Genomic DNA, 72,089 nt, shown 5'->3' on the forward strand with positions numbered 1-72,089 from the left:
TATTATTAAGGAGCTGAAGTGATATCCGGGACATTTGTATGTGCAAACTTCATTTTGGGGTCTCTATGCACCAGCTACTTTGGTAATCCTATGCACAATGGGCATAAAACTGTTCATATTTAGGATTTTTTTTTTCTTCTTGGTACCTAATGCTATGTAGGAGATACGCACTTGCAAAATGGAAGTTGTGAGGTGCATTTTCAGGATTTTCATAAATAATGTTTTCAGAAAAGCTTTGATGTTTGGTACTTTGGAGTAGAATGACATGGTTACCCATTTTGGATTCAACAGAATCAGTACTTTTCAAAAAAATATGGATTCTTGGGGCAAACCTACTGTTCCAGGATTTGTTGGCTTTGGAATGTAAATCATGCCATATTCTGGGTAGTGCTTTGAATATTCGGTAATTTACTGCTGAAAGTTTTTGATCTATAGAAGTCAGAGATCTACATAAAACTATACATATCTGGTATTGGCACATATTTTTCTGGTATAAATGCCTATTTTAGAGCTCTAAATCTTGTCCGAGAAATGAAAATACACAAAAACTCATGGACATTTAGAAAGCTCAGGTTCTCCTGAAAGAAGAAAAAACACGATGTATAGTTTTCCTAGGTAAACTAAACCCCCCCCCCAGGAAATGCCCCTAAAGTAAGAGAGAGCACAAAATGTTCAAAAAACGGTACAAATGAAATGGGTAATTCTGCTGGCACTTAAAGGGTTAATGATGTTCAGTACTATCTTGGACATATTCTAGAGCCACGTATTTCAGCAAAACTGTCATTTAATTTCAGGGGGGGAAAAAAGTGTTTAAATAGATATCTTTACAATAATTTCAACACAAAAGTCATTAGTAATACACAAAAATGATACTCCTGCGATGCTTTTATGAAATGTACATTTGTATTTTTTTTTTTTTAATATTTAAATACGCCTTATACACTGTAATTAATCTGCATGTTGCATTTATTAAATACATTAAAATCCGCAATGTAACAAAACTTGTCTTTATGTATACGAAATTCATAACACCATTTTAAATGAACAAAGGATGGCTCACTTCATTTGTTTTTCGTTTGTTTGTTTTTTTTTGTCTGTTTTGTTTGTGTACTAGTGCAGGCTACACTAGTGCATTTCCACCGACACCAGCTGTTTGCTCTGTTTATTTGATGAAGTTCACAGATTACATATTACAAGAAGAGTGCTGGACAAAACATGAGGTACGAAAGTGGTTCAGAGATTATAGGTCATGCAGATCATGCGTAACAGCAAAAAGAAAAAAGAAAAAAAAAAAGTGTATGATAGAACGGTAAATAAAAATACAACGAATGTGCATTACGAAAAAAAAAAAATTACACAGCTTTGCTTCTTTGGTTACAAAGTAGGTTGAACAATTTCACAGTTTTTGTAATCCCACCCTAAAAAATAACTCACATAAATTGTCTAAAAAGCATAGGAATCATTGCAATTTTTCTCTCTCTCTCTTCAAGCCGGAAATAAAGAGAAATGAACGTGTTTTTTTTTTTTCTTCATCAAAATAAACTAGACTATCATTTATTTTAGAATCACAAATGTTGCTCTCCTGTACAGGTGCATTAACGGTTCCTTACTTACACTCTTTACAAAAATGTACATTCAAACTGGGTCTTGACTATTGGAAAATAAATACCAAAAAAAGTAAAACTGCTTAGTGTTAGATATATATTTATATATATATAAACCAAGACATTTCTCGCTCAGTTATTGCCTAAACATTCTGCCTACAGATAAAATCTCATCAGCTCTTTACTGACAATTACATTTTTTTTTTTCTTCTTAAGAAAAGGAAAATAAAAAGAACATTTCTGTGACATTGTTCATATTACATTATGAAAATAGCAGCCCTGTAATAAATAAAACACAAACATTAAATGATACTAAGAGGCAAAAGGTACTTATAGTTTAACATATGATGGCTCTCTCTATGTATACAAAGAAGATTGCTTACATAGTAATGACACAGCATGGCTCAGAGTTTGGATCATAAGGGTAATGTTACTCCAGTGAGCCACCTAAGCTCTCAAGACTCTGCCAATTTCTGTTCTGTTTGATGCAGCATTTTATGTTAAAGGAAAACTATACCCCCCAAACAATGTAGGTCTCTATTAAAAGATACTGAGTAAAACAGCTCATGTGTAAAACCCTGCTTCATGTAAATGAACCATTATCATAATAATATACTTTTTTAGTAGTATGTGCCATTGGGTAATCATAAATAGAAAATTGCCATTTTAAAAAATAAGGGCCGCCCCCTGAGATCGTAAGATTCACTGTGTACACATACAAACCACATGTTAGGTCACATGAGCCAATTAACAGACAGAGTTCTGCCTTTTGCTTCCTCACTTCTTCCTGTTACAGTTAGAGTTGTAGTATTTCTGGTCAGGTGATCTCTGAGGCAGCACAGATAGAGTCACGAAATGGTGGCTCAAGGCAAGAGATGTAAAAGGGCAATATTTATGTAAATATATATTCCAGTTTAGTAAGATTCTTTAATATGTCATTCAATTTCATATAAACTATCTGTTGCTTAAGTATTCATTTTGGGGGTATAGTTTTCCTTTAAATGACTCTCCACAGAACCACATGTGCTATATGGTAAATCCCAAGTTTTCCCCCCAACAGATATAAGTTGCTATGCAGCTTCAGAAAACGATATTATTATTATATAGTGCTAATGCGTAAACGACAAGGTGTCTCTGTAATACAGGTTATAGCTGTATTAACATTCCAGAACTTTGAAACATGATATTGCTTAAGAGGATTCTGTGTGTGTTTCTCTCTTCACTCCTTATGTTGTGCTATATTTAACAGTTTCAAATCCTATCCAGCAGCGGAGTGCCGAGGAAAAGCTCTCTCTACATACTGACTTAAAGGGGAAAACAAGTTTTTTTCAAAACACATCAGTTAACAGTGCTGCTCCAGCAGAATTCTGAACTGAAATCCATTTTTCAAAAGAGCAAATAGATTTTTTTAAATTTCATTTTGAAATCTGACATGGGTCTAGACATATTGTCAGTTTCCCAGCTGCCCCCTGTCACGTGACTTGTGCTCTGATAAACTTCAGTCACTCTTTACTTCTGTACTGCAAGTTGGAGTGATATCATCCCCCTCACTTGCCACCCAGCAAGCAAAACAAAAGAACAATGGGAAGGTAACCAGATAACAGCTCGCTAACACAAGATAACAGCTGCCTGGCAGATCTAAGAACAACACTCAATAGTAAAAGCCAAGTCCCACTGAGACTGATTCAGTAACATTAAAGGACCAGTAACAGAATTTGTTTTTTTTTTAAAAAAAAGTTTCTTTGCAACGAAAAAACAACACCAATACAGTTTTAACTTTTAAATCACAAAGCTTTTATTAAGTTACCAATTCTCTGCATGCGCTCCTCTTCAGAAATGGCGACAGAGCGACGATCCATCGTGCGGCGCTCAATTTCTCCTCCCTGGCTATCTCCTATAGAAGGCAGGGAGGAGAAATTGAGCACCAAACAATGGATCGTCGCCCTGTCGCCGTTTCTGAAGAGGAGCGCAAGCAGAGAATTGGCAAGTAATTTCTCAATAAAAGCTTTGTGATTTAAAAGTTAAAACTGTATTGGTGTTGTTTTTTCGTTGCAAAAAAAAAAAAAAGGAATTAAATTTTTTTTTTATGTTAGAAGGTAGAAAGTAGTTCCATCCTAAAGTGCAGACACAAGTCACATGAATAGGGGCAGCTGGGAAACTCACAATATGTCTTGCCCCATGTCAGATTTCAAAATTTAATATAAAAAAATCTGTTTGCTCTTTTGAGAACTGAATTTCAGTGCAGAAGTCTGCTGGAGTAGCACTATTAACTGATGCTTTTTGAAAAAAAAACATGTTTTTCTATGACAGTATCCCTTTAAAAAGGAGAACAGGTTTTAGATATATTTACGGAACATGTCTGAAATGTACTACATTTCATTTGATATAAATGAAAGTTATTTTGCCGTGTTCTTGGCGCGATGAAGGAATTTAGTGTGCCGTTTATCTGGCAACATGTTATTTTCAACACAAATGTCAATTGGCATATTCTTTCAGGAGACGTCCGAAAGTCAAGGGGAAACAAGTCTACTGACCGCCAAGAGGAAAGTGTAAACAATATCAATGTTCTTGCCACAGATTTATGGTTTTTGGCTTTCATTCAAAGAGAATCAAGTCACTTTAGTCATATAAAGATACATGGCCACATTCCAATTTCCAGTATTAAAGTTGTTGAAATATATGGAATCTACAGTTTTTAAAACGTGGTCCTTCATCCCCCCCATAAGAAACACCTTTTTGTATATAGAAAATATATATGTTATAGGTTCACTTATAAAGAGTGCATATGTATATACTGCCTTTAGCTGACTTTCTTATATCCTTCCAAGCTATTACATGCAACAACCATTTTTAATGTTCTCCCCCCCCTTTATTAAGTTATAGTTATGAAATAGTAAGCCAGGAATAAGTGCAAAAATAACATCTTGTTAAACCAATCTTCGCACTTTATGCACATTACTACTTGCACTATAGCCATGGTAGAATCACAAACCTGAAGTGGAATGGCTATATATTTTTTTTTTTTTTTTAACATAAAATGCTGCTTCACACCCTTTAAAAGAAAAGGGCTAGGAACACAAAGTATTGCAGGTGTCCTGACCATCCAGGGGCTCGTCTCCCGAGAATAAAAGGCCTGAAATTATCGCTCAGATTCTTAACTTATAATATGAAACATGTTTCACTTCTCTCTCATCTCTCTAGAAGTGGGAGACATGGAAAAATGATTGTCTAATACTGAAAAAGGCCAAACACACAAATGAAGCATGGCTACTTGCTTTCATTTTTTCTTGTTTTCGGTTTTAAAGTGAAACAAACAGCAGTGGCACACAAGGACAGATTGCTTTCGGTCTGCAACACAAGGCAAGAAAGCAGTCTCTATGATTTACGCTGAAGAGACATTCGGTTGCTGCGAGGGGTGTGCATTCTGTGGAGCACTCATTGGAGCTGTAGTCACTGGAGGCTGTTGCTGCTGGCAAGTGCTCAGTCCAGCTTGGGTTGAGAGTTGAGACAGCTGATCGTTGTTGGAAAGGGATTTTAACAGTGCATTTTCCCGTTCAAGTGTAGAGTTCTTCTCTATTAATTCCTTTATTTGTTCCTTGAGGACTTCCACTTCTTCTCTTACTGCATACATTAGATGGCTTTTCACCAGGTCCTAGGAAAAGGGGTTATCACACAGAGAATCAGAATGTTGCTAGAAACAATGTTCCTACAATAGCACAGTGCAACAGCTATGGAAAACTCGCCATGAGTATACCAGTTCAGCAAAATTAGCTTCAACAAACAGGGAATTGTTCAAGGTTCTTTTGTTAAAAGGTTTTGATCAAAAAATTGGCAAGCCACTATACAAAGCACATATGCTAAGAGACTGAAAAGAAAGAATAGACTTCCACCTTAAGGGCAGAGATTCGGGGAGACAAATCGCTTCTTCTTCGGGGGACTAATCTCCCCGAACTGCCTTCCCGCCGTCTAGAATTTAAATCGCCGGTGGGATGGCACTCGAGCACTTCATTTCCGAAGTTGGCTCACGAGAAAACCTCGGGCGACTTCGGAAAACAAAGTGCTCAGATCCCGCTGGCGATTTCGATTCTAGCCGGTGGGAAGGCAGTTCGGGGAGAATAGTCCCCCGAAGAAGAGGTGATTTGTCTCTGGACGACTAAATCTCCCTGCATCTCCACATGTGTCTCTGCCCTAATATCCGGCCTTTTTCATTTTTTATCATTTGTGCCCCTTAAGAACACACTTAAGGTTGAAACGCGTTGGGCTCACCAAATATTAATTTGTAATTTTGTAATTTTTTTTCTTTAATTGGGTGTGCTATCTGTTTCTGATTATTTTTAGTAGCTAATTTTGGAGACCCTGATGGGGAGTCTCCTATGGATTAGCACCCCACATTCTATTGTTGAGGGTGTGCGCCTTCTCTCCTAATTCTGTCTCTGACCTAATGGAACAGTAAAATATAATGCACTGGTAAAAATGGTGTCTTTGCTGGGAAACAGACTTTTGCAACATTGTTTAAAAAGTAACAACCAGAAGTAAAGCAAATACTGCTTTAAATAGCAATTTTTAGCACTGAATATTTTAATAAATATATATTGGAAAGTTGCTTAGAATGATGTTTTCTTTTAGTGAGCACATTTTTATTTTGGGGATAACGTGCCTTTTAAAGGAATGGTAACACTAAAAATTAAAAACGTTTTAAATTAATTAAAATATCATGTAGTGTTGCCCTGCGTCAGTATAAGTCAGTATAATGTATATTGCAGAGTTGCTTGTAATTGTTTTCTTTTAATAGGCAAAAATTGTTTTGCTTCACCCTTTAATTTTTCAGCAATAGTTTCTTGAAGTTTAGTCCACATTCCATAAAGCAGGCTTCCAAGTAGACAAAATATGCATAATTTTACCAACTTCTTTATTATTTAGCATGTCTAAATGCTACTGAAGGATAATATTGTGTAGAACCTGGTTGTGTTTTCCTGGCAAACTAGAACCCAATATGGGAAATAAAGCTTGTTTCTCTCTTCTGATTTATATTGAACAATAAAAAAAAACTATGCCTTAAAATAGAATACTTAGGGGGTATTAACTAAAATTTTAATTTATCTAATTTTTTTAATTAAAATTATTGGATTATCCAGTGCAAATCACAATGTCAAGAAACAACTTCAGGAACATCTGCCAATGACTTCTACACAACCTTTACAGGTTTTAGAACGAGTATTTTTGTATTTGGGTTTTTAGCAGCTTTGGGGTATAATAAATCTCTAATAATTGAGTTTTCCCGGAGAATCGAGACTTCATAAATAGGCACCATAGTATTGTTTTAAAAGCCTTACAGCCCATGTACTTCCTCTGAAAAGTACCAGTGATAGTTTTAAAGGGAAACTGAGGTGTGCTCACTTTTTAGCCAAACAATATACAATACACTGGAGCATTTTAAGTCTAAAATGGTCACAACTGAAAGGGAGCCATTGGAAGGGATCTTGGATCCTTTGATCTGGCTAAAGTAGCCCGGCCTGAAAGGTACCCCATGTGACATTAGCGTAAAACTCCATGGAAAACAAATCAGAACAGGGCTATGAAACAGGATTGAAATAGAGCAGTGAAGAAGCACCTGAAAAATCAGTTACACCTCAAAGTCTTAAAATGAGCCAATCCTCTTTCTGGGTCAAAAACTGCCTGTACCCACTGCCAGGCTGTTTCTAGTGACGTCAATAGGAGGTGGCACTGGCGCTTTCAAGTACTTTTCTGATTGTTGGCAGTTTCAGGTACTTTTTGGCTTCCTGAAACATGCAGGCAGATGAAGAACCCGGTGTGCCATCAGTCTAAAGGAAATGTTTAATTTTTTTTTACCTTTTGACAGCCATATGTTAAATCCTCTTTGTTTGTTGGACTTCACAAATTTAACATTTTTAATGATTCTTATTTTATCTGTGTTACTTAATTGTAGGGATGCACCGAATCCACTATTTTGGATTCGGCCGAACCCCCGAATCCTTCACAAAAGATTCGGCCGAATACCGAACCGAATCCGAGGGACGTGAGGGGGAAAACATTTTTTACTTCCTTGTTTTGCGGAAAAAAGTCACGCGATTTCCCTCTCGCCCTTTATTTGCATATGCAAATTAGAATTCGGTTCGGCCAGGCAGAAGGATTCGGCCGAATCCGAATCCTGCTGAAAAGGGCCAAATCCTGGCCGAATCCCAAAACGAATCCTGGATTCGGTGCATCCCTACTTAATTCAAGGTATATTTACATGTAATAAGAATTAATTTTTACCTATACTGTTGCAGAACAGTCGCTGATTCTCACTGAATCACAACATTTTTCAACTTAAAGCACCAGTAACATCAAAAAATTAAAGTGTTTTAAAGTAATGAAAATTTCAGCAATGGTAATACTGATATGTTTGCCTCAGAAACACTACTATTGTTTATATAAATAAGCTGCAGTGTAGCAATGGGGGCAGCTATTCAAAGGCAAAAAGTCTCCGGTCACGCACCAAATAAGCTCTGTAGAACATAATGGTGTTATTTGTTATCCACTATTTAACCTGTGCCATATTTTAAATTTCCGCCATTGCTTAACAGCAGCTTGTTTATATGAACAATAGTAGTGTTTCTCAAGCAAACAGATCAGTTTTACCAGTACAGGGCAACAGTACATTATATTTCCATTACTTTAAAACACTTACATTTTTGGCGTTACTGTTCCTTTAAAGTGTTACCAGCAATATCTTAAATTTTACATCCCCTGATTTTAATTTTCTCTCTTTTTTTTACACCATCTTTTGTGGTCCCATCAATTTATAATGCATATTGCATTTCCCTAATTTTACACTTCCTGGATTATGCACCATGAAATTGCCCCTAGAGCCACTCAACTATGCATGGCTGAATATAACCAAGCTCCCTTAAATACCTTGACATAGCCTCTTATGCCAAAATTTAATACTCAGTGATTTTTAATTTTCTGCAGAAAATGTTAAGAAATATAAGGTTCACCTTTAATGATAGAGAGGCATATGGACTTCATGTCACACTCCCCAGAGAAGGCAGTAGCTCCTGCTACTTCTAGACTGAGTTTAGCTGAAGGGCACCTAAATAGCTTTTGTGAATTAAAATATTTGTACTGTTTTTAAAGCCAACACACTGCTGTATAATTGTCTGTATTGTTGGTACTTACCATTGCCTGTTCAATTTTGTTGTCGATGGCTACTACATTTGCACTGGATGAACTGCAAAAAAAGAGAAAAAAAGAATTACACACCTGAAAAAAGACATTTACAAGAATAAAATTCACTTGTTAAGCAGAGCATTTAAATCAAGTGTATTTATATATATATATATATATATATATATATATATATATATATATATATATATATATATATATATAATGCGAACACAATGCCTAAGCAAAGAGAACTGCCGACAGGTATTATGTTCTACTTTAGATCTGTTGATAAGGTTAACACAACTATCTACAAGCGCTGGCTCTATACCTCTCCCAGTTCTAATCTGGAACTCCATGCTGAGGATTTGGTATGGTATTGGATGCACAAGCAGCAGTGACCGGCAGATATTGGTGCAAATATCTGGTGGGTATATGGTATCAGATCCGTTATCGGGAAATGCGTTCTCCAGGTCCAGAGCATTCTGGATAACAGGTCCCATACCTGTACTATCATTAGTATACACATTGTTCCCATTGATTTTTTGGATTTGGCCCCAATCCTGCTGAAAACAGTAGAATCTTGGCCCGAATCCCAAACCAAATCCTGGATTTGGTGCATCCCTAGTATGTATGTGCTCTATTATTTATGGTGGAGTACTTAAAAATAAATAAATGAATAATAGTAACTGCAAATAGCATGATGAAAAAAATAAATAGGGTAAAGGGAATCACTTAGTTTATGGCTCTTGTGAGCTATGATCAAATAAAACCACAGATTTTGGCGTTGCTGGGTGATTGTTGCTAAGTTTGTCATAAATATCAGAAGTAGATACATGCAGTTTTGTCCTGGGGTAGTTTGGAGGGAGTGTTTTGGAAAACACATGTGCAGTCCTCTGAGGCTCTTTTTAACATGCCGAGCTGCTCATTATGTGTGTTAATCAGTATCGTTAGCACAGGCATTGCTTTGGAATTATATAAAAATCACATGAAACAACTTTCTGCCAATGTAATTTACTAGGTTCAATTATAAAATGATGCAATTCTAATAAAATTTCATCCTTGTGATAGTGAGATCAACCTTACATGCAATGCTCTTACTCCCTGCCCCAGTGAAGCTTACATTCTAACGGTGGCCATACACGGAGAGATCTGCTCGTTTGGTGCCAAACGAGTGGATCTCTCCCCGATATGCCCACATTGAGGTGGGCAATATTGGGATGATCCAATTGTGGGACCTAGGACCCAACAATCAGATCATAATTCAGTCAATATGGCGGTAGGATCGCAGTACCGCATCAACGAACAGATGCGGCCCCAATAAGACGGGATTTTTAACCCTGCCCGATCGACATCTGGCTGACTTTCGGTCCGATATTAATCGGTGACGCCCATCAGAGGGCCCCACACACGGGCCAATGAGCTGCCAACTTGGTCTGTTGGCAGCTTTTATCGGCCCATGTATAGGGACCTTAAGTTACCCTATCACACAATAGGGTCTGTAATATCAGAATCTGTCTGTATGTTTTTGGAGTGTCAGAAAAAACCAGAGTACCCAGAGGAAACTTACACAATCAAAGGCAGAACATATTCTAGTTGGAATTGAACCCAGAGCCATGGCACTATAAGGCAGCAATTAAAAAAAATGAAATCCTTTGTACTACTGGTCAGTACATAATCAGTACTGAGATTCACTGATGGTTTAGCTTAGCAGATGATGGACCAAATGCGAAGTCTGGCTTCTGGGTCAATGATCAGACTCTGCAACCTGCTCAGAATTCTGAGTAATAATTCCTTAAAGGACACCTGTTGTCAAAAATATTATCCCCAACTAAAGGTGCGGGTTAATAGAGCCTGCACTCCGGTTGGGGGTAACAGTAGCTTTTTTTAAATAAAATTGCCCCCCTCCGCCAGCGCTAGGTCACTTGCACCGGTAAGGAGCGGCCATGTTGGTCAGAGCACATGCACCTAACTCACTTGTGATGTCACGCGTATGTGCATAATAATAGTTGCTCATTATGCTCATGCATGTGTCCCAACATTCAAATCCTTCCTTGCAATTTTATCTCGCGGAAAAAAAAATGTATCTTTATGTTTTACGGGAGGTGCTCCATGTAGGCCATGCCGCATCAATGAAGCCTTCTTACATACAAATTCAAAGGAACATAGGCACACTCCACTCAATGCTTTTGCAAAAAATAGAAAATGCTTCTTTATTTTAATGAGATCCCAGCAAACGTTTCGGGAAGGGGCATGTCCCTGAAATGTTTGCTGGGATCTCACTAAAATAAAGAAGCATTTTCTATTTTTTGGAAAAGCATTGAGTGGAGTGTGCCTATGTTCCTTTGAATCTGCATGTGTCCCAACATGGCTCCCTCCCAGTGCAGGTGGCTTAGAGCTGGCGGGTGGTAATTTAAAAAAACAAACAAACTACTGTTACCCCCATCCAGAATACAGGGTCTTGCAGTCTCAAAAATAGTATATTGTTGCATAGTATGTACAGCAGATGTTTTTGAATATATATTTAAAAAAAAAGTGTTTTTGTTTTCCATCCCATTTGTGGTTCTATGCACGTTCATTGAAACATACGGACACTCCAGAAAGTCTTACTTATCTCCATTCTTTTATAACAAAGAGAGACTTCTGCAATACCCCTTGTGGAATTCGAGAAACCAGGTACATGTCTACTGGCATCACATGCCTACACTGCAATAAAACCAGCAGATACTTTCTAAGCTTTATAATGCAATTTCCTTTGTGTGCAACACCTCATTCATGTGCACACAGAGATTATCAGAGCGAGAGGGAGCATTAGTCTAATTAAGAAAACAAAGTGCTAGCTCCCGCAAACATTTATATAGGAATGCAAATAGTGGAGAAAGAATGTCCTGTGCACACAAACTATCCCTCTCAAATAAGGAAGAACAAACTGAAAATAAACCAGACTTGTAAATAGCCTTTAGATATTATCTGCACCACTCATTCCTCTGCTTTTTCTCAACGCACACTCACTAATTCCAGTTTTTGTTCCCCTTTGTGCAGTGTAGAGATTTGATCCCAATTTTGAGACCTCCCTGGCTTTTCCCAGGACATGTCAGTAAAGGTAATGACATTAATTATATATATATATATATATATTAGTTATGGTGATATCACTGCTAATGAGTTATTGCTAAGAATAATGTTGACCGTAACATTAGCATTTAATTCATATGCAACTGTATGTGTGCCTCTCTGCCAATGAACATATGTATATATACAGGTATGGGTTCCGTTATCTGGAAAACCCCAGGTTCCGAACACTCTGAATAACAGGTACCATACCTGTATATATAATAGGTAGAAGAGTAACAAATGCAATAGACTCTAATCTCAACTAGGGGTTTGGTTCAGAGACACGATTACATGGCCATTCTTCGTCACAGCAGAACATTTGTTAGAATAAGCATTTTGCAGGTATGGGATCCATATCCAGAAAGCCCTGAATTAAGGAACGGCCATCTCCCATAGACTCCATTATAATCAAATAATCCAGTGTTTTAAAAATGATTTCCTTTTTCTCTGTAATAATAAAACAGTAGCTTGTACATGATCCCAACTAAGATTTAATTAATCCTTATTGGAAGCAAAACCAGCCTATTTGGTTTATTTAATGTTTACATGATTTTCTAGTACACTTAAGGTATGAAGATCCAAATTATGGAAAGATCCGTTATTCGGCAAACCCCAGGTCCTGAGCATTCTGGATAACAGGTCCCATACCTGAACTCTAAAACATTCAAATGTAATACAGTGTTTTTTGATATTTGTCATAAAGTAATACTTCAGCATATAATTAAAATAAACCATAACAAGTCCAGTAAATGTCAACCTCAGCTTTTACTTTCTACAATGGCAAATCACCCACAGTACTCAGATAACCAATATGCCAATTAATGGCACTGTGTAAATGAATGGGCAGCCTTTTTATTCTACCCTGCCGCAAGAAAACTCACCAGTATATTGTCCCGCTGCGTGGATAAGAGCGAGATACGCCAAGGTAAGACCTCCTGCATGCCATTCCTCTGCCACATAAATGAACTCCTATTAAAAAATTGCGTAGAAAGGGTAGCAGACTTCCCCTTTATCACTGAGGGAACTTTGCAGACTTGTGTAACACTAGAGTGTGTCACAGGCAGCGGCAGAGCTTTATATCTGTACCAACAATGGGCGTGGTATAACCTGCTGTTTGATAACAAACTGAAAGGCGGGGAGAACAGAGTTTGTGAACCATGTCAACGACTTGTAGAGAACAGCTTAGTCATCCAAATCTAATTACGGTAATTGGATCAATCCAAACTGTGGGTTTGCTATAAAATGCCATAGAAAGTCACTATTTAGTGGGCTGGAGGGAGGGATGCTGGTTGGGCCTCTGTTTACTTGAAATGCCAGGGCCTATTTTGTCTCTCAGTCCAGACCTGCAGGTATGGGACCCTTTATACAGAATGATCGGGACCTGGGGTTTTCCGGATAATGGATCTAATTTAGATCTTTATCTCTTCAGTCTACTAGAAAATAATTTAAACATTAAATAAACCCAATAGGCTGGCTTTGCTTCCAATAAGGGCTAGTTATATTTTAGTTTGGATCAAGTACGATACTTCAAGTAGTACTTCTACTACATATCACTAACTCACATTTCGTCTTTGCGCCTTTTAGTGTGCCTTTAAAACAGTAATTCAATAGCGGATTGGGTCTACTATCTGGAGAAAATTATCAACGAGCACTCCGTGTCCACCCGTAGGGAAAATTATCAACGAGCACTTCTATTTTCAGCTCATTAAAAACATCAGTTCCCTGACGCATTAAGTATCTGCCGTTACGTAGTCATAGGTATATATATATATATATATATATATATATATATATTAAGGCATTTGTGAACCCAAGAGCGGGACCCAGGGGTCTACACACCCGGGTCACCACCAAATTTGGGTGAGCTGTTTTGATGCAAAGTGCTTTTGAATTGACCGCTAGCTTCAAAATCGTCACTTGACAGCAAAGCTTGGTTTGTACATGGAGTTTTAGTGCTTTGAATAGCGGCTTTAACCTTTACTAATACATAGTGAATGGAACCAAATTTAGCAATTTCCCCAATTATAAGTTGTATACATATTAGTCTACGATCTGGAAACCAAAAAAAAGGGCAATGTGGTACAAGCCCAAGTTCACTGCTCAAGTACAGTTGCAGTATTTTTGTTGATGGCCATGTTGTGACCCAATATGGCCACCAACATCAGGTGCTCCTTTCCCAGTGCAGGGTTAGAATGCTATACAGGGGGCATTTCTTAGAAAAATACTATTGTTTCCCCCGATCTTAAGTGTGGGCTCTGTTAGCATAAACCACAATTTTTAGGTTACAGGTGCCCTTCAAAGGGGTGGTTCATCTTTAAAATTAACTTTTAGTATATTAAAGTGTGGCCAATTCTAAGCAACTTTTAAATTGATCTTCATTATTAATTTTGTATAGTTTTTGAATGATTTGCCTTTGTCTTCTGACTCTTTCTAGCTTTCAAATGGGGGTCACGGGTCACTAAAAATCCTATGTAAAACAAATGGTCTGTAAAGCTACACATTTATTGTTTTTGCTACTTTTGTTTATTCATCTTTCTATCCTGACCCTCCCCTATTCATTTTTCATCTCTTGTTCAAATCAGTGAATGGTTGCTAGAGTAATTTGGACCTGACAACTAGATTGCTGAAACTGCACAGTTGCTGAAGAAAAAGCTAAGTAACTCAAAAATCTCAAATAATAAAAAAATGAAAACAAATTGTCTCAGAATATCACCTCTGCATAATACTAAGAGTAAACGCAAAGTTGAACAACCCCTGTAAGTATTGGCACTCCAAATTACAGAGAGAAATCTTATATGTGAAACCCCCCAGCTCCCGTGCACTTCAGGTAATGATCCTATACCAGTACTTGCAGTGTGTATATCAAAGAATAAATGGCAGCTTTGTATATCTTGGAAGCAATGAAGATTACAGCAAGGAATGCTATATATCACCAAGAGTATCTGGACACACTATAAAAAATGACATATAGTTAGAGCTTACTGCTAAGTTCCACACGGTCTCTGGAAGCAAAGTCAGCACAGGAAAGATCTGTAGGGAGCGTGGGGGTTTTATGGGTGATCAGAGGCAAACAAACCGAACATCCCTGTGTACAACGTCAAGTGTCGGAAAAAATGGCGTAAAGGTAGCGGTCATTGGACTCTGAAGTGGAAACGTATCCTCTGGAGTAATAATTTCACTAGCAGTCTGATGGAAAAGTCTGGGATTGACAGAGGCCAGGAGAAACACTAACTGCAAGAATGCATAATGCTGACAGTAAGTAATGTTCTGAAACGGTTTTTCCATGATTTGGGCTACAAAGAAACCGGAGTGCTACGGTGTACTAATTCGTTTTTGACAATTCTGAGCTTTGTAATTTGTGGCAACAGTTTGGGAAATGCTTTTTCCTATTTCAGCACAATAATGTTCCCATGCACAAAGCACGGTCCATACAGAAGGAGTGGCCAAGCTTGACCTGCACAAATGGCCACTGTGAGCCCAGCCTAATGCCCAATAACAGTGCCCAACCTCAGCGATGCTCTTGTAGCTGAATGGAAGCAAATCCCTCCAACAATGTTCCAGCATCTAATGGAAAGCATTCCCATAAAAGTAGAGGATGTTATAGCAGCAAAGAGAGAACCAACTTCATATTAATACCCTTGATTTGAGAATGAGATGTTGGACAGGTGTCTGGATACCTTTCACCATTTAGGGGCCTATTTATCATACTGTGTAAAAAAACAGCAACCAAATACACCACACATCGCTAGGCATTGGTACCTAAGAAAAAGGGGTATTTATCAAGTTGTGTATAGATTTTCAGTAACTGCATACCTGTGTTCCACTGCTTTTTACACTGTTTTTTTTTTTCAGCATTAGAAGTGTGGTTTAAAATGTTATAGAATGGCTAATTACATGCAACTTTTCATGTGTTATTTTGTATATTTTTTTTTAATTATTTGCATTCGTCAGACTCTTTCCAGCTTTCAAATGGGGGTCACTGACATCATCTAAAAAAACAAATGCTCTCAAAGGTTACACATTTACAGTTATTGGTACTTTTTATTATTAATCTTTCTATTCAGGCCCTCTCCTATTCATATTCTAGACACTTTTTCAAATCAGTGCATGGTTGCCGAGGTAATTTGGACCCTAGCCAACAGATTTCTGAGATTGCAAACTGGAGAGCTGCTGGATAAAAACTACATAAAACTCAAAAACCACAAATAATAACATATATTTTATAATAAATAGGCCCCTTGGTCTAATACCATAGGAAGTAGCTAACTGCTTCAGGGGTTAATGCATAAGGGCAATACAATCATAATACTAACAAGAAATTGAGACTCACTCATAAAGCATCATTCACCAAGAAAAAATAATTTTCAAATTTTGACAACTGTTCCTATAGAGAGGTAATGTATTAAAAGTTGCAAATGTTGCACCAGTTCTAGCAGTGGTAGGGGAGCCCTTATCCAGAAAGCTTCAAAATACAGGAAAGTCATCTCCCATAGTCAATTTTTAAGGGGGGGAAAAAAAAATGATTTAAAAATGATTCCCCTTTTCTCTGTAATAAACCAGTAACTAAGATGCATTCATTCATTTTGGTGTCAAAACAATCCTATTGGCTTTATTGAAGGTTGCAATTTTTTTATGGTGATCCAGATTACAGAAATATCCCTGATCCAAAAAGCCCCAGGTCCCAAGCATTCCAGGTAATAGATCTTAAACCTGTAACACACAACAACCAATCAGATGTTTACAAGCACAAGATGAATATAGGGCAGTGTCGAGCTTACAGCAGCACAGCTCTACAATCCATGAGCAGAAGTATTGGAATACTGAAATGTATGTTTATAGCCACAGATATGTGTTGTCTAAACAAGCTCTTGTAAATGCAATGAAACACACATACTTATGTTTAGGTACAAAGCAGACAAAAATGTAACCTAAGCCTATATATGTTATGCATGGTAATTGTTTGTTTTTCCCTTCGATAAATATGTTGCACTTCCTTTGTATAATATGTACAAAAACAGCAGAAAAAAAACCTGCCTGTGATTGTGTCCATGTCTACAAAAGTATTGCTATACTCCGTAATGACAATTTTATACATAAAAAAATATACATTTTGCTTTATTAATATATCATGCCCAGTTGCATTGTTAATTCCAGCAGATGGAGCTATTGTTCAGGTGTTTCTATGTATCCTGATAGCATGAAAGGATTCCTGATAACAAATGACTAAGCAGAGATTAATGCCATACAGCTCACTTGTATAGGACTTGCTGAATGGACAGTTCTTGATATACCCAGAAGCTGGATTTCTTCACCTTATTTATTTAGGGACCCAAATTAAGTCTTAGATTCAAGGGATCAAGGTGACACATTTTCTGCTCATGACCCATAAGCTAAGAATCTCTGTCCTGTCTATCACTAAATATAGATAAGAAAATTCACCAGCAAATTGTAAAAGACCATTAACCATTCAGTATATTTATACGTATGGGAGATCTGTGTTACTCTGTTAGGGCAGCGACACACGGTAAGATTCGGGAGATTAGTCGCCCGGCGGCACATCTCCTCTTCTTGGGGCGACTAATCTCCCCAAACTGCCTTCCCCTCGGCTAGAATGTAAATTGCCGGCGGGATGGCACTCGGATCGCTTCGTTTTCCAAAGTCACCCGAACTGCCTTTCCCTACCTTCCCGTCGGCTATAATGAAAAATCACCAGCAGGATGGCCTCACGAGGAAACTTAGGGCGACTTCGGAAAACAAATTGTCGCCCCGAAGAAGAGGAGATTTGTCTCCCCGAATCTGCCCATGTGCCGTTATCCTTATAATATGGATTAATTAACACAAAATTGGGTAGATCTCCTTTTAAGTTCTAGGACTTTGTAGTTGAACTGCTGAATATGTTAGCTCCTTATAAATAATATATCTTTCTTAAACTAGTGACAAAATAATCTTTGTATTCTTTGTATGTGCACAGAGATAGGCACCTCCTAGAGGGCTCATTTAGGAACCAAAGTTCTAAAACACATGCAAATCACTATGTGCATATTGTGTGCTGCAATATGTTTGCAATTTACCTATCCTACCCAATCCTAGGTCCAGAGATTAGAAAGCAAACACTGCTAGTATTATTACCTGAAACATCACCCTCCCTCTGCTTTGCTGACCAGAGTGTTAGGGCAATGGCACACCAGGAGATTTACAAATTGACAGTGATAAATCTCTGCTTCTGAGGGCAACTAATCTCCTGTAAAAGCTTTTCCACCGGAAATAATGTCAATCGTGGTTGGAAAAACCCATGTGTAGCTTCAGTCTCCCAAATTCGCTTAGGGTCAGGGCACACAGGCAGATTCGGGGAGATTAGTCGCCTGGCGACAAATCTCCTCTTCTTCGGGGCAACTAATCTCCCTGAACTGCCTCCCTGACGGCTGAACTGTAAATCGCCGACGGGATGGCACTCTGAGCTATTCGTTTTCTGAAGTCGCCCGAAGTTGCCTCACAAGGAAACTTCGGAAAACGAATTGCTCAGAGTGCCATCCCGCCAGCAATTTACAGTTTAGCCGGCGGGAAGGCAGGGGAGGAAGTTCGGGGAGATTAGTCCCCCGAAGAGATTTGTTGACAGGCGACTAATCTACCCGAATATGCCTGTGTGTCCTGACCCTATAAATTGCCTCAAGACAAAACTACAAGCGATTTTGGGAATCTAATCTGAAGCGACACATGAGTTTTACCACCATTGATTCACATTATTGGCTTCTACAGGAGATTAGTCGCCCACTCAGAAGCAGACATTTATCGCTGGCGATTAATCTCCTGGCGTGCCACTACCAAAAGGGTTAGTTCACACGAGGAGATTCGGGGAGATTCTCCTTGTCTTCTGAGCGACAACGTGTGACCACGTGTGCTTTGGCGCAGGCGACTTTTCCTTATAGCCTATGGGAAAACACGCTGAGGCAGTTCGGGGAGATTGTCACTCAGATGAGGAGACGATTTGTCGCCAGGCGACAAAATCTCCCCGAATCTCCTTGTGTGAACTAACCCTAAAGGTAAAAAAACACAAGTGGATAAACACAGGCTCAAAATAAGCCCCTACGTCAGCCTGGTGTGTGTTGCGTTGTGTGTGCCTGCACCGAAATCTGTTGTGTGTGCCTGCACAGACACAGTGGCTCCAGGTGAAGGCACATCAGAAAGCTGTTAGAGTTGTGGCACACATGAAGATTTGGGGCAGATTAGTCACCCATCGACAAATCTTCTCTTCTTCGGGCGACTAATCTCCCCAAAATGCCTTCCCGTCAGCAAGAATACGAATTGCTGAATACGAGGGAACTTCAGGCAACTTCAGAAATTTTAAGCAATTCGTATGCCATCCCACTGTCTATTCGTTTTCTTGCGGGCGGGAAGACATTTTGGGTAGATTAGTCACACGAAGAAGAGAAGATTTGTCGCTGGGCAACCCCCCTTATACCACAGCACTCACTAGGGGATTTTTTTGTCGAAAACAGTCGTTTGCCTAAACCAGAGTGTGGACTTTATTAGGTGGGGGAAGGGAGAAACAATTCTGATATCATATGTGCCCTTTAACACCAAGAAAATGCCTTTTCCGCATTCTTCTAGTTTACAAGGTAATTTCAGACACAGGTGATAAACCGCTATAGTCTGGCATTGCCATAAAAGTCACTGATCAAGTAAGCATCGCCTGAAGTTTTTCCGCTAAGATCTCTTTTGTCTTGCCAGCTCTTTTTTATTCTAACAACCTGACAAGAGGCAAGAAAAGTGAGCATGGGAGAGTCAGGAAATCTCAAATAGCAAAAAAAAACGTGCATTACACATTGATTTAAATCAAAGAAGTGTGCAAAGGATTTATTTGCAGGGTTTAAAGTGATACCTATCCTGTAAACTGGTTGTTTATTTCACCTTAATTTGACACCTGCTTATCTGACAGAAGTGATAACATTATCCATACTGTTTACCAAGCAAGCTAATAAAGAAGGTTTACTAGTAGTGGATTATTGCTAAGCGACACTGGTAGTTAGCACTAATGAACAAGGAAAGATCTGCAATACCCACTATCCACTTAGGCAACTCTGGAATTACATGGTAACTACAGCGGGTGTGAAGAAATGCTAAGCACAACAACCCAAAGCTATGGAGTAATTTTATACAAAAGCACGTATCAATAATAGCTGTGCTTATTCTACAGGGATGACATTAAAAAGGCATGAAAGAAACAGAAAAATCCTAGGACAAACATTGATCCCCAGAACGACCATCAAATAACAAAGCTTGCATTATTACCGTTTTTCCAAAATCTACGTTTTAAGTTTAATGCTCCTGTCTCTGGTGTTTCAGTCTGGCAGCTCAGTAATTCAGGTGCAGACTGTGAACTGTTACAATTCTGCAACATTTAGTTGATCCATTTCTCAGCAGCATCTCTGGAGTATTAGCAGCTATTGTATCAATTCTAACAGCTGTAATGAAACCCAGAGATTCTGCTCAGCAGGGACAAAGATAAGAACTGTATCAATTTAGAACAGTTTACAGGGTTGGCAACCACTTCAAAATGCATGTGTTTTAAGATAAGCTATTGTTTCCATTACTCAATGTAAATGGAGGAGGTGTGGTCGGGCTTGAGTGTTTTACTGTTGTTATTCTTATTTGTATCACTAGGTGGGAGTATTCAGTTGTTAGGGAGTTGTTATCCTGTTACCTTCCCATTGTTCGTTTAGGTTACTAGGGGAAAGGTAGAGCAGCAGTAAAGACTGACTTAAGCTCCCCATAGACGCGACGATTCTTCTTGCCCAACGACTGATTTTAGGGAAGCCCGACCAATTATCGTGTGGTTAGTGGTATTCGAACGATCGTACATCTTACGATTTTTCGGCCGACATCTGTCGGGAAATTGATCGGCCAGGTCAAAAAATCTTTGTCGGTCCCAGTGCAATCTCTCTATGTTTGCAGGGCCCAGCAGGCAGCTCCCCTTTGTTTTCCTGGTAAATTGGTCTTTTTAGTTGATGGTAAATTCGTATGATCGTACGATCGTTCTGAGAAGATCGTGGTCTCACGATCAGGATCTGATCTTTTAAAAATCTCAACATCTATGGCCAGCTTAAAGTTTATCAGAGCACAAGTCACATTTAAAAGTAATTATATATATATATATATATATATATATATATATATATATATATATATATATACACACACACACACACACACACACACACACACACCTCTTTACATCTCCCAGAGATCACCGGCACTTCTTGAGTCAGAAACCAGACTAATACACAGTTAGGTCCATAAACCTTTGGACAAAGGCAACTTTTTTCTAACTTTGGTTCTGTACATTACCACAATGAATTTTAAATTAAACAACTCAGATGCAGTTGAACTGCAGACTTTCAGCTTTAATTGGGCAAAAAGATTGCATAAAAATGTGAGGAACTAAAGCCTTTTTTTTTTTTAGCACAATCTTCATTTCAGGGGCTTAAAAACAATTGGACAAATTAAAAAACTGAAAATAAAATGTTCATCTCTAATACTTGGTTGAAAACTTGAAAAGTCTTGAACTCATAAGCTCCCCATAGACGCGACGATTTTAGGGAAGCCCGACCAATCCTTCGAAATTGTGTGGTTAGTGGGATTCGAACGATCGTACATCTTACGATTTTTCGGCCGACATCTGTCAGGAAATTGATTGTCCAGGTCAAAAACTCTGTCGGTCCCAGTGCAATCTATCTACGTTTGCAGGGCCAAGCAGGCAGCTCCCCTTTGTTTTCCTGGCAAATTGGTCTTTTTAGTTGATGGTCAATTCGTACGATCGTTCTGAGAAGATCGTGGTCTCACGATCAGGATCTGATCTCAACATCTCTGGCCAGCTATAGACATCGCCAATTTCTGGGCTTCCTCGTTTTTAGGGTTGGGGCACACTGGGAGATTTGGGGAGATTTATTCATCCGGCGACTAATGGCCTCTTTTTTGGGGCTACTAATCTCACCTAACTGCTTACCCCTATCTTCCGCCTGCTAGAATGAAAAATCGCCTACGGGGTGGCACTTGCAGCGCTTCGTTTTCCGTAGTCGCCCGAAGTTTCCTCATGAGGCAGGCGATTTTTCATTCTGGCTTTCAGTTGCTGTTTGTTTGTGGGCCTTTCTGTCCAAAGTTTAGTCTTCAACAAGTGAAATGCAGCTTAATTGGGTTCAGATCAGGTGACTGACTTGGCCATTCAAGAATATTCCTCTTCACTGCCTCCTCTATTCTGATAGAGGTTGATCTTGGTTTCATCTGTCCAAAGAATGTTTTTCCAGAACTGTGCTGGCTTTTTTAGATTTTAGCAAAGTCCAATCTAGCCTTTCTATTCTTGAGGCTTATGAGTGGCTTGCACCTTGCAGTGCACCCTCTGTATTTACTTTCATGCAGTCTTCTCTTTATGGTTGACTTGGATATCGATATGCCTACCTCCTGGAGAGAGTTGTTCACTTGTTTGGCTGTTGTGAAGGGGTTTCTCTTCACCATGGAAATGATTCTGCGATCATCCACCACTGTTGTTTTCCGTGGATGTCCAGGTCTTTTTGCGTTGCTGAGTTCACCAGTGCTTACCATCTTTCTCCGGATGTACCAAACTGTAGATTTTGCCACTCCTAATATTGTAGCAATTTCTCGGATGGTTTTTTTTCTGTTTTTGCAGCTTAATAATGGTTTGTTTCATCTGCATGGAGAGCTCATTTGACCACATGTTGTCTGTTTACAGCAAAATCTTCTACATACAAGCAACTGCCTCAAATCAACTCCAGGGCTTTTATCTGCTTCATTTGAGCCCCTGAAATGAAGTGATTGTGAAGCTTTAGTTCCTCACATTTTTATGCAATCTTATTGTTCAACGCACTGAATTAAAGCTGAAAGTCTGCAGTTTAACTGCATCTGAGTTGTTTCATTTAAAATTTATTGTGGTAATGTACAGAACCAAAATTAGAAAAAAAAGTTGTCTGTCCCAAGATTTATCGACCTAACTGTATATATATCCTGGCTGCATGCACATAGTTTATTGCACATGCACCAATTGGATAGGTATGGGGCAGGCAACTGGGTTCTATAAATATGGTGCTGATCATACCACCTTAGACCTTGTGCAATCCACTAGCCAATGGGTCAAGTTCAGGAAACAGAGAAAAAACATGGAATCAAAAGACCGATAAAGTACTATACCCAGAGTGGTGTATTTATAAAGCTTATGTCATCAGGCAGAAAATCACCCTTTTTGCCATCACTTCCCATATAACCCCACTGTTCCTCAAGAGCATATAATGACATGCAGAGTTTCAGAATTGCTTAAGCCCCAGGCTGGTGACTCTCCCGTAATTTCCATGATCACTAAATACATGTTTTATACAAATTCACTGCAAACTGCTGTCAGGATTTTAGAGGTAAAGAAAGAAATGTTTAAATCTTGCAAGATCTCTAGAGCCACAAACTTTCACAATTACCAACGCTACTGCATTATCATTTTCTGTACTGGATACCCTTTGACAAGTTGTGGCATAAAGAAAAAACCTGGAACTGTGGAATTTATGGTATGTTTATGCCAATATATGAGTATATGGCAGGCAGCACTATAAGAGTAAAAAGAAAAAAAATCATCAGTTGCGTTAACAAACAAATCCTGTTAGTTATCCAAACAAAAACATGCAACAAAAAAAGAATGCAGTGGCATCAGCCAGATGAAGTTACAGACGTTCAGTTGTTTTCTTTGGATACAGTTAGCCCTTCTATTTACAGAACAGGCACATGCCGTCTTTCCCATAGAAAACAACAAAATACAACAAAAATACAACCAACACTAACAGTTTAACTCTTAACGTGCCTTAGACCCTAGAATCTACAGTGCCCTCCATAATGTTTGGGGGCAAATACATTTTCTTTGATTTACTCCACATTTTAAATCAAACAATTCAGACGTGATTAAAGTGCACATTCCAGACTTTAATTTAAAGTTATTTGCATACATTTCAGTTTCACCATGTAGAAATTACAACACTTTTTCATAGTCTCCCTCATTTCTGGACACCATAATGTTTGGGATAATTGGCTTCACTGGTGTTTGTGTAACTCAGGTGTGTTGCATTGCTTCATTAGTGCAGGGATAGGATCCTAGGCTTGCTTCTACCATTTGTAGTCTGTAGTTTAACATGAGGAAAAAAACAGTGCCAAAGAAAGTCAAGGAAGCTACTGTATTATGAGGTAGAAAAACAAGAATAAAACCATTAGAGACATTGGTCAAACTTTAGGATTACCAAAATCAACTGTCTGGAATATTATTAAGAAGAATGAACTGGTGAAGTCCATAATCGGAAAAAAGAACTGGTAGGCCAAGGAAGACCTCCACTGCTGATGAATATGGTAAAGAAAAATCCTCAAATGCCAACAGATCTGAAACACTCTTCAGGAGGCAGGTGTGTCTTTGTCAGAGACTACTATCTGCAGAAGACTTCATGAACAGAAATACAGAAGCTACATTGCAAGATGCAAACCACTAGTAAGACATAAAAACAGGATGGCCAGATTACAGTTTGCGAAAAAAGTACTTTAAAGAGCCAGCAGAATTCTGGAAAAAGGTGTTATAGGCAGACGAGACTAAGATTAACTTGTATCAGAGTGATGGCAGGAGGAAAGCATGGAGACGAAAAGGAACTGCCCAAGATCCAAAGCATACCCATCTGTTAAACATAGTGGTGGGGGTGTTGTGGCATGTATAGCTCCCCATAGACGCGACGATTCTTCTTGCCGAACGACCGATTTTAGGGAAGCCCGACCAATCCTTCGAAATTATCGTGCGGTTAGTGGGATTCGAACGATCGTACATCTTACGATTTTTCGGCCGACATCTGTCGGGAAATTGATCGGCCAGGTCAAAAAATCTTTGTCGGCCCCAGTGCAGTCTATCTATGTTTGCAGGGCCAAGCAGGCAGCTCCCCTTTGTTTTCCTGGTAAATTGGTCTTTTTAGTTGATGGTAAATTCGTAGGATCGTACGATCGTTCTGAGAAGATCGTGGTCTCACGATCAGGATCTGATCTTTTAAAAATCTCAACATCTATGGCCAGCTTATGGCTGCCACAAGTACTGGCACAATTATCTTCATTGATGATTTAATTGCTGATGGCAGTTGCTCAATGAATTCTGAGGTGTATAGAAACATCTTATCTGCTCAAGTTCCAGTAAATGCCTCTAAACTCATCGGATGGTGCTTCATCTTGCAACAAGATAATGATCCCAAACATACTGCTAAGGCAACACTGGAGTTTCTTAAAGCTAAAGCATTGAAACATTTTGAATGGCCATGCCAGTTATCTGATTTAAATTCAATTGAGCAAGCCTTCCATATGCTGAAGAGGAAACAATGTGATACAGACACTAAAAAGCTACTTTTAAAATATGTATGTACATTAAAAGTTACCTATAGGTCATGCTGATTGTTTTTTGCTGAGAGGTTTGTTTTTGTAAGTAATTGTCAGTTGAAGTCCTGACTGTTTTGCCAACCTGACTGTCCCATCTCAGCCTGTCAGTTAGAGTTTCTAACGCTAACGGACTCCTGCTGCACAAATATTGCATCCCCCTCATAGGCGATCACAGGGAGTCAGATAGATAGGTAATTTAAAACCATTGGGCAAATCCTTTATGGCAAAATTATAAGTAGCATGCAAAGTCAATTTTATGGTAGATGTAAAAAAAGGTTCAATTTCTGGCGTCAGTATCTCTTTAAAGGATAAAGCTCCCAGACAGGCAGCAGTTGAAGGTGGCTGCAGTACAGGCCTGGCAGAGCATCACCAGAGAAGATACTCAGTACCTGGTGATGTCTCTGAATCACAGACTTCAAGCAGTCATTGCATGCAAGGGATATGCAACTAAACATGACTGCTTTAATATACCTACTATTACTTTCACATTATGGTGCCCTGAAATGAAGGGGACTATGTATAAAAAGTGTTGTAAATGCAACATGGTGAAACTGAAATGTATGCAAATAACGTTAAATTAAAGTCTGGAATATGCAGAAACTTCTGAATTGTTTGATCCAAAATTTTACACTGAGGAGTAAATCAAAGAAAATGTGTATGTCCAAAACTTTATGGAGGGCCCTCCAGTGATTTAGATTCTATGCTTCCGATTATATAATGTGGGATCAACTCGTGACCCTAATTGCAAAAAAACCAAAACAAATAGTGGGCACAGAAAGGGTTAATTTTTCAGCCAAATATCTTCAAAAAGTTTCAAGAAAACCATGACAAATACATGAAAAAAATAAAATTGTTCCAGTGATCTTGCGAGCAGGGACACCAAAATTAGCGATGCAATTGTTAGCCACACATTGAATCAGTCCTTCAAACAAGCATGACTAACATTTTAGGCACTCAAAAAAATGAGAGCTTGGTTTTTGTTGTTCTGAACAGGTGGTAATTTGATGCGGACCTTTTCAAGAATGGAAATTAATCTTACCTTTGAAATTTCTCTCTTTGAACATTAGATTAAGTGGCTAAACCAGTCGATGTTCCCATATTGTTAATCCCACTTAAATTTTTCTGTTACGATATCCCCTGCTCCCTTGACTGCTCTAATCCAGTTCCAAGATCTTCCAAAGTAAAATAGCAATACTGTAGATCTAAAAAAACTAGAGAAAAAAAGTTGTACACAATTAGAATTGAAGCCATCCTCACAGACGATACCACAGATGTCAAAGTTCACGTTCGAAGAATTTTCAACTGCATACATTTAATTCCGGTGAGCAGAAAGGAGTCGTAAATGAGTGACATATTCCTCCAATTGATAAGACATCTTATCATTTACAATCTTTGGTTTTGAAAATAGTGAAACTGGCATAACTGGCTTTTGGGGCATGGGGCAGAAGAATTTCCTGTGGTATGCAATTCCATATTATAACCAATTTCACTATACGAAGGAGGAATCCAGTACAGTTTCAGAGAATTGTTTCAGTAGCACGTAAGATTACCATAACCTGTGGAAATGGGTGACAAATTTTATGGCATTAAAATTCTTTAGCAACTCCGGAGTCTTCCAAAGCACTTGAGTGAACTTCACTGTATAAAATATGATGGTAACTAGAGGATACATTTTTTTAAAAAAAAATGTATTTGAAAGTTTGAATACTTTCCAAAATGTATTTGTATAAAATTAAATGAAATCTTTTAATCTATTTTATAAATGGAGAATTTCAACCAATGCCAGGGAGGAACTGCAATTTACATAAGGTCACAAACTTTTTTTTTTTTTAACTGTGACGAAAGGTATATTCCAAATTTTAAGTCTACTTCGAATGTTATGAACTATGCAAGAGCTGAATGTTTTTGATTACCAATGTTTCTTCCGGTGAGTATTGCTATTAGTGCTTTTTTATTTGTTTTTTAGCAGTAGTTTACTTTTATTTTTATCACTCTTCACAACTGACAACTTCTTTCCACATCTTGATGCTGAAAACATTAGGTGTTGTCCTTCCTCAAACTGCCTTGCACAGACTCCTGGGGGATCCGTCTTGTGAATGCAAGCATGTAGGCATCTAATGTTTTCCTGCCAAGTTCTTTGGGATTGTAAACTTCATTCTTCAGTGGATTCAATGTCTGCTCAATTTATGTATCAGTGGTATTAAAGCTTAGCATGCACCTCACAAAAATAAATGTACTATCCTGAATCTTGCTTTAAATTTCCTTAAAAATCTCTGGAATCCATCATTGCTGTAAGAATGAGTTATCTAGGAATCTTCCACACATCCCAGCTGATATTTATGTAGACTTTTGAATATAAAAATACCTACAAATCATATAGATGTGCCTTTCCTCAGCTTGAATTTGGAATTAGAATACTGTCACTAATTGGAAGAGAGGAACTGGATTTGAGCATTGAAGGGAGCAAGAAACTTCCTAAACGAAGGGGGGGGGGGAATGATTGTGAATTTAAACCTTCAGATGCTGGGTACAAATCACCCATATTATAGCAGAAAGCTGCATAGGCGGTGTAATTTCCATAGCACCATTGCCATGTAGTTAATGCAAGAATCAAGCTCGTTGCAAGCTGTTCATGCACACACTTGAACATGGCCAATCTGTATTCATACCTATCACATAGTTTCTTTGCCCCACGGAACTTCAGATGAAATGCTTCATAGAAAGCAGATGAAGGATTCCTGTCAGACCCAAGAATCAAATGAAAACACATGTTTAAATTTCTGCTTGTACAAACATGAGGACATGACTAAGTAGAAATTTGGGGCACAAACACAGCAGGAACAGTTCATTAGAATGGGTGACACAAAAGCCATGTTTGATCCTGCAGAAGCCATACAAGAGGCATAGAAGAGATTTGGAATTCTAACACTGCTGTCTTTCCCCAAACATGGCATTATCAAACTCAGCAACAATACATTTTTGGTAGAACAAGCTTTATAAAAATTACACAATTCTACATCTCTAGTTCCACTGCATTAAACCTTACTGTATTAAGCCAAACATGTTTTCAACACTAGAATGGTTAGGGGAGAAAAAAAAAGTGTCAGAGAAAAAGTGTCAGTGTAAACTGTAACTATTTTCTAAATTTTTAAGCATTTAATGCCTGTACACAAAAATGTCTTAGACCTACACATAAATACTTTCATAAATATTGCATGCCTTTCCAAAGTATTGGTTACCGAACAATTATATTTTTTTGTTTTTATCAATACAATTTTTGTTCCAATTTTTTTCTAAAATGTTCTATTAAATTGTGCTGTTGTTTCAATGTAATATATTGTGTCAATAAAACGAGGTACTTCTCAATCGGTGTCAGTGTGAATTGTCAGTGGTACGACATTTCTACTGCATATGCAACTAAAGTGCAGAAGATGACAATTTGCCGCCAGCAATTCACGCTTACACCAATGAAAATGTATTCAGATGTTTTGTCACCTGCACTGGAGGTGAAAATGCATCCCTATGCCATCACCCGAATAGGCCATGTGAAATTCAGAGAATAGGAACTGAAGAACAAATGCAATAGGTGCACATTTATTTGTTACCCCCATAAACAACTTTACTATATGAACTATGAAGATTTTTTTTTTTATGATAAACAGACATACATGATTCCAAAGACTGAAAGAAAACCATAATAGTCTATCTATGACTCATAAGAACCAGTTTCTAAGCCCCTTAAGCTCTTGGAATCACTCAATCCCTCCCTCACTTTGTACAATTGTGAAGTAATCGATACAACAACTTGAAGCCCTCTGCTTTTCTAAAAATGTGTTCACCACCTAATATAGAAAGCAGAGGGACATTAAGTCCCAGAACCGATTATTTCACAATGGAATAAGATGTAAGTACAGTACATGCAAAAAAAATTACGTGTGTGTGAATGTTCAGATAGTGTCTATGCACTTTTCTAAATACTATTAACTGAATTAGCTCATGTCATGTCCCCCTTTAAAGTCCATCAGGCTGCAGTCAGTCCTTAAATGGATAGTCATGGGAAAACATGTTTTTTTCAAAACACATCAGTTAATAGTGCTGCTCCAGCAGAATTCTGCACTAAAATCCATCTTTCAAAAGAGCAAACAGATTTTTTTTATATTCAATTTTGAAATCTGACATGGAGCTAGACATATTTGTCTATCTATACATATTGTTTCACGGCTGCCCCCAGTCATGTGACTTGTGCTCTGATAAACTTTAGTCACTCTTTACTGCAAGTTGGAGTGATATCACCCCCCCTGCCTTCTCCCCCCAGCAGCCTAACAAAAGAACAATGGGAAGGTAACCAGATAGCAGCTCCCTAAGGGCTTTAACACACGGGCAGATTCGGGGAGATTAAGTCTGGCAACTAATCGCAATTTCTGCAGGGCAACAATCTCGCCGAACTGCCTTCCCCCTGCTATAATGAGAAAACGGCAGTGCCAATGCACTCGCAGCGATTCGATTTCCGAAGTCACCTCACGAAGAAACTTCGGACGACTAAGAAATTCAAAGTGCCGCAGGTATAAACACAGGTATGGGATCCATTCTTTATATATCTTAGTTTGGATCAAGTACAAGGCACTGTTTTATTATTACAGAGTAATCCAAATTTTTCAAAATTATTTCCTTTTTCTTTGTACCTTGTACTTGATCCCAGCTAAGATATCATTAATCCTAATTGGAAGCAAAACCAGCCTATTGGGTCGATTTAATGTTTGCATGATTTTCTAGTACAGGTATGGGATCGGTCATCTCAAAAGCCGTTATTCAGAAAGCTCCTAATAATGGCAAAGCAGTATCCCACAGACTCCATTTTATCAAATTTTTTTTAAAAAAATTATTTCTTTTTTCACTGTAATAATAAATCAGTACCTTGTACTTAACCCAAGCTAAAATATAATTAATCCTTTTTGGATGCAAAACCATCCTGTTTGGTTTATTTAACGTTCAAATTATTTTCTAGTAGACTCCTAATACTCCATTATCAAAGTATAGTTTGCACAGCAGACCACTATGTAGTAAAATGCCATGAAACAGTTTGTCAAAGACCAAACAAGTACAGTTTTTAAGAGTTGGATAATTTGGATAAAATGGAGTCTATGGATGACAGCCTTTCCATAATTTGGAGCTTTCTGGATAACGGGTTTCCTGATTCCATACCTGTATAGGGAGATTATGGATTTAATGATAACTCAAATCATGTACAAAGAGAGGGAACATGAAACTATTGGGGTTATGTCAGCAGGTAGAATTTACTGCCTCCTGTTTAAATGTAAAAATCTTATTGGTTGCTATGGGTTACTGGCCCTGGGCAAACTTAGTGCCTTTTATTACATTTGGGGCAAGTGTTCTATTAAGAAAACATAAATGGAAGTTAAAGGGTACTTATTTTGGGCAAACATGAGAAAGTTAATACTTAGAATAGAAATACACCCATATCAGCCTTAATTTGCACTGCACAAGCAAGCATTTAAGCAAATGAAGCCACAGGCACCTCAAGAATAAGAGGTTTACAATTAGGTTTTCATCTGTTTTACTGCTGGAGAGAACAGCCTACAATCACAGCCATTTACTAGATTCCTGGAATGCAGCCTGCACAGTTCATACTGGTCAGCTATCTGTGGAAAAGGATCTATACTCTGTTGTGAGTCCAACATGAAACCATATTTTACCTCTTTAGAATGTGCCAAATGCAGAGGCATTTAAAGTAAACTTTTCAAGGGTGCCTATAATACAGTTTCATGTCTACGATTCCTTCAAATAAGTCAAGGTTTTTTTTGTTTTTAAATTTGTTAATAAATTAAAATTTAAATCACTAGAGGTGCCAAAATGTTATGCAACCCATCCTAGTAATTAAATTGCCCTGCAGAAGATCTTTGTCGCCAACTTTCTTCGGATTCCAAACGCCTTCCCTCACTCTGCGCCAGCTAAAATGAAAAAATTAAGTAGCAACTAGCATCAGAATCAGCCCTGTAGCATCAGCTTATACTACAGGCCAACCTCATTTTCTGATAATGTGTGACAACCCCTAAGCTCAACTTCTCAACAACTGCTCAAAACACACTGAGCATGTGAGTGTCACAGACATTTTCCAAGATGGTGAACCCCTGTGACAAGTTTGAAGTCCTGGGTCATTGCTGCTATTGACAAGCTGAAACTTGATGCTGGTGCAATAAGTGTAGTATATAAAATATGGCATTTTTAGCCATTCATTTCTAGGGTTTAGTTCCCCTTTATTATTCTGCCACACAGTAAATGTTGCTGAAAATTCCTTGAATGTTACGCTATCCATTTTATTGGGCCATAGGGTCATGTAACATATTGGGCATTAGGAAATACACAGCAAGCCAATCTGCACAGACCCAACTGATAAACTCACAGGTCAGTCACCAGAGGAACTACTAAAAGAACAGCAATGTCAAACATCAAAATATTAATCTCTTGCACCTAATCTGGTTTCCATGTTAAGGTTAAATTTACATGCACTTGGGTGACCAAGTGAAGTTACATCGGTGAAGTGCATAGCTGCCAAGATGAAAGTTTTCCAAAGTGGCGTAAAACCTCCCAGATGTGATCTGAGCCACTATTTTTAGCAGTTACTTTTATTAGGAAAATATTAGTGACAAATGTTGAGAAATGGTGCATGGCTGTGGCATAGGCTTGTTGGGGAGATGCTGACTGGAGTCAAAGAAGTGATCTTCCTAGTGTTTTCAATGCCAATGCTTTACTCCAAGACAAAATCTGCAGTGACAAAACACCCTTGGTTCTCCAGACTTTAGTGAACAACCTGGATATCAAAAGTTTTTCAGTGTTTTTTTGAGTGTTTTGTTTTTTTTTTAAAGGTTTTTATTTTAACAACCAGTGAAATATCACAGGTTTAAGATGGACATACACAGGCCAACCCCTGTAACAAACAGTAGTAAATGAAGAGAAGCCACAGAGTTGAAGTTTCTCTTTACTTAACTTCCAGCCGAGACAAAGTTTCTACTAGGACCAATAATCCACTAGGATCTCAAAAATTTCAGGAGCAACGCACCTGCTTCCAACTGCTCACAAATGACCACCACATTGTTAGGCAATATGGTCAAAATCAGCCAAACTGCCTAGTTAAATCTGGGCATATGTGGCCAAGCTTTACATGTACACAGCCGTACATGCCCATATTTGGTTGAGCAGTCAAATCATATATTCTGCCAAAATCTTGGCCAATTCTTGTAGACCATTTCACTACAAAATGAAAAATAAATGAAGAGAAAACTATTAATTGTTTTCAAGCGCATACTCAGATTTAAACATTTTGTTTTTAAAGGAGAAGGAAAGCTACGGAGGCATTTTATTGCCAATAGATTAGCTGCAATAGTGCAAGCTAGAATGCTATACTTATTCTGTAGAATGTTTTACCATACCTGAGTAAAAAGCTCTAGAAACTCTCTGTTTGTTTAGAATAGGAGCTTCAGAATTAATGTGGTGTGACATCACTTCCTGCCTGAGTCTCTCCCTGCTCTGGGCTCAGATTACAGTAGAGAAGGGAGGGGTGGGGGAAGAGGAGCAAACTGAGCATGCTCTTGCCCAGGGCAATGAGGTTTAAGCTGAAGGCAGGAAGTCTGATACAGAAGCCCATGTGTACACAATAGAAGGAAAGAAATGCAGTGTTTCTTTTGACAGGGGACTCAGAGCAGCACTACTTTGGGCGTTTAATGGTGTATTTAGATGGACCTTTCTGATAAGGCTTACTTAGTTTTAACCTTTCCTTCTCCTTTAAGATTGCTTAATGAACCAGTATATCATTTGTGAATGGAAATGTCTTGAGAGACTTGTATTTGGACTGACTCATAAGGTATAAAGGGAGTTGAATTCTGAGCTCACTACGCCCAATGGTCTTTATTTAGTCCATATTCATATTAGGAAGTCACCAAATTCAGGTTTTGGTTCGGTATTTAGCCTTTTTCAGCAGGATTCGGCCGCATCCTCATGCCTGGCTGAAAATAGTGGATTTGGTGCATCCTTAATTCATGTTAGAAATATGCCTCTAGAGGAAACTTCGGGTTAATTTGCAATATATTGGTTTTACTACCAGCGATTCAACTTCATACAAAAAACAAACACTTAGTGATACTGATACTAAAGAATTTTTTTCAAAGTATTAAAGTACATTAAAAGTTACCTATAGCTCATATTGATCTTTTTTTTTTTTGTAATTAATCGTTACTTGAAGTTCCTAAACCCGACTGTTTTGCCAACCTGGCTGTCCCTTCTCAACATGTCAGTTAGAGTTTCTAATGCCAACGGACTCTTGCTGCACAAATATGGCAGCCTCCTTGTAGAGGAACATGGGGGATCAGATGGGTAATGTAAAAGCATCTGCAAATACTTTTATGGCAAAATTATAGATAGTATTCAAACAAAATGTTTTCATAGATCTAAAAAAAAGGTTTAATTTCTGTTAATACCTATTTAATGGCATGCAGACACCCTTTTAATAATCATTATGATCCCATCCCTTATTTCATGGGGATGACAAATAATTCCTGAAACCTTATTTCTGGGAAAACAGCTGCTTCAACATCTAGGGTAGATTAAGCAGTTCTGGAAGTTCAGTGTTGCTCACTGTACCCTAAAGAAGCATGGAGAAAAACACTTTCTAAAGCTGGCCATATATGCCCATTTTTTTATCTCTGAGAAATATTAGTGAGTTGAGGGGGGGCTTGTTGAGGATTTAGTCCCACCACAAGAAGCTACAAATTCCAAATAGCCCTGTATGCCATTTCCCTCAAATATGATTTAGACACTCTACATATCTTTGAAATTACCTCTTTAAAATTGTTGTTTATTTGACAGGATAACGGACAATCCTATAAATGTACAAGGTTAAGTAAAAAAAGTTTTATAATAAAATTGCCACACAAAAGGACTTTAGAATCTAAATTGTCAAAATCCTGGTTGAAGGCATGTAGGAAGGTCCAACAATTCAAAACAGCATAATAATAACACTTTTCATTTGAATTGAAGATTTATGAATAGTACACTTGTCCTTTAAAAAGAAATATTCAGGCAAAAAGCCTGCTTATATACCCTTAAATCTAAGTACATGGTCTGCTTGATAACTGCAGATAAGTAGAAAGTTGCCATGCTAAAGGTTATATGACATGACGTTCTCTTTTATACACAGGCAAGGTCAACCTCCACACCAAATGTAACAGATATGCCAAATGAGAATTCTAAACTAACCTATCAAAGGGAAACAAATTCTACAGCAAGTATCTATATATTTATAGTTATCTACAGTCATATGAAAAAGTTTGGGAACCCCTTAGCCTGCATAATAATTTACTCCACTTTCAACAAAAAAGTGGACTTAAAGATACAGTAAGTGGTATGTTTCATTTACCAAGAACATCCGAGCACTGGTGTTTTTTCTGAACAAAGATTTAGTGAAGCAGTATTCAGTTATATGAAATTAAATCAAATGTGAAAAACTGGCTGTGCAAAAATTTGGGTACACTTGTAAATTTGCTAATTTGAATGCAAGTTACTGCTCAATACTGTATTAGCTCGTTAAGCCTTGAACTTCATAGGTGTGTCCGATCATGAGAAAAGGTATTTAAGGTGACCAATTGCAAATTGTGCTTCTGATTGACTCTCTTCTGAAGAGTGACAGCATGGGATCCTCAAAGCAACGCTCAAAAGATCTGAAAACAAAGATTGTTCAGTATCATGGTTAGGGGAAGGCTACAAAAAGCTATCTCAGAGGTTTCAACTGTAGGAAATGGAAGGCCACAGGCACAGTTGCTGTAAAACCAGGTCTGGCAGGCCAAGAAAAATACAGGAGCGGCATATGCAGAGGATTGTGAGAATGGTTACAGACAACCCAAAGATCATCTCCAAAGACCTGCAAGAACATCTTTCTGCAGATGGTGTATCTGCAAATTGTTCTACAATTCAGCGCAATTTGCACAAAGAACATCTGTATAAACCGAGGTAGAGAGCTTAAAACCTTGAACACATACCTTTGCGGTACCAGGTGCTGTACTGAAGGACCCACGCCTGTTACAGGGCCAAATTATCCAATCAGAGCAGATATCAGCAGCACACCGTAGATATGAACAAACGTGTATTTTATTGCATCAAATCATTTTAAACACATTTGATGCAATAAAATACATGTTTGTTCATATCTACGGTGTGCTGCTGTTATCTGCTCTGAAAGAACATCTGTATGGCAGGGTGAAAGAAGCCCTTTCTGTACTCACGCCACAGAGTCGCTTGTTGTATGCAAAAGTTCATTTAGACAAGCCATAGTTATTTTTGAATTGTATTTGTATTGTATTTGGTCATAACAAAAAGCGATTTGCATGGTGGAAGAACACCGCATTCCAAGAAAAACACCTGCTACCTACTGTCAAATTTGGTGGAGGTTCCATCACGCTGTGGGGTTGTGTGGCTAGTTCACGGACTGGGGCCCTTGTTAAAGTTGAGGGTCAGATGAATTCAACCATCCAGACACTCACCAAAGGCTATAGGAGGTGTCTAGAGGCTGTTACATTTGCAAAAGGCAGCACAACTAAGTATTGATGTAATATCTCTGTTGGGGTGCCCAAATTTATGCACCTGTCTAATTTTATGATGCATATTGCATATTTTCTGATAATCCAATAAACTTTATGTCACTGTTGAAATACTACTGTTTCCATAAGGCATGTTAGATATTAAAAGGAAGTTGCTACTTTGAAAGTTCAGCCAATGGTAAAACTCCAAAGAATTAAGAGGGGTTCCCAAACTTTTTCATATGACTGTATAACCATAATAAAGCAAAGAAAAAATTATTAGTGCTCAATAACATTTTTAAATCAATTTAGCTCTCCTATATCTGTGCAAGTAGATAGCACACGTAAAAGGTGAATACTATTAAAGTTATAGCTTACTACTTAGTTTAAAAAAAAAAAAGTTGTTGTTGTTGGTTAAAATGTGTAATGGTAAATTATACAGTGCTAAAATGTACTTTGATTGTTATATGGTTTGCATTTGAGGGAGGAGGCATAAAATATTCAATTAGTTAAGATCACAAAAGTGAGACAGATAGAGAGCTTCATTACTGACCCAGTTATTGCATTTAAATGAAATGCCAAGCATTCTAAACATGAACTGTAAGGTATGTCTAAAGCATTTTTCGTTAAACATCCCTACAAAAAAAAAACAAAAAAAAAAACAAAAGACTGGTCAATAAAGATTTTTTCCAAAAGCTACTTATAGCAAAAAGCTTTTAGAGATTATGCCATTTAACAAAGGTGTAAAAGCCATGCAAAAATACATCATCAGAGTAAAAGATTCATGCATGAGCCAGCAAGAGACATTTGACTTGAAAGTTTTATAATGCATGTGAACCAAAGGGTTTTAAGCACAAACAATACATCAGAGCTACTAGAAAGAGCTCTTATAAAGAGTTAATATAGCTACATTTACATTTGAGGTTGCGTTCTGAGTTTATTATGGTGGAACTGGAGATGTATCACTGAAAGATTGCGGGAAAACAATTAATTGTTTTATGTTAAAAGCCAAATTGAGTAACTCCATTTTTCTTTTTCCTAAACGTATCACAAAATTATTTTGGTATAATTCAGATGCTTCTAAAAATCAAATGCAAGTTCCTGGAGATATATGTATTAACAACACTTAATCAAAAGTGAAATGTTAGCATACCTGTCATCATCACCATCAACTGGAAAACCAAAAACGGGTAAATTGAGAGGGTTTGTTAAGGTGTCTGTGATGGAGACTTTCACAAAAGGCTTCTCAGAAATGAGAGACATTGGTGGCTGAGGTAGAGGTTCAGACTTTCTTCTGTCATCTATTTGGCCAACCAATGACTGGCTCGGAGTCTGAAATTGATTAACATTTGACTGCGGCAAACTTGAGTGTACATTGGATGTACCTTGCATTGTTGGAAGCCCAACTGTTGGGATTAGGCTATTACTTCTACTGACAGATGTATGGCTGCTCAGTGGAGACTGCACAAAAGTAGCAGGAGCAATTGGCATAGTAACAGGAGTGGCAGACACGCTTGGCACCGTACTTGGTACTCCAGTAACACCTGTACCAGACATAGCAGCAGGCAAACTCTGTATTCCCGGAGCCATGGTATGGTGTCCCCCTGGAATGCCTGAAACATGACTACTGCCACTCACTTGCTGATTGATAGACTTCTGCTGCACTATTCCAATAGATGGCAAAGATGACTGTGCCCCACTTCCTGGGTGCTGGGCATGAACTGGGTGGCTCTGGGGTGCCTGACCACTCTGTATCAATCCTGATCCCTGGCTCACCGAGTCTCTAGTTTTGGAAAGAAGACCTATTAGTTGTGTTCCACCTGCTTGCAGGTGTTGGCCTGGAAGACTTGACTGAGTTCCAGTACTTGCATTGACAGATGCCATGGGTTTCTGAGTTGTTCCTTGGGATTGTATAACTGTTATATGTTGGACATACTCAGTCTGAGCAGCTGGCTGAGTGGACATCATGTGTCCAGACTGCACCTGGGAGTAACTGAACGCTTGAGGCTGACTAACAGAAACATTGGGCTGCTGCTGAGTTAAAGATATGGTTGACTGCCCTGTATGTACATTCTGAGAACTGGTGCCCTTGCCATTGTTTGCACTTTGTGCAGCCGTATGTGATTGGCTCTGCTGCACTATCATCTGCTGACTTGTACCAGCACCTGGGTACATGTGTTGGGCAGTACCTTGAGGCACCATTCCACCTACTGCCTGCTGCCCAATTAGAAACTGTTGCTGCGGAGAGGGCTGGTTCATTTTCTCAGGCTGAAGCAACTGTGACACAGCACAACTGTCAGCTGCACATTCAGCACTGAGCCCAACATGCACAGCAGAGACCACAGCTGAACCCCCTGTGGCCCCCAATCCGCTGTCCCTGTCTACAGAGTGATCAAACGTGCTCGTGTGTCTGATTGTATCCCCAGTCCTGGTGATTAAGTTGGAATCCGAGTCCCTGTCATAATATTCTGTACAGGTCCACCGGCCTCTCCTGTAGGGCTCCCCTGAGCCGTGGTCAAGTTTGATCACCCTGAAGCGTGAGCTGCAAGTGCTGCTGGTTGTCGCGGCTTGAGAAGCAACTTGGGGAACACTAGAGGCGGTGGGCGTAGCAGTCGCAGCGGGAGAGATCGCAGTTGCACTAGAAACTTGGTTTGCCAGACCTATTGCAGCTCCTTGTCCGCTTCCTCTACTCGCGGTTCCTGCAATGAACCCGATCCCGTCCTGCGGCACATTGGGCGATACAGCCTCTGCCTCGCAGACATTGCTAAGGGTCTCCTCGGACGAGCTCCTCTCCACCACATCTTCCGGCCCGTAGTCGGTAGCACGAGAGACATCGAAGATCTCCGAAGACACATCCTCGGTCCGCGATTCGTCCGGGTCATCCAGGCTCTCCGTCTCCTCCGTGATGCTGTTGGCCGACTGGGCCGTGATAACACTCGTGATCTGGAAGCAGCTCTTTTTCTTGGCTGGCATTTTGGACATCGTACGGGCAAAACCAATGCGCTGGCGGTGGAGGGGGGTGAGGAATGAAGACAATCCGGCTTCCAGATCCTCCTTCCTGACGGGGGCTTCGGTAATATCCGTCCCCTGGCGTCACTGTGCCCGTAGCTGAGCTGTGGAGGGTTCGGGGCCAGATCCAAATACTAGAACTCAATCTACGGCTTTAGCGTAACACGGACATCCTGAGCTCTCGCAAGATTCCCGATGAACTCAGGAGTAAAGCCTGTAGGCCCGTGGCCGGAACCCCGTTCTCCGCGGAAAGTGCTGTAGAGGCCCGGCCCCCTTTCGTTGCACACTTCAGGGAAGACACAGGCCGCTGCTGTCACAGATGGCGCTGCCGGCTCCAGACCAAAGCTCGGGGTTGGGGAGTAGACCCCCGCTCTCCCCCTACCTGCTCTCTTAAGTGGGTGACATGACGAGCGGCAGACTGGTTCTGTGAGAAAGCGAGCCGTCTACGAGCTTGGCCGAACACAGACCCTCCCTACATACACGGGACAGAGGAAGTGAAAAGCCGTAAAGAGGGTGGAAAGTACAAGAGAAATGTCTGTTGGTGACGGCAGGCTTGGCTGCCCCTCCCCTTGCGCTGTCACCTCCGCCTCTTTCACCTCCCTCAGCAGCACTGTGTACTGTGTCATTCAAACCGCTGCCTCCCCTCCCTACCTCTCCTACATGGCAATAATGGGCACTGCGAGGAGACAGCGAGGAAAAGGCGGTACCGCAAGGGTCATACAACGCCCCCTGCCTTTGGTTACACTGCTGGTGACACAAGTGAGGGGCGGATAAAAGGCGGAGCGCAGAGAATGGGAGGATCTATTCGTGTGGTGGTAGGGAGAAACCATAACTAGAAAATAAGGGGGCCGCGGATAGGGAAAGCGGGTGGCACATTCCTGGGCTGAGTCTATACCTTTGTCTATGAGTAAATGCGCAGTCAGGGCTGATGTTGTTAACCCTTGCCTGTGTCAAATGTGCGCGTCTGCACCAGTACAATGGCCGTATTGAAACGCTACTGACTGACTGGTTACCGGGCAGTGTAGGAACTGCTGGCTAGGGAATTGGGTTCATCGCTATACCGGCACTAGTCTGCTGCTCAATGCGTAACTCTAATAGCGGGCGGGGGAAAGAAGTTCGCTTTCTTGTTTTCCTTTTTTTTTTTTTTATTTCAACATTAAACCAATAGGCACTCACGGGCTCCGCGTGTATTTTTATATCTGATTGCACAATGAGATCATACAGCTACCTCTTCACTAACTCTGTACATCCGCGTAAGAAACATTGGTGAGAGGAAAAATAGAATTCTCAATTTACTCAATTCATGTCTGGCTATTACTTTTGGTTTTCTGAATTGCTATTTGCCATTTATTGATATAGCGCTGACATATGCCACAGTGAGGCTTACAAACTAAGGTCCCATCTTTTATTTAATATGGGCAATTTTTATCAGGATTCCATTAACTTTTTAGGAGTTTGCCATGGCTGGAATTGAACCTAGGGCCAGACCTGCACTGGTATGCAAAACATGCCCTGGCATTTCAAATACACAGAGGCCCAATCAGCCCACTTAATAGCAATTCTCCATGCGGGAGCATATTTCCCCAGAGGATGGACGTAGGCCAGTACCCCTCCCCCCACAAGATTGCGTGCGCCTATCGCTTAGTTCTCTGGGGTCAAGGCGATTACCCCTGTGGCTGAGCAGCGTGCCCCCTTCATTTTTGACGCCCCAGGCTCGAGCATTTGTGGCCTAGCTGCAAATCCGGGGCCTGTCTCCATGAAATCTTACAGCAGCCCCTTTGGCATTTGCCAGAATCCACAGATTGTCAGTTCTGGCCCTAATGTCTTACTGTTGGCTCCCCTGCTATCAGGCTGCATATTGTTTTTAGGCTGAAAGAAGCAAATCCTCCCTGTGACCCATCTGTATTGATATGAATAAGATTCACTTGTGTGCAGTTACATGGAGCGGAATGTATGTTAACCCATATACGTGAAAGAAGACATTTTCAGTCCAACCATCATTCCGCTCTGTTATTAATGTTTGGCTTGAGGAAAGCAGGTAGTTACACAGTTAAATTGGGTTGAAAAAAGAAAGTCCATCAAGTTCAACCCCTCCAAATGAAAACCCAGCATCCATACACACACCCCTCCCTGCTTTCACATAAATTGTATATACCCATATCTATACTAACTATAGAGTTAAGTATCACAATAGCCTTTGATATTATGTCTGTCCAAAAAATCATCCAAGCCATTCTTAAAGGCATTAACTGAATCAGCCATCACAACATCACCCGGCAGTGCATTCCACAACCTCACTGTCCTGACTGTGAAGAACCCCCTACGTTGCTTCAAATGAAAGTTCTTTTCTTCTAGTCTGAAGGGGTGGCCTCTGGTACGGTGATCCACTTTATGGGTAAAAAGGTCCCCTGGTATTTGTCTATAATGTCCTCTAATGTACTTGTAAAGTGTAATCATGTCCCCTCGCAAGTGCCTTTTTTTCCAGAGAAAACAACCCCAACCTTGACAGTCTACCCTCATAATTGAAGTCTTCCGTCCCTCTAACCAATTTAGTTGCACTTAGTCTCTGCACTCCCTCCGGCTCATTTATATCCCTCTTAAGGACTGGAGTCCAAAACTGCACTGCATACTCCAGACGAGGCCTTACCAGGGACCCATTAAGAGGCATAATTATGTTTTCATGCCCTCTTTTATGCAAGACAGGACTTTATTTGCTTTATGAGCCACAGAATCATCTTTCCTGCTTTGTGTGTATTGAGCACTAAATTAAAATTGGGAACACCCCACAGCAACCACACAGGTATTATCGTTTTTATTTATAGTAAGGACAGGGATGGCATGTGCCCCCTGAGGCACTTGAACCTTTCTGATGTTTTTATCCAGTATGAAGACCAGAGAAGAAGTGCTGGCTGAATGAGCACGAAGTGGTGCCCTTGCATGCCCCTTCTTTACCCAGTAAGTAAAGTTATACACTGTAGTGCTGCTTTATAAACACTGGGCAATTTTGCTACTGGGCAGTAAACCATGGCATCCAATCGGGTGATTGCTTTCAGTGTTTAACCTGCAGCTGACTGAAAAAAGCTAATCACTGATTGGTTGCTATGTGTTACTGCCCAGGTGCAAGTTTGCCCAGTGTTTTTAAATTAGCCCCTGTGTCTCTTACCAAGTCAGAGTTGGTACATGTGTACATGTGATTGCAGTCCAAACTAGTGGCATGCCAGTTGTGGAGGTGTAAAATATAATGTACTATTGCCCTGCACTGGTAAAAATGATCTGTTTTCTTCAGAAACACTACTATAGTTCAAATAAACAAGCTGCTGTTTAGCAATGGCTGAAATTGAAAAAAGGCTATATGGCACAGGTTAAATTGTGGCTAACTGATAACACCATTATGTTCTACAGAGCTTATCTGCTATGTAACCTGAGCATTTTCTCCTTTGAATGGCAGCCCCCATTGCTACACAGCAGTTTATTTATATAAGCAATAGTAGTGTTTCTGCAGCAAACACAGCAGTTTAACCAGTGCAGGGCAACACTGCATCATATTTTTATTACTTTAAAACACTTTAATTTTTTGAAGTTACTGTTCCTTTAATGGATTTATTGTACTGGTAATTCAAGGTATAAAAAGCTATTTTAGGCTTCAGTGCAATTTTTTTTTTCCAAGCCGATTGAGTAAAGCAGTTAATTTCTATGTTATCCAAAAGATCATCCAGATAAAATGCAGTTTGTTCATGCATGCAGATTACTGGGTACAGGCAGGGCCCCAGCTACTACTGGGCATACATACTGGCAAGAGACATCTGTCCAACCAGTTGTTGTGATCTGATTTTGTGCCAGGATGATTTGTCAAAACTATCCGTAAGGGTACCCACACAGAGAAGTCTTTAGCCAGTTTATCCTAAAGCAGCAGATTTGTCCCTCAATACTTGCTGATCACATTGGTGGTCACATTGTTTAGCAGCTTTTCTGTCCGGACAGACTGACTGGAACTAAGTATTGATATCCAAAGGAGGTCAATGAACAGGCTGCTTTTTATCCTTATAAATGGTGCTTAGTAATGTAATTTCTGTCATGACTTGTATATTATAATAAATAATGTATCCCCTGTTGTAAAATGTGAGGATATTATAAGTCACCTCGGAGTCCCATGACCAGTATAAAAGCACTCCCTCTTCAGCCTTGTGCCATGCAACTCCTTGATGACTCAACAGGGGTATATTATTTAATATATATATTGTATACTGGAATTTACTTGATGTTTTTTAAAGACTGGCACCCAGGTATCTATGAACTAAAGAAAAAAGTTTTTTTCCTCTGTGAAATAATAAAACATTTAATGGATTTTTATGCCCTGTGAGTGTAAGACTTTCTCCCAGCTTATATATACAGTATATATATATATATATATATATATATATATATATATATATATATATATATATATATATATACTGTTATTATTATTTTTTTTAATTAATTATTTTATGTACTGCATTTTTTTGCCCTTTATACTGTAGTTTTAGTGGCCTAGTAAGAGAAATTAGACATTAGGGGATATCTGTTTAAGAAATGCTACAAACATATGAGGACAGTCTATTAAACCAAAATTAGTTTATGCTTGTTTTAGATTTGCTGTGTGCTGCAAAGAAATCATCTTAATTTAGTAACAAAAAGGCTTCATTTGCAGAACCTGTAATCTATTTTAATCAGTAGGTTGTGTGTAATTTTAGAAAACGTTAACAATATGGATTTTATTGGGAATGGAGAATGAAACGAAGTCCTCCTTTTAACAGATCTGTCAAATGCTTATTAAAAAGGGGATTTTAATCTGATCATAAATTCTTAATGCATGAGTGAAATGAGGTGCTTGCTTCCCAGAGAAGCAATATTAGTAGGATTTGCATACCATTTATTTTCTGTGTGGAAATTTAAAGGTGTTTAGGCACTTGTAGCTTAGAAAAGCACTATCAAAAAGGTTCACAGGTTCACGGTTGGTAGGTAAAGTTCGAGGTTGGTAGGTAAACCAAGTCTTTTAGCAACTTCAAAAATGTATACTTCTTTAGACCAAAAACAATTGGCACCATGGTTCCGTTTGTTACTGTCTTAAGTGATAATCACAAATATATGCCTTTGTTTGAAGACAAATCGTGTAATTAAATGCTGAAACATATTTTATGCTGAACTCCATTGATCTTATTTGCCATCTACAATGTCCTAGAACAGAAGAGTGAATTAAATATTTGCTGACTTTATGGGACCCATTTATTAAACCTCGATTTTTTCTGGTCAAGGTTTTTAGGGGGAAAACGAATTTTTTGAGGAAAAATAAAAAACTTGAATTTTTAGAGATTTATTATACCCCAAAACTAAGAATCCTAATCCAATGATACACCATCTCAAACTGTGGTAATGTAGAAGTGCATGGCAGATGTCCCTGAAGTTTTTTTTTTACATTGTGATCTGCTCTGAATAATCTGAAAAGGTTGAGTTTTCTCAACGAAAATTCGATAAAATCGAGTTTTTGGAGCAACAATTGTACAATATGAATTGACCCTTTATTTTGTCAATTTGTGGAAGGGAGTTTGGTTGACTTTGTTTTAGTAAATGAGCCACTATATGTGTTTGTACATGTTGATTTTATTGTGTATAAAGCATTAATTTTTCTTAGGAAGATTACTCCAGTATTCAGGAACTTTTCTTGGAAGTTAACCCATTCCAATGTATTGTATATACAGGGGCCCAGGGAAGTGCATTGTAAGTAGCACTTCCATTATATTTAAATATATTTTGATTTAGCCTTGAGTGCTTCCACAATTTCCCTCTAATATAGTATATTGGCCTGAAGCTGTGGCATAGCTTCATGTGGTTTTTCAATAGCACCCCATACCCACCCCTTAAAACTTATGGTGGTCCTACGCTTTTAAATGTGGGCGTTGGTTTGGGCAATCCCTCTCTCTTAAAAGCCTTTACTGGCGGGGGAGGATTCAGCCTTCAAATTGAAACCAATGCTCATCATACACTGAACACAGGTAATGCTATTATGCAGAGCAACCCTTTAGGCTGCCTAAAGTTGCTCTGTAAGCAGTGGTAAGAAGCAGTGTAAAAAGCCATTTTCGAATCCTGTAGTTCACGCAGCATTTTTAATGCAGCCACTTTTTCTTGCCAAAATTTTACATGGGCCTTATGCCTAAAATCAATACACAGCTTTAAATACTCTGAATTTTGCACAACAATGCCTGGCATTCAGACGGCAATGTGTGGTGTATTCATATACTGTTATTTCATATAGCTTTATTAATAGGCCCCTTATGCTCAAAATGCCACTCAAAGGCAGCATATACCAGAGCAAGTTTAAATTGTTTCTTTATGGTCATTGCTCTTTGTTGCATTTCTGGAGATCTCCACATGCAGATGGGCACATGCCAGCAGAGGCTGCCTTTATAATCCTGATTTATATCCCTACCTTGCCCATTTACAGTTCTCATTCTTTGAGTTCCTGGTTGTGCTATCATTCTTGGGTTTTTCTGATTATGTTTATTTCCTTGGGACATGTTTTTGTTTATCCTGGATTCTAAACTGAAATTTGTTCTTATCCTGCTTACTGAGTTTTGACCCTCAGTCTGATCCTCTTATCCATTTAAACTCCATGTCTGGTCCTCTAGCCTGCCCTTGTGGGTGATCTATAAACATCATACATCCTGGCAGCAATTGAAACCTAGGGTTAGACACTTTCTTCTTCTGACATTTATTGAATCATGTGTGACAAGATCTAGATGTTGTAACATTGTTGCTTGTGGAATGTTGTTTTGGCTTCTATAAAGAAGTTTTTTGTTGTTGTGTATCTCAAAAAGCTCTGCTTATCATACGTTTTGTGGTAAAATCAGGTCAATTTTGTTGTTTTAAAAGAAATGTAATAAAAGAAAAAATTTAATAACTTTATAATTTAAGTCCCTACATAACATAACCTTGCATTCCTGTTCTACAATATGTAAGACACAATACACATGCTTAAATAGCCAGTACATTATTGATTGAAAAATTCTTCCACAATATGACATGTATTGGTCTCCACAATGGCACAATAAAATATTCATCCTAATGTTTGATTTTGCACTGTGCAAATCCATCCCCGCAACGTAAGGGGTCATTTACAAAGGCACTGGACAGAAGTGCAAAAGCACTATGGGTTTTGTGCAAAGCTCAGCCTCAATGGACACAGACCAGCTCTGGCATTGCTGCCTGATGTATGGCCGCTAACTTTTGCATCTGAATTACATACAAGTTAGGGGGCAGGAGAGGGGACATCAACATGCTACCACACATGCACCTCATGAATACAGTGCTGCTGAACACAAACAGTGCTGTAATCATGAGGTTGGCCACAGACTGTATTCATAAGGTTGGCCACAGATCTCTGCTGCAAAGTGCAAAAACGTGGTTGTTTATCCCCCTTTTTCTGTAATTTGCACCCTGCTTTCCTTGTTTTCAATGCCCCCTATATTTCATTCCTAATTTTGCACCACCTCAGAATTAGCATAAGAAACAATTCAGGTGGCAAGAAGCAGTTTAAAAAGCCAATTTCAAAATGCTGTATTTTACACAGCCTTTTTGATGCAGCCACTTTTTATACCAACATTTTACATGGACCTTTACTTATGTCTAAATCAATACACAGCTTTAAATACTCTGAATTTTGAACAACAATGATTGACATTCAGACGGCAATGTGTGGTGTATTAGTATACTGTTATTTTATACAGCTTTATTAATAGGACCCTTATGCTCAAAATGCCACTCAAAGGCTGCATATACCAGAGCAAGTTTAAATTGGTTCTTTATGGTCATTGCTCTTTGCTGCATTTCTGGAGATCTACAAATGCAGATAGAATATGGATAGTTGAAGCAAAGTCAGTGTTTTTATATAAACTTTTTATGTAGAACTTTTGTGACACACAATTTACATAATAGCTGGCCTATAAATCTAAGGGATCATTTATGAACTTGGGTGTAAAATAGCACCAGCTGCCTATAACAACCAATAAGCATTTAGTATTAATCTCTCTAGTACCATCAGAGAAAATGATAGAAATTTTATTTAACAAATGATTTAGTTGTCTCGTGTACCAACATTTTTGATACATACTATACTGGTTTGGAGCTTACATTCCAAAAAACTGACACCCTTTATGGAACAGTATTCTCCTTGTTTAACATGAGTGCAAAGAGAGGACTTCTGTTTAACCATACTTTTTTATCACAACAAAAAATCTATTTTTTGTTATTTATTGAGCTAAACAGGGCAAACATAGAAAGAGAAGCAACTACATGTTTGGTCCATGCCGGATAATTAGATTACCAGTGTAATCATAATAAATTGCTCCTTACAAAACTGTCACAATAAAGAATAAAGGGAGTGCACTGTATACTAGTAATCTAAGAATCTACTTTACAAGAACCATGGAGCAGTTTAAATCTCTCTCTATTTGCCCTGTTTAGAGAAACAAAAAACTTACATTTTTGTAATAAAAACAAAAGGCAAAAAATATGTTAAGCAAAAGCCCTGTTCATTGAACTCATGTTGAAAAAAAGCCACATAAAAAGCTGTTAAAGTTAATGGACAGTCGCTTCATAAAAATATCTATATAAAATTATTTTTGAAGTGGTCTTTAAAATAAAAGCATATTTGGAAAAAAAAGTGGCTGTTTTAATGTGAGAAAAGAATGTAGTTCTTATGGTAACTATTTAAGGTACATGATGAACTCTCCTAATAGCGTTGGCATATGGTGCTGTGGTAAACTGATACTCTGTAGCAGCCTAGCATGCTCACTTTAGGTACAGATATACATTTTCAGTATAATGGAAAGGAATGTGCCAAACCTAGACTATGTTAAAACAATTTGATGTAATATGATTTTCTAAACCAAATTAATCCAGATTTATTTCCCAACTGACATATTTGGCAGCTTTGTCCCAGTCTGTATTACTGAAAAAAAAATTTAATATATTGTGGGATTTATCATATATATTTTGGATAGAAACACAATATAACCCGCAAAGGAGTAGCAGAACAGATGGTGGCTCATTTTTTGAGGAAAAATGTCCAAGTCCAGTGCCCCCAGACCAACCAATCAGCAACAAGCTTTTATACTGTATAGCCAACAACTGTCTTATTCACTGAATAATTGCACCTGTACAAAATAGCACCTATTTTATTTAGTGAACGTCAGGGCATATTAATATAAAAGAAACAAAGCTTTATATGGTTTGTGTAGTTTACATTAACATTTATTTCTTCCATAAAACATGATTTTTTTTAAAATTATTTCCTTTCTCTCTGTAATAATTCAACTGTAACCTGTACTTCCAAACTAAGGTATACCATTCCTTATTGGAGCCAGAACAATCCTATTGGGTTATATTAATATTTAAATTACTTTTTGGTAGATTTAAGGTATGAAGATCCAAATTATGGAAAGATTCCATATACAGAAAACCCCCAGGTCCTGAGCATTCTGGATAACAAGCCCCATTCCTGTACATATTTGTATTAATTTTCATGAAACAGTTGTTATAGTTCCAATATCTGAGAAATGCTTTGAAAAGCTAAGCATAGTACCTCACAGTAATACCCATGAAAGTAGTGCAGCAGGATGGGCACAGGCAGTTTCCAACAAGAATTTTTTTCCCTTTCTCACTGTACTACACCTGCTTTGTCTCTCTGCTTTCTAGTGCTATGCCTGGGTTAGAGAGGTACATTAGAGTGGTGCGTTAGATCTGGCAGGCAGGAGACATTGCTGTCTGAACAGTCTGCTGCTATCTGAGCACAGCAATTCCTGATGGATATCAGAACTAAGTTTTAATTTGGACACCATGCCTTAATACTAATGGTTGCAAATGAAGTCTCTATACTTCATTGCTGAACGTTCCTTGTTGTGACAAAGAAATTAGACAGGAACCAAGGATAAAGGCTGCTGCACAAATCCAGCACTTCCGTAAAGTGAAAGAGCCCAACTAGTTCCATTTTTCATCTACGCCCTTTTGGGGCCTCGGAACTTTCTGTTGCGGATCTAGCTGGGATTCCACAAAACTACAGAGACTAGATTTCCAAGTGCATAGTATAGGCTATGAGACAAGAGATGTGGTCAAGGACAGGCGAATGGTCAAGGGCAGGCAGCAATAATCGTAGTCAGACAGGCAGAGATCAGGAACCAGAAGGCTTGAGCAGGATCTGAACACAACCAGAAGCCAGCTTGGGCAAGGAGGGAATGACAGAGGGGTTTAAACAGGAAATGTTGGTGCCAAAACAGAGGGGAAGTGAGGTAACACAGAAAATCTTTAACCAAGATGGCACCTACTGCCTCTGAATGAGACAAATTCAAGTTAATGACGTCACCGCGCAATGGCGTGGAGATGTCCACCACATCGCTCGCATGCGTGCCACAGAGGACCCGGAAATGCCCGCTGCCCAGTGCACGAGAAGGTAGGAGAGCGCACCGGCCCAGTGGTGCTCCTTACACTTGGCTACTTAAATTAAAATAAACTTTACTTCACTATATTCATTTTGTTTCTTCACAGCAAGCAGGCAGGCGCAATATTGTGGGCACTATTATACAGTAAAGACAAACTTTGCATCATCCCAAAATCTTGTTTATGCACAAGAATATGGGACTTAATGCCCATTCCTATGCAACTGCTACACAATTAGATGGTTTGGAGGGAGGGGGAAGTACTGAATGGAAAGTGAAAGTGATTGTCTGCGCCGCCTCTGTGCCTAAGGCATAGAGGCGAGGCAGGCAATATATGTATGCTTATTATGAACTATGGGGAGGCCTGGCCACTTTTGCACCTAAAAGGTGAAACATGTTAGGTTACCTGAGCCAATTAATGGGCAAAGTTCTGCCTATTCTATTTCCATACTTGTTCCTGTTACAGTTAGAGCTGTATTATTTCTGGTCAGTTGATCTCTGAGGCAGCACCCACAAAATTAAGGTAAAAGATATAAAAGGCCATTATTGATACTGATATCTATATTCCAGTTGGGTAAGATTCTTTAATATGCCACTTAATATGATATAAACTATCTGTTGCTTAAGTATTCATTTTGGGGGTAAAGTTTTCCTTTAATTGCTGTAATTGTTTTATATAAATGGGAAGGGTGGTTAGAGCTTTAGTAACCTTTAATAACTTCATATTGTGTTAAACTTGTGTGTGTGTTCTTTCTAAATAAAACTCTCTATGAGTTAACCTATATCATGTAAATTTCTGAAGTCCCGGAAACAGGATGCAAGCTTTGCTTTTCTGATGCAAAGTTGTAAAAATGTGACTCAGTGGTATTTTGTTGGTTTTGCTTAGTTGTGTGCACTGGCACAGTATGCTGCAATGCATATATGGCTTATGTCAAACTAAAGAGTCAAATGATTTTTGGTGTCTAAACACTTATAAACTACCATACAATGTTGGATGATTTCTGCTTGAGGGAGATATATACATTAATACATCAGTTTGGACTTATTTTGATTTCAGGAGTAGGGCTGCAATACATTCCTCTCAGTCACAGGGTAGGCATTTCTATAAGCTACATGCTGTTTTGCTATGTCCCTCATTAGTTGTTAAAGTAGGCTTTGTGGTCCCAAAATAGCACATAAAGTTGTGAAGTCTACAAGTTGCTTCCTTCCTTTAGGCTAACATATGCATTATTCAATTCAACAAAGAGGTTTTTAAAGCAGAACAGAAATAAAATGTGCCCTGCTCTCCCCAGCCCCAGAGGGGTCCTTTAGGCTACAATTTAAGGTCCTGGTTTCTGTTTTTTATCTGTTCCATTTGGGTCCACCACTCTTTCCTCATATATTAAAGTTCTTAAAGGGCTGGAAATTATTGTATGCTCTTTTGGATGAAGGTAAACCACCCCTTTAAGACTATTGGTGCAGCCATTCTTCTTTGTTCCTGAATGTCACATATCGGGCACTGGTTCCTTTATTAGGCAGGGAAACAATATTTTCCTACTACCCTAGGAAGAAACTGGAAAAATGAGCTTGGTTTATGTTTTACCAACTGGCTGCCTGTGCAGCAAAAACTATAGTGCTCATTTACAAACACAAATGCAAAGGACAAAATCATGTACTATTCTATGCTCACTAACACCATTTACCCACAAATACTACTGTATTTGCACCAATATGGCACTTAATTGTTTTTTTCCTGAATAATTTAAGATGTAATGTACAGGGAATAGTGTATGTATAACTCAACAATACATCCCCCTAATTTTGTAGGCAATTATGCACATTTTATTTGTTTCTTATTTCAATCTTGGCTAAACATTATCAATAGCTTTAAAGAATGACCCCTTTATTGTATCTCCCCACATAATTTCTCTGGTCCTTATCTGTGTCCTTGCCAAAAGCATTGTAGAAGTTGATTAGCCAATCACAGCCCTGCATCCACTCGGACTAAAGGTAGCTATATACTATTAGATCCGCTCGTTTGCTGAGGTCGACAAACGAGCAGATCTTAACCCGATATTCCCACTAACGGCTGGAAATTTGAAAAATGTGGAAAAATTTTGGAAAAATGTATAGTATTGTGCTGGAATTCAGTCAAAATGTTGCAATGTGGGTAAAAAGAAAAAAATGGTGTTTTGCAAACATTTCTGCCCTTGTATATTGAATTAGTAATGTACAATAGTAATATGTAGGGTTAATTGTTTATTTTAGGTTATTATAATTTTGGCTACTTTTAACTGATTAAAATGAGAGCTCTTTCATTTCTGGTAATTGTTACAATCAAAAGTCATTCCATTCAAGCATCTGTTGCTTTGTCTGTGGCACAAATCTTAGTTTATGTTCTTTTGCTACCTGACGTCAAGTATCATGTATATGACACTTCCAAATAAAGCAGCCTCCTTTATTCTTCTTCATTGCTTGATCGTGTGTATATAATTTTCTTATTGGTATATGTGGAGTTTTGGTTAACCCATGTTTTGACCATTCACCATAAAAGAATAGAAACACTTCCTGAAAATATTCCTGAAAGAGAATCATTGCTAGAGTCTTTTTAATATGTATGAGTGGAGGCGGGGGGGTTGGGATGGCACTGTTAGGTGGGGACGATGGGATTTTATTTATAGGCACAATATGTTCTTGCTGTGTTAGTGAAGATGATCTGTATTTCATGACAAATCTGTACAGCAGATTTTATAGGTACCCTCATGATTCTGGGGACTTAATAGAAAAAACGTATTAAGGGGGTTATTTATTAAAGTTCGAGTTGTGTTTTTCCTGAGTTTTTGAGGGAAGTTTCACTAAAAACTTGACATATTCAGGAGAAAAAAAACCTAAAATTTTCAAGATTTATTATCCCCTGAAGCTGCAAAAAGCTCAAATCTGAAAATTCTCCAGCTAAAACCTGTCGAGGTCATGTCGAAGTCAATAACAGAGGTCCCTTGAACCATTTGATGATGTTTTTAGACTTCATGATTTTCAGGTTTTTTTCGGTGGTTTGCACTCGAAAACTCAATCAATTCAAACTATTCTAGTTTTTTTTTTGATGTTTTTTACATTCAAATTTTCATAAATAAGCAAACATTCGAGTTGTGAGTTTATTCAAGGTAGAAACATCCTCACCAACTCGACCTTTGTAAATAACCCCCTAAATTAATTTAATGCCACCAAAGAATGAAACTGTTACCATATATGAATCAGAATAAATGTGTGTTGTTTCTTTTTTTTAATGGCTTTAATCTTGGGCTCTACCAAGCATGCAGAGAATTACTTGACTGTTGCTTAATATGCTTTAATGGGGGAGTCAGATAGGATAGGATTTAGGATATTAGCACCATGAGCCATAGTTTTAACATACTTTTCTTGTTTAAATATAGGTTTGATACAGTGATAAACTTTACATTTGAACTATTAATTTATATTGCCAATAAATCATTATACTTTGATAGATTGAGGGGTATTCAATTTAGTCCTTAAAGGAGAAGGAAAGTCACAATCGTTATCACAATTGTAATCACCTACCTTATACTCCTGACCAGTGTTCCTGTTAGCAGGAAACTACCCTGACCAGGTTCTCATCGAGCACCACAGAGTGATCCTCTTCCACTTCTTCGTCTTTATTGTGTGATGGCCAGAAATTTACTGTGCTTTATATTCTAGGCTACAAACAGATGTAATTCTCTGTACCTACTTATTTGTGGGTTTAGTTTAAACTAGGCAGTAGAATTAAAACTCCATACAGAATGTATTCCCTAAGAAAGAACAAATACAAAAGCTTACTTTTTATTTAAATTGGTTATGGCTGGCGGTAAATGCGGTATGCCTGGCCATATATGTGGATGGCTGCAGTCTATTGTTTAATTAATTGGGCTCAACAGCCCAAATGATCAGAACTGCAAGTGAAGACAGTCTGTGGCTCCTCTCAATTTTTTATTTGCCAATGCATAATGCACTTACTGATATGGCGCCTTGGCAGATTATAGGGCACATGTACATTCTCAATTTCCCTGTAGTCAGTTGCACTGTAAAACCACTTATACTTCTGTATAGTAGTGCTTGTCATAATTCAGTCCTTGCTGCCTAGAGCACTGCTGCACCTATTTACCTCAGTGCTCTGCGTCAATTGTTGCAGTTCAGTTGCACAAGTATAGGGCACACATGTCACTAGCATGTAAAAATATGGGACATTTTGGATGAACACACTTTACGACCACAATGATGTGTCGTTCATTTGTGATTCAATGGGATTATAGGATGGTCTGTCCAAACCAATTCTGATCTGACATACTTGCCCAGATGGTTGTACAGAATGGTAAAAAAGCATACAAACAGCCCATCCAAATTTAGGTATTTTTGGCCAGCTTTACGGCCAGAATCCTGGCGACTGTAGTAAACGAAATAGATGCCAACAGAAAATGTTATAACTGAACGCCATTCCTTACAGTAGTAACTAAAATATGAAATAGGCAGTTTTCATTAACATTCTAATATAATGAAACTTTATTCCTGTGGTCTTTATTCCAGGTTTTCCAGGTTATTTTGTGATCTTGGAATGTGTGGAGGGATTGTAGTGCTTGAGTAGGGTACATTTTTACAATTTACCGCTTCTCTGAATCCACACAGTGACATTATGGGGGCAGGCAGATGACATCATGGAGCGGTGTAATGCCATTAGTTGGCAGGGTATTGAAGTAGCACAATTCCTGGATCATAATGGCAGATTGTTTTGCGATTTTGCCACTCCTAGTAATATTGTAGCAATTTCTCGGATGGGTTTTTTCTGTTTTTGCAGCTTAATAATGGCTTGTTTCACCTGCACGGAGAGCTCCTTTGACCGCATGTTGTCTATTCACAGAAAAATCTTCCACATACAAGCACCCCCATCAAATCAACTCCAGGGCTTTTATCTGCTTCATTGATAATGACATAACGAAGGGATTGCCCACACCTGCCCATAAAATAGCCTTTATAGTCAGTGTCCAATTACTTTTGAGCCCTTGAAATTAAGTGATTGTGTTAAAAAAGGCTTTAGTTCCTTACATTTTTATGCAATCTTTTTGTTCAACCCACTGAATTAAAGCTGAATGTCTGCAGTTCAACTGTATCTAAGTTGTTTCATTTAAAATTTATTGTGGTAATGTACAGAACCAAAATGAAAAAAAAGTTGTCTCTGTCCCAAGATTTATGGACCTAACTGTATGTATTCAAGATGCCATTGGACATCATTCTAGTGTAATGCATTTGTAGTTTTGTCACTGAACTTATCTATAGTACCTCACCAGGAAACTAATATTATCCATATTTTTTGTCTGCAACAAACCAATGCCAAATGCTGTGATATTTGCAACCGACACTGTAACTGAGGTAAAAAATAGAATAAAGCATGTCTCATAACTGGACATATAACCCTCATTTTAATCATTCAAAGAGCTCTAAAAGGTAAAGGTAACTTATTATAGGAGTTTTTATTTGGCTTATCCAAAATGAATAGAAGTGATATGGTGTTTAGCACTGCTGCCTTATAATACTGGATACCTCAAACAGATTCTTACCTGTGTACGATATGCAAGTAATATGTATTGATAGGGAAGCACAAAATATGTTGATTAGGAAGCACAAAATCCATGATTTGGCCAAACCCCCTTATGCAAATCTGGGTAATTTGTAAGTGTTCATGTGAACTGAATCCAAACCCTCATGTGAAATAATATTAAAGTTGAATGTAACAATTTTTTATTCAAGAAAGATGCAAATTTGCATTTTTCTAAAAGAAGAAGATGCAAACTAGGGTTTGGTACATCCTTAATGGTTGCTTTGTTTCTTCTTGTACAAGCTGTGGGTAGGGACTGATGTGAACATTGCACAACCCCTATAAAGCGGTGTGTAAACACACCAGCACTATATACATAACAGACAAAGTAAAAAAATATTTGTCTTTTTCAACCTTCATAACTAGGTCCTAAGACCCATATACAGTACTGATGCTGTGTTCAAATGTCCTTTTGCTAAGTATGAAAGGCAAATTTAAGGCTTTTTGGCTGCAACAACTCTATGTGCAAATTTTGGATTCCTTGTATAGTTTCTCCCTTTATCTATAGATAAAGCAACCAGAAGGAATTTTTAATGTCAAGTAGGAACTGACAGACCATTTGGATATGTAACAAAGGAACCTTTTAGGAAACCTACAAGTCCTAAGGCAAGTGTTTTTAGTATTAGAACCGCTTTGCCAGCAATATATTTCAGTTTTTCCATTCATTTTGCCAGTTCCAAGGTTAGTAAAGCAGACATGATGCATCATTTCTGAATGAAAGTGATTCATTTCTCTTATATTGCTAGTATGTTATAGTGGGGTTTTATTCAAAATTCTTCATCCCCTGCAATAGGAATGCAATAAGCTAGTACAGAAAAGAGGGATAATTCAAATCTTTATAATCAATCCAAGTCAGTTAAATGATGGGAGGCAATACTGGAAGGGCAGAGTACATTGAGGACGGAGGGGGTTAACTTCTTCATAAAATGAAATCACATTTGAAAAGCAACCGAGTCAATCATTTTGTGTTCATATAGCTGGACCTGTTCACAAACAAAACATTTGCACCTTAAAAACTATTCAGTTGGAGCCAGTAATGGCTTTCCAGTTTTTTTTATTGTCGAGCATGAAAAGTCACTCTGCCAAGAGATTTCCTACTTAGGCTTGAGGTGACAGCTGGAAGACAGCATATGTCTTTCGTGACTACTGGAGTTAATTTATAGAAAACTCTGATTTGTGGAAACATGGAAACACTATACAGTTGTTTCCTTCACTGTCAAAGTGAATTTAAAACAAAAATGGAGGAGTTGATGTTGACCACTAGAACCCAATTTAACAGGAGGCATCCACTGCCATGTAGGAGGTAAAGGATCTTTACCTGTTTTTCTTTATTTAACAATGCATAATTACATCATCTAAAGTCAGATAACTGGGTAGATTCTGGGCACTGACTGATATTTTAACAAAATGCAGATTCAAAATATATGCTGAGCACTCAATAATGTATTAATCAATCTTCCTTTCTTTAAAAAAAGTGTTTTAATAAATTCATATAAAACATTAATTACATCAAATAACTATTCATTCTGATTAGAAACATCTGATATAGTTAATCCATAATGCGAAAAGAGTGATGTCGAAATCACAAGTCCTCTTTTCATTAGTAATTAGCAAAAATGATGTCATAAAATTCATAAGGTAAGATGGATATAATATGGAGTAGTTAGTAATGAGAGTGGCATCCCATATAAAGCATGATATCTGAGATGGCTTATTGCTACTGTTGAGGAACTTTCATTTATCCCATACAGCAGGGGGGCTTGAAACAGGTGAAATGGAGAGGCAGCAAATCAAGCAATGTCTTTAGCAAAATTCATACTGTTCCATAAAAAAACACTGCAGATATTGGCTATCCAAGCCCCAAATTGAGGAAAATTCTCCCAACAAAGATCTTTCTTCACAGCCACTGGAATTGCTCTACCACACCACAGTGCACACACTTTCTACTCACCACTTCAAGACTGCCCTGCATTCCACCTTCCTCACTCTGCGTTCCACCAACTCAGGAAATACTTCCCATGGACCTTTAATTTTATTTGGTATAGTTCAGTGATATAAATATTCTAAAAATAAAATAAAGTTGTAGTCTACTTGGTTGCTACTAACACTTGATTGGATAACTACTTCCCCACACACGATGGAAACATTTTTAACCCTTACACCATAGGGAATTAGTTAAAGGGATATTGCTTTTTATTAGCCCACACACACACACATCTCACATTACACATCTCACTTTAGAAGGGAGACCAATTCAACTCACTTATTTATTTAACCCAAAAGGGGCTACAGTATAAATATAATAATATATGTTAGTTTCATTTTAGTCACTATATTATTTAAATCAACTTCTCTTTCCCTCTCACTTTTGAGAGTCTTGAGAGACTTTACTTGTTGGCAGTGCCTATACCTGCTTTTTTTTAGTTGTTCATGTGTTCCATTTATTGGATACATCTTCTTAACCAGTTATTCACATTAATGTCAAAGGTGTTTTCTTATAATAATAGTAGCGATAATATCTCACAACTGTTTCTGTTTAGTTTGAATATAAACCAAAGCACGATGGCACGAGTAATTTACAACTTTTCTTCAACTCAAAAAGTGCCTAATTTTTACATAATTTATTTTGCTCGTTTATTCACTTGCATTGCTTAGTTTGTCAGTAACCTAATCATAATGATCACATTTGTCTCGTTTTGTTATTAATGTCAGCTTAACCAGAAGTTCATGAAGTTGAGTTATTTTGATGTCCTGAAAGGGGATCTGTCACCTTAAGAAATAATTCCAAATTTTATCATGTTTAGTCAAGCAAAACAATCTTTATTTATATTATATTATTTATTTAAATCTTGTTTCCTTCAGTCTGAGAAATCATAATTATAGCAAGCAGGCAGCTTCCATTTTGTGAACACTGTTATTAATGCAATTTATGTGCCAGAATGGGGGACCTGATGGCAATCCCCATGCACAGGCTACATAATTAGATGGTAAGGAGGGAGGGGGAATGTAGGAAGTGCACTGACATCTAGGAAGTGTTGAATGGAAAGTGAGAGTAATTTCCTGCCTCGCCTCTATGCCTAAGGCATAGAGGAGGGGCAGGCAATATATGATTGACAGCTGAGATTTTTAAATGAGTTTACAACAAGTATGGGTGTTTTAATTAAAAAAATGTTTAAAAAATGTTTAATTGGAAAAGGACTAATTATACAGGTTTTCATGTCTGGGTGACAGGTTCATTTTAACCCTTTTTCATGCATAAAATAGTTGCTTCTTACTGCCAGGTAAGTTATCAACTAAAGATAAGTGATTGCAACATCTGAATTAATAACAGGAAGATGATGGCAGCATTTCTTACTCATTTTTTAATAATTGAACTCTTTATGTTAGGCTTGCTTTCATGTTGGGAGTGGAAACTGACCCTTTAATGCCACTTCTTTGAACCATCTGGCATAACAGTGTTGCTAGTGCACAGCTTTGAACAATGACTTTAAATACTCTAACGGCTTTATCATCAAGAAAGAGTGGCTTTGCTGCTTAGCAAAGCTGTTTCATGGAAAATATCCCTTAGTGCACATTAAAGTGCTTTCAGATGTTACTGCTGGATAGCACATAATGAACTTTCTGTGAAAACTGTCCTGGAAACAAATGATGAAGAGCCAGACCTGTATAATACAGCAGCTTGTGTCAGCGTGTATGTTTGTGTGTTTGTAAAGGGGGAGGTGCAGGCATGAGGAGGACAAAAATTCTTAATATATGTAGATTAAATAAAGTCCAGTTGCCAAATTGCTTAGATTACCTCGAACTGCAACACACTTGAAGATTAACTTTATCTTTAAATCAAAACATCAGCTACTAGAAATAAATATTAACATGGCATAATATATATTTGGGATGTATCTTTAACAATTTATCATTGTTCTGGGATTTTTTTTAGGCCACTGTTTGAAAAATGTAACATCTACATCACGTTCTCGTAAGAGAGCATTGCCTTTTTTGGATTTCAAAATATTTGCTGAACAAGGGAAACTGTGCACAGAAACCATCAGCAATAATGTGGATGTGAACAGTTTAATTTTAGCAATTAGTTTCCATTTTTCTACATGGTGTCTAATGTTCCTTTTTGAACCAGCTTTATCATTTCAAACAGAATTTCTTTCCTGTGTTCCAGCATTATTTTGGGCACCTGCTAAATTGTATTCCTCACACCTTTTATGAAATTTACAGATGCGGACACAAGTTGTCAAGAGAACCTGGGTAGTGCCACCTTGTCAAGGTGGGTGTTTTCAGGGCTTCCTTCTGTCCATGCACCCTTGACTTGAGCATAGTTCGACTCCATTAATTAAAACAGGCTGAATGGGCACTTTGGAGCTATGCACCAGCTGTAAGCAGTGACTATGGTGTCCAAGTTCACAGAATTACTTTACTATTTTAGTACCTTGCAAATTAACCTTTATAACTGTGAAGAAAGAAACATTCTGCTGAAAGCAGCAAGGTTCCATTCAGGCAGATATTTGTAAGGATGAAAATTGCTCATAATTTCATGCCTTCTTATTTAAAGGTTTCTGTGACCCAGCTCTTGAGCATTCGATTTCAAGCTCTGGTGAGTAACTCACGTGACTTCACAAAAACTCTTTACTTCTCATTTTATTGTTCCTATTTCCCTTCTATTCTCTTCCCTTTACCAAAGGCTGACACATTTCTAATTGTTTATCTGTATACGACAAGATGGTTTCACTGAGAAAAGCCTCTCAAGAATGTAGAATAAAATAGAATAGTGCAAATGCAGGAGGTTATATGTCCAATTGTCTAGAATCTCTATGAATCTCTAAGTGCAATGTGTGCAAGTGCAAGTACATTATAGAAATGTTTTTGACTTTAAAACTGGAGATGTGCTGCTTAGGTGCACTTGAGACACAATGTATGATTCTGCATCATGCTAAATTGTTACAAAACCACATGTTTTAAGTATATGACCTTTATGGACATATTGACCCTACAGTGTATGAATGTGATTTGGACCTAAGACTAAGCAACATTGGTTCAGGGACTGATGTGTATGATATATAATCTCTGTAAAGTATTGCATAAATGTCTACAAAACCAACATCCAATACAAGTAATTTACAGCTGTATTTGTTATATGTAGGCAGTTGTGTGTAATGTAGAAAAACAGCTTTTCATAGAAAATCGATTGGGCATCTTTGCCCTGTTAACAAGATTTGTCTGGTCTTTGCTACATTGTGCCCTGATGGTTTTGACACACAGCTGGACAATACAGTGGGATTTATAATGAGTCTCTGGTATTTAATTAGCCTGCTTGCCATGCAGTTTGTTCGGGATGTGATCTGTGAACAAACCACCATCTTTGTTAGCATTTTTGACAAAGTCAGCAGCAACTTTCAAATAGGGGTCACTGACCCCATCTAAAAAACAAATGCTCTGTAAAACCACAAATTTATTGCCACTGCTACTTTTGATTACACATCTTTTCAGGTCGTCTCATATTCAAATCAATGCATGTTTGCTAGGGTAATTTGCAACCAGAATACTGAAATTGCAAACTGGACAGTGACTGACTAAAAAGCTAAATAACTCAAAAACCACAGATAATAAAAAATTAAAACCAATTGCAAATTGTCTCAGAATATCACTCTACATCATACTAAAAGTTAACTCAACGATGAACAACCCCTTTAAGTGGGGCAATGGGGTACATTCTGTCACTGGAGGTGTGTTACATGAAGGGCCAAAATAAGTTGGTTAAACTCAGTGAGCGATGTTTTTTTGCTATGGGGACTATATTAATACTAAAAAATATACTAGGGTTTAACCATACCTTTTTTTTTAGAGTTCATTACAAATTATATTTTCATTTGCAAAGACTACATGGTGTGTTTTAGTTTTCTGTCACTTTGGACCTGCAGCAGGAGCAGTGTTACACTGCCAGATAAAAAATCCAAACCAAGGTGCAGAGTGTAGTTTCAGAGTGTGCCTTGTTCATAAGGCAGATGGGAAATACAAGGTCCCATTGCAGCCAGCACTCGCCAGCACTTCCTAACTTGTGCAAAACTTATTGGAGTTTGTTTGAGAGTTATATGCCAGTGATAAATAAAGTGTTGTTCAAGTTTGATGGATATAAGTCTGGTAGCACTAAATGAGTAGGAGAAACTGTGAGAATGGTGGCGATGATTACAGCTGGCTGCTTTGCAAGGTCTTTGTTGTTGTGAATTATCTATCATTCAAGGTCACACAAAAAGGAAAAAAAGATGATCTGTAAAGGAAGTAACAGAAACAGTGCAGTGATCTGGAAATCACATTACATCAGAAAATCGGCAGCCCCCACATGAACATTTTTATTAGTTGAAAGGTTTTCATTCAGTGCTCTGTAAATCAGAATAGCACATTCTTTTCATACCGTATGTGTTGATGTGAAGTTATTTGATTTTCAGATGGGAATACTAATCTCTGTCATAGAAAGAAAAACGCACAATATGCTGGGTGAATGTTATTGTTAATAAGAACACATGATCACTAAATCCAATACCCTCTTCTCATTTAATTTCATTTTTTTGGTTTTTAATCCATCTAGGAAGGAAAAATAAGTAGTTCCTTCCTTTTTAGAACCCCAGTTATAACATTAATCCATTAAGAAGATGACTATTTGATAACCATTCTCTGCTCCACATATATGGAGAATTCCAAAGTTCTGTACATCATAATCACTCCTTAGTAGAACCTTGGCTGCTGTTTTATTACAGCCCTTTCATCTAAAGGACCTACAGAAGGGAAACTAACTGACACACTGATTAGTCATTATTCACTGGGTAATCCAACCCAGACACATTCATCAAAAGGGCCTTCCTTATATTCTCCTTCCACCTTGTAGGAGATCAAAGAGGTAGAACATTGCATACACTCTTCTACCCCCTTCGGGAGTTGCCTTATTGTGTCTGTGGCATGGCCCTATGTTCTGAATCTATATCCATACATAGTGAACCTCCAATTTTACATACCCTGGTTTTCCCACATTTTACACCATTTTTTTGTGGTCCCACCAATTTATAATGCATTTCAGTGGGTGCTTTTCTCTGATTGTACATAATGTTTTCCTGGATTTTACACCAAGATTTTGTCTTGATGTTCCCAAATATGGCTATTTGTCCTCTGTGAATGTTATTATTAGTGAAATTAAGAGGTTTAAAATACTAACGAGATATTATGTCTTGGTTCTGTCTGTAAACAGTCAAGTCCAATTGGTGCACACCTCATACAGCTATGCACAAATCACTTATTGCCTGTGGTTGTGCACGTGATTGTCAGAGAGGCCTTACAAGTACATATTGCACTTACAGAATAAGTTGCTTTAACAAATGTTCCTCATTTTACATTTTCCTGGATTTTACACTATTTTTTCCTTGTCTTTTAAAAAACGTAAATCGTGTTCTACTGTCTTTTTCTTCCATGTTGTGGGAGATCCAACAGATAGAACATGGATCAACCTGCCTTCCCTAAAGGGAGGAGCTATGTTTGAAACCTTTATCCCTGCATTCTACCTCTACTTTGTAAGAGATATAAGAGATAGAACATGGATCCACCAGCCTTCCCTCTGGTTACCTTAGTGTGTCTGTGACATGAAGTGCTATGTTCTAAACCTATATACTCATATTCTCCTTTCACATTGTGGGAGATCCAATAGACCATGAGACTAAGCACACCATCCTACCTGCTGATTGGTTGTTATGAATTACTACCTTTTATTATATTAGCCCCTTCATTGCTTCCTGCGCCATGGCCATATTTAGCTAAAGGTAGGGTCCTTCACCCCTTTACTCACTAGCCAGTCACATCCTATGTAAATTACTACTCTCTGTAAAAGTATTTTGCATGAGCGTCACTACATTCATGAAAATGTAGAATGGTGGAGTTGAGCTGTGATGTAAGTTATAGCATATTTATAACATTATTACACCCCTTTTATTAATAATGCTTTATCATTCATAATGTATATCATCTGTTTGACATTTGAAAAGTTTAATATCACTACAAATATACATGTCTGACATGCTCTATTGCACCAGTTTGAAAGTCCTCTTCTTGAATCAACTATATTTACTTTATAAGGTCTATAGCACATCTTCAAACTATAGTTTAAGGGCCACAATACTGTGCCTTATTTTGCATTAGTATATAATGCTTAATATATTACTATTTTGCTTTTGTAATTTTCACTAGGTCTTATAAAAGTGTTACTGACTTATTTAAACACAATAGCAAAGGCACACCATAAGCTAAAAGCAGTCCTCTGGCAAAAAAACACTTTTCGCATTATGAAAAAAAGTGTCATTCAGACAACTTTAGAATATGCATACAAAAATATCAATCGTTATTGAACCGTTCCTTTTTTGTAACTTCTGTTGATGAAACCAGCATTTGTTGTTTATATTTTCTGCATTCCTGAACTTTTGAAACAGTGCAGCAGAAACAGCTGATTAAAAGATCTAGGGGGAGAACTCATTTGTTTTATGTTGTTTCAAGAGTCAAACGTCAAGAACAGAAACATGATAGAGAAATATTGCATTCAACTGTCAAAACATGTAAAGCCATTGTAACCTTTTTGTTAATGTACACTGAAAGCTTGCTTAGCAATACATTTTTTTCATTATGCAAAAAACTATTTTTGGTGAGGGTCCCTTTGGGTTGATCTTATTATTCAAATAAAGTGCAGGATGGAAAAGTTAAAAGGAAAGCTTCAGAGCTCTTAGGCTAATACCAAACAGGGCTGAAAATTAGAACAATTGTGTCAGCCCGGGTGCAGGCACACGCAGCTGTTTTCGCTGAAGAAATGCAAGATTTTCTATTCTAGCACCAAAATCAGCAGTGTGTGCCTGCACCCGGTCCATCACAATTGTTCTGAATGCAGACAGGACAGGGTGCTAATGCCACCATAGGGGCTGATTTTTGGCCTATGTATTTATGGCTAATTTTCAGCCCCGTCTGACTATTCCTTAGGTAAACATGCATTAGCAATTATAGAATGGCTAACACTCCAGCAAATTCCCCACCAACAAGGAGTGACTATTATATTTTATAGGGAAAATGCAACATATATATATTACTGAGTTGAATGTACACCTTTTAAAAATGTATTTCCTGGTGTGCGTGTGTGTGTGTATATAGCACTGCCACATTTCTATAGTAATTAAAAGAGATTACACCTCATTCACTGCCCCAGTAGAGTTTACAATCTAAGGTCCTTTGGAGAAGGGGGAGGAGACCGGATTACACAGAGGAAACCCACACAGACACAGGGAGAACATATAAACTCCTTGCAGATGTTAATGCAGAGTGCCAAATCTGGAACCAAACCCAGGACCCCAGTGCTGCAAAGCAGAAGTGCAACCCATTGAGTCACCATGCTACCCAAATAACTAATGTACATATTAATGAAATAAATCACAACATTTCACATTGTGTCCTTTTTAAGTAAACAATTCTTTTCAATCAATGCATTTTCAAGGGGTCTGAACTATGCTGGCATTGGTTTATTTTTGCAGCCTTAAATTATATCAACAATATGAACAGATGCCTTAACCAGAAAACACCAGGTCTAAAGCATTGCAGATGATAGATTTAATATTTGTATGGCACAACATATTGCTGATTAACAACAGGCAACATACACTGCATAAGACTTGATCGCCTTTATTGTAAGAATGTAAGAACTGGCATAATCTCGTGCATTCATACATTCCAAAATTGTTACAAATGGTCATATTTAAAATTCCGCAGCTCTGAAAATAGTTTATCACTTTGCACCTCGGAGAAAAGGCATTTCCCATTTTAGCTGAAAACTCCCTAGAAGCATCTGAAAAATATGCTCCAAGCAGAAGTTACAGAAGAAGAGTTAATCAGTAACAAATGTGAAGTGATATAATTCAGGCAGAAAGAGAGAAAATGATGGTTTTACTAGATGCTAGCCTTCACAGTGTTAATCCTGGCTCGTCAGCCTGGGTATTGCAATCTGATACCTTGTCTCTACAGAGCCAATAGTCTTTAATTAATTTCATACTTTACATAAAGAAAAGGATACTGCATATAAAAACAAATCTGAATTTAACATGCTGGCTTAGCCAGAAATCTGTATGCATTTAGTTTTAGACCTCTCATATACTGGAATTAATTTTGTGCAGTGGGTCATCGTGGAACTCAACATGTTTCTCAAGGATACTTCCCAGTGCTCCAGAAGCGATTTTTGTGAGTGCCGAGAGCGAAATGGGATGATGTAATTTCTCTTTGATCTGAACATGTCATTGTTTTCTGCTAAACGCTCTCTGCTTTTGCAATCATGAGACTCCTTTATGTGCCAGATTTCATATTCCTAAAGATACACAGCCAGCTTCGAACCAATGGCTGTTTGTCTGTAAAAACTGATATTTACAGGGCAGGAAATTCCCACTGGTCCACTTATGTGAGTTGTAAAAAATCCATTAGATGCATGAAAAATGGTTGTTTCCCTGTTGATGAATATTTTGTGAAGTAAATGCCTTGGTAGCATTTTTGAGTAGTACATAAAATATGTATTTTTCCAGAATGGATTATTGTTACCAACTTACCAGTGTTTTGTTGTTCACTTTTAAATAATTATTAAAGGCACAGACAACACATCAACTCTTGAGGAAGTCTTACTGCTCATAATTGCACACATACAGTACATACAATCATAAATACATGCTTCTTTAAGCTTGTGCACCTTCTGCCTGGTCTAGTGAATTGTGAGCTGGTTCAGGCATTGACACAAGGGAACTTTGGAATTACCATCAGCCTGAATATGCTCTTGCACAACACAGTATTTGTTAGCACATTATAAATATGTGTTAATAACAAATTGCAACTTTTCAACACTCTAATAGACATATCTAAATTTAAATCCTGCGTTGTTTAGGTTTCCTGCCTTTAACACTTGTGTACTGCTTTTGCACTATTGCAGCCCTACCTCTTCTATTCTAAATTAATTTCCTCTTGCTTTTATGATGGCTCAAGCAGGGCCCCTTTATGTTTCTGTTTCAAGTATATTTACTGTATTTCTATTTCAGTAAGCCCTTTCTTTAACATTCCTGTCTCATAGTGGTAATAACAATGACACCATAACATCAGGATCAGAGCTCTTTCTTTGGGCTTGAAGTGTTGTGAGATAATTGGATTACTTCTTTTTTTGACCATTCCTGGAAAGGTAAAAGCTGAGGGGTGTAAGTAGCCACATCCAGTGTCAGTCCTCTTACATTAATCACATGATTATTTTGTAGTAATCATTTTTTTAGTGATAGTTTCCCCTCTGTATATATACATTTTCTGTTGCTTTCATGTACAGGTATGGGATCTGCTATCCTGGAACTAGGGATGGGCGAATTTTACCCGTTTCGTCAAAAATTCGCCGCTGGCGAAAGGTCGCCAACGCCCATTAAAGTCTATGGGCATCAAAATAATTTTGCAGTGAAATTTTTTTGACGCGCATTTTTTTTTTTGCGGCGAAACAAGGCGAAAAAATTCGCCCATCCCTACCTAGAACCCATTATTCAGAAAGTGCAGAAATTTAACATTTTTTAAAAATGACATTTCTCTGTAATAACAAAAGAGTAACTTGTATTTGACCCTAGTAAATCCTTACTGGTATCAAAGCAAACCTATTGGGTTTATTTAGGGGGTTATTTAATAAAATCTGCATTTATCTCATAATATTAATGAAAAAAAAAGCTTGATAAAATCGAGTGAAAACCTGAGTTTACACATTTTTCTGGCTTTTTCCTGAAAAGCTTTATTTTTTTAGTTTTTGCCTATACCCCCGAAAAAACCATGCGAAGTTTAGTTTTTTTTTAGTTGTGTGTTGCTTTTGTTAGCTTATACAGTAGATCTAGTTACTAAAATTTATTGTATGGGTCAAGGAACTCATTACACTAAAATAAGCCGTGTATAATCTTTATGTTTTCACAATTGTATTATGCCTTTGTGTTGTAAACAGCATGATGTATATATGAAGTTAAATAGCTTAATCATACTCAACTTGCGCTGTGAAAAGTGAATCTTGTTTGTTTTGGAAAACTCAATAAAAATGTTGGAAAAGTAAAAAGTCGGATTTCGGGCTAAACCCAGACCAGGATAACTTCAAATTGGGATAGGTGCCTCTCCCATTGACTTATACAGGACCTTTTTGTTAGAGTATAGAGCAACCACAGTCTCCGGGGTTCCCCTTTTGTTCCGACTTGGTATTCCCGTTTCTCCTCGGGTAAGAATTCACAATCTCAAAAGTCTGTAACAGTCAGTGCTAAAAAAGCTCGGGGAAATAAGAATGCAGCATAAAAGGAAATCTAAGTGCAGTAGATTTTCAGTAGTTGTAGTTCCACAACTTCAGTAGTTGTAGTTCCACAACTCGGAGTTCCATGACCTGTATAAAAACACTCGGCCTGCGGCCTTGTGTTTTTATATGGTCATGAAATTCCTCGGTAACTTATAATATCCTTATATTTTACAAGATGGGGTACTTTATTCACTATATATACAGGACCTTGACAGGTCTTTGGATTCAGGCTTTTTGTCGGGTTGTGATACATTTTTTCCACTAAAAATTAGAGTTTTCTAGTGAAAAAAAAAAAAACAGAATTTTTCGAGATTTCACAATATGACCTTTACTAAATAACCACCTTAATGTGTATGTTATTTTTCAGTAGATTTATGGTAAGGAAATATTCCTTATCTGGAAAACCCCAGGTCCTGAACATTCTGGATAACAGGTCCCATACCTGTACAATGCAGCAACAAAGGAATATATTAATTTTACCTTTCTGCTTAGTGAAAGACATTCACAGGACTTGTTTCTATAGTGTGGTTTATATCATTGGTCATCTGAACTCTGCTCTACTCTGCAGTGACGATCAACCATCAGCGCTTTACTATCTGGGAAGGGAGGATGCAAATAGGGAAACTGGAGGAAGAGAGTAATATGAGTAAAAGGATAAACAGGAAGGAGAGCAAAGGGTGGATGAATAACCAGGGTAGAGGCAATGTTCATATTATTTCAACTAGTTGTCTTATTAGGTTAAAGGATTAAGCTGTAATTGTAGTGGAATTGAAATTGATAGCTAAAGAATAACGCTTATCTTTGTCCTACGCCCATTTACATTACCTTCCTTCCTGTTAATCTATTAGAGAAATAATCATAACAAGTAAAACAGAGGATGACAATCCTTTACTATACAAAGATTGACAAATGACTTCACTGTATTTGATTCTCTAGTTTAGCATACACCAGGCTCACACTGCAGATGTCCAAAACCATTTTTGAAACAGCTGTCAGCAAGAAGGCCACAACTGTTGTGTCTGTACATGACTGTATGTGCCGCAGGCGAAGCCTAGCTAGTTGAAGAGAAATGGGATTACCTGAAACAATATGCATTTCTGTGTGAAAGAGACTTCTTCTCACATATACAGGACTTTATAATACTATGACTCATACATGAGACTGATGATTTGTCTCTATGCCATATCATTTGCCTTTACTGGTAATCTTGCAACAGATACCATCTTAAATCACCTGTAAGTGCAAATTGAAATGAAGTCAGCAGTTTCCCGTTTAAATAAAATCTTTATTTCCATTCGGTATCTGTGAAAACACTCTTTGTGAAGCAGAAGTTCTTTGCAAGGCTTAACACACCTCTGTTGTGTTAAGAGCTACAGTATATAAAGTCACTCATCAAGGGAGAATCAGTTGTTAAATAGAGACCTCAGAGTCCATGTTTACATTGTTTTAACTATCACGGAACCTTCTTTATCCAATAATTGAGAAAGAGCATCCACATGTGTATGATATTACAATTTACAGAAAATGAAGCCACTCGTCTGCCAGAATCAGACTCTGGTCCTGGTATTGGCTGAACAGTGCTGTTCCTGGCTGAGCCAAAGATGGTTCTGCAGGCTTAGCCAGGAAAAGCACTGCTCAGCTGACACCAGGAGTGTTATAATCTAGGTGAGTACTGACAGTCACACAAGGCCATTTGTTATTTTCCATTCTTTAAAAAGCACAAATTACAAGTATAACATTTAGGTGTGAGCCAGGCATTTATAATATTTTATTATATACATTTTATTTAAAATACAATTTTTTTGCAATAAACCATGCTTATTTACTATAATTTTATAATTAATTCTAAAATAATTTACCCAAATAAATAAATAGGCAAACAAGAATATCTTAGCACCCATTCAAAAGTTTTGTGGACGTTGTTTAGTTTAATGGAAGGGGAAAGATTCAAAAGTGTGAGATACTGTGGGTCAAATTTACTGAAGGCGAAGTGACTAACGCAGGCAAAAATTTGCTGTGACTTAATTTCAGTACTTCGCCAATTTTCTAACGGTCGCTGGTGTAATTACGATAGCGAGGGAGATAGATAGATTTTACTGAACGTTACCTCTTGCGCCAGACTTGCCTTCGCCACCTCAGACCAGGTGAAGTGCAAAAGAGTAGATAGGAGTTCCAAAAAAATAGTTGAAAATTTTTCCCAAAAAACTTTTGGCTTTTCCCTTTTCAGGGTGATAGTCTGAAAAAGAGCGTAACTTTTTTTTGGGGTAGCCGGTATTACCCCTTTATTTCCTAACATATGGCGCACAAACTATACACTGGGCTCATGTGTAGGGCAATATAACAACTTTATTTTATTTTATTAAGGTTTCCCGTGCTTGTGTAGTGTAATGTACTTGCTGCAACATATACGTGCATTTAAATTTAACTTCCCGCCGTATGCAAATTAGGCAACGCTAGCGCAACTTCGCTTCACTTGGCGCAGTAACACTAGCACAACTTCGCCAGCGTTCAGCGTCCTGGACGCAACTTCGTATTTTAATGAATTAGCGATGTCCTGGCAAATCTACGCCTGCCGAAGTATTGCGCTGTGAATGAAGCCGTCACTGGCGAATTTTCGGAGGTTAGTGAATTTGCCCCATAAGTGTCAAGCTATTCATAGTGAGTACAGCAGATTTCTGGGGTCCATGCTTACTTCAAGTTTAAGCTGCAGTAAAGCATTGGCCTATTTATGTAGCCAGTCAACAAACTGATTCATCTTAACAATGCAGTTGATTGGCATTGACAGATTTCCATTGGTCTGTGATTAAAGGTTTGTGTGCACAAAATGCTTCATGCTGCCAAGCCAGTAACCAGTTCATAATTTGATAAAGATAGTGGCAGTGCAACAGAGCAAAAGGATTAGCCTGTTTCATAATTTCTTTTTACACATTGGCAGAAGTGTCTAGCTAAAGGCCGTTGAGCCAGATTTATCCCCAGTGGATTTTTATGGCCCACAAGTAGCTCCCCTGTTTTATGTATTTTCTTTATACAGGAATGGGATCTGTTATCCGGAAAACTGTTATCCAGAAAGTTCCCAATTACGGAAAGGTTGTCTCCCATAGACTCCATTTTATCCAAATAATCCAAATTGAAAAAATAATGATTTCCTTTTTCTTTTTAATAATAAAACAATACTTTGTGTTTGATCCCAACTAAGATATAATTAATCCTTATTGGAAGCAAAACCTGCCTATTGGGTTTAGTTAATGCTTTCATGATTTTCTAGTAGACTTAAGGTATGAAGATTCAAATTACAGAATGATCTGCTATCCAGAAAGCTCCAGGTCCCAAGCATTCTGGATAACAGGTCCCATACCTGTATCATCATTCTAATATTATAAGAAATATTTGGTATTTTTGTCTTATAGTGTGTAATAAGTTAGACAGCCTAGCATAATATATAAGAAGTATATATAATTAAGCGTCACAGGAATGAGCAAACTTTTTTAGCAGGTTTTGTGAACATTTTTGAAAATACATGCCAACATATCTGAACAATATGTTGGCATGGTGGCTGGCACAAGACTGTTATAATAAATGATGAGCACAACTATGTCTGAATGAATGGCTCCTATTCTGTCTTAAAGAAATTACATAGGTACTTTGAATTAAAAAAAAAAAAGAATTTGACAAGCCTGAAGAAGGACATATATTCTGAAAATGTAAAGTATACAATGGTATGCCTGATGGAAGTAAAATATATACTGTATCTGAAGTATGGTCTCAAGATAAAGGAATAAACAATAATCTAAACATTAACTATACTTTAATAGACATTGATAGTGGAAAAATTATTCTGATCTGCATTCATATCAGTCCTATTCAAGTGTTCTGGACACTTTCCAAAGGTTGGCTTTTTGAAAAATGATTGTAGTAAATAACATCAGTTTGCAATAGGAAAAAAGTACTGCTTGTTTACAGGCCCGGATTTTAGGGGGGCGGCATGCTGCCCAACCACACCCACATTGGTTCAAAACACTGGGGATGCGCTGGTGATAAAATCATTTTTTAAATTTCCCGTGCGACAACCCCCATTGCTCCTGTCCCCCTGGAGGGGACAGGGGCGACAAAGAGCAGTGGGCCTAGGGGCGCCCACTATGTAAATCCGGCCCTGCTTGTTTACTTATTTTCAGTGATATTCTGGAGGAGGAATGTACCGCCGCTGATAAATGTGCCTGGAGTCTATGCTTGCCTATGAGCTGATTGGTTTCAGTGCGATAATCCTTTGCTTCTTTGAGACGTTAGAAGTAACTTTGACAAATAAATGCCACATATATATGCTTTAATTCCCTAAAACACAACAAAACAGTCAAACAAACGGAAGCCAGCAACTAATCTTTCTCCACTCTTTAATATAGTTATTATTTCCATTCAGTAACTGTGAATACCTTTTTTTCCAGAGCCAGAGTTTTTTTTATGTGCTTGTGTTAAAGCTGTCATTGTGTTTAAAGCAACAGCATCATTGAAGAAATCTGTCTAATCATATATTGTAGTGTTTTACTTTTTTCACTTTTTTGATTCTTTTCATTCATTGCTTTTCCATTCCGCAACAAGATCTCCCTATTGATTAACAAGGAATGTCAAATCATTTTTTGGTTTATAATAACAGAAGCTCAGCTGCCTAAGGCCATTCCAGTTTATACTTTTTGTTGAAAAGTACATTTAAAGATCAGATTT

At 38.1% G+C, this 72,089-nt stretch overlaps 1 protein-coding gene across 4 annotated transcripts; it reads right to left on the minus strand.

Moving 5' to 3' along the window:
- Nucleotides 1-4,579: 4,579 nt before the first annotated feature.
- Nucleotides 4,580-39,708, minus strand: tsc22d2.L (TSC22 domain family member 2 L homeolog). Of its 4 annotated transcripts, XR_001935812.2 has the most exons (5): nucleotides 37,074-39,708; nucleotides 28,004-28,072; nucleotides 26,374-26,545; nucleotides 8,787-8,838; nucleotides 5,123-5,256 (listed from the first exon to the last, which is right to left on the minus strand). XR_001935812.2 is itself a non-coding variant. In XM_018263808.2 (4 exons), exons 1-4 carry the CDS (start codon nucleotides 38,900-38,902, stop codon nucleotides 4,987-4,989), a joined length of 2,220 nt encoding a protein of 739 aa, XP_018119297.1. In that variant the 5' UTR covers nucleotides 38,903-39,708; the 3' UTR covers nucleotides 4,580-4,986. The 4 variants fall into 4 exon arrangements, 2 of the variants coding, with proteins under 2 accessions (XP_018119297.1, XP_018119298.1); XM_018263808.2 differs by lacking the exon at nucleotides 26,374-26,545 and having other exon boundaries at nucleotides 4,580-5,256; XR_001935813.2 differs by lacking the exon at nucleotides 28,004-28,072.
- Nucleotides 39,709-72,089: the final 32,381 nt, after the last annotated feature.

This window comes from Xenopus laevis, chromosome 5L, assembly GCF_017654675.1.
Source record: "Xenopus laevis strain J_2021 chromosome 5L, Xenopus_laevis_v10.1, whole genome shotgun sequence".
Classification (NCBI taxonomy): domain Eukaryota; kingdom Metazoa; phylum Chordata; class Amphibia; order Anura; family Pipidae; genus Xenopus; species Xenopus laevis.

What these genes read in the sequence shown, in the direction of transcription:
- tsc22d2.L (XM_018263808.2), bottom strand. Translation starts at nt 38,902, where the DNA reads ATGTCCAAAATGCCAGCCAAGAAAAAGAGCTGCTTCCAGATCACGAGT. An exon ending in GCAAAGAAACTATGTGATAG is followed by an intron (nt 8,839 to 28,003) that starts GTATGAATACAG and finishes CTTTTTTTGCAG; the next exon opens with TTCATCCAGTGCAAATGTAG. An exon ending in ACAAAATTGAACAGGCAATG is followed by an intron (nt 5,257 to 8,786) that starts GTAAGTACCAAC and finishes CCCTTTTCCTAG; the next exon opens with GACCTGGTGAAAAGCCATCT.